Source organism: Lutra lutra, chromosome 2, assembly GCF_902655055.1.
Source record: "Lutra lutra chromosome 2, mLutLut1.2, whole genome shotgun sequence".
Classification (NCBI taxonomy): domain Eukaryota; kingdom Metazoa; phylum Chordata; class Mammalia; order Carnivora; family Mustelidae; genus Lutra; species Lutra lutra.
This window is the reverse complement of record NC_062279.1, coordinates 206823055-206895143: the sequence shown is the minus strand read 5'-3', so window position 1 is coordinate 206895143 and position 72089 is coordinate 206823055. Positions and strand designations below refer to the sequence as shown.

Genomic DNA, 72089 nt, shown 5'->3' with positions numbered 1-72089 from the left:
GAACCCACTGTTAGCGAACCCCGCTAAATATTTTACCTCATTATCATCCCTTAGTGGCTGGAGTATTTAGGTTCTATATGTCAGTCTGGGAAAATCATATATAATTTAAATTTACATTAAAAATATAGCCCATTGCTATTATTCCTCTCAGTCAGGGAACAGCCAGGAAATTATCATAGGTGACTTAAACTGAGAGAATTTGATACATAAGTCATGAGAGATGGAATTGCTGAGAAGCTGGTAGGGGATGGTGAAGCAATTTCAAGAAGCTACTACCGTTTCTGGCACTAGAAGGATAAAGGGGAAAAAATCTTATTATCAGAGACTGGACACGATGCCTTATGAGTTACACTCAACAAAGGCTGTCTGGTGAGGAAAATAAAAAACCACAGAGGACACCAGCCATTGCAGGAAGATGCCACCCAATGATAAGCTAGCAGAGGAGAAATACCCTGACTTCTCTCATCCTTCTTCTCTCCCATCTCCACTCCAACCAGGCCTTGCATAACCCAAATTTATCTAAAAGTCACTTGGCAAGTTAGGTCTGAGAAGCATCTTGTGGGTGAAGGATCAAAAATGAATATTAGTAAACAGACAATGACCAACCCACTTCCCAAGGCATAAAAGAGAAATTCAGAGCTGCAACCTGATCGCTAAATTATGCTCAATTTACTTTTCTTTTATATAATAAAAATCATCAGCACATCTCTGAGTAGCCTAGACATTGTAGCATTTGGTACACAATGAGGTTGGTTAGTGAAAATCATGCAAAGTGTAGAAAGTGATGTAGCATAAGTACCATCATATTTTCTCATTATACACTTTAAGCAACAATAATGGGTATCATTACACAAAAATATGTACTATAATCATACAATTTATTTTGTCTGCATAAGGAAAGAATTTACTTAGCCTGTCAATATATTTATACCTCCAATTACATATTCATTTTATAAGCACTCATTAAAGACCTACTATGTGGTACACAATTTGCTAGTCCCTAGAATAACAAGTATTTTTCTCAGACTGGCTCATGTCTTCAAAAAATAGAGGATAAGAATTAAGAATAAAGTAAATAATATACATACAACATAGATACATAGAGAGGAGCACACAAATAAGGAAATAATTCATTTTCCTGGGGGAAAGAGAGTCAACAAAGACTGCTCAGAAGGGAGCATCTTTGAACCTAATCTGAAAATACAGTAAACATCAAAGCATGTCTCTCTGAAGCCTTCCAATACACAAAATAATCTTACAATGACGGTTTATATACCCCCTTCTGCATCAATTATAATGCCGAATCACCTGCTTACTTCAAGAAAATGCCTGAAAATAGCCCCTCACATTTCTATCCACATAGAAATGCAAGAAACCTAGCAGAGATATTCACAATTTTAAAGATCTTTAAGCAGTATATGATAGAACATTAACTCCTTTTTCTGTCATTCCAAACCTCGTTCCCTTGCGATCCCGCTTCCTACATACTCTCCAATGTTCCGCAGCAGTGACTCTTTGCTGTAACTTGTTTTCTTTCCCAGCAAAACCCAGGAGACATAAAGGTCTGCAGCTCACATTGACACAAATTCTCTGAGGCTGTAATGACAGATTTTCTTTGTTCTCCACATTTTGAAAGGGATTCAGGTAACGTTTTGTATACTGGAAACTCTGTATAAGACATCGATGATGTTGTTAGCCTCTCTCGTATTGGAGGATGTGATGCCTAAATCCTACCCCTTGTTAGACCCTCTGTGTTACAAAGACTCTAAAAACATATTGGTGATGCCTATCTCAGATTCATTACATGGGACACTATATTCCTATACCCCAGGAGTGAGGTCATCTTCTAGAATAAAAACCAGTCTCAGATCTCACAAATGTTTACCCTCTTGGGTACAGCTAGCTGTTGCATACATAGCATATGACACAGCATAGCTTATAATCCAAAGCTTCTGTTGCATCCAATTTAAACTAACCTTCGGACCCATGACCTTTGTCATAAGAAGCCAAAGAGGCTTTGTTCTCCTTTAAGAAAACAACAACAACAACAAAACAACAAAAAACCTGTAAAGAATCTCAGCCTGAAATCCTCTCGGTAATCATAAGCCCATATGCAAGGCCCTGCATTTCTTACCTGAAAAAACAAGGCCAAGACTCATCTAGTTTACAGATGCTCTCAGAGCATGCCCATAGTCCCTTCTCCTTGTCTTTAAGATATCCTCATGATCTCAGGAGCTGAATTTAGCCCCCTTCTGATGTTGTCTCCAGGCCCAAAGTGAACATGAGGTATGTTACATATACGTTTGTTCAGTGCACACGGTTCCATCTTTCCTCCTGTTTCCCCACCGTTTTCATCAATATATATAAATCTCAATCCCTATGATTATAGAAAAGTTGTTCTTTCCTCCCTGGGGAGGCAAATTTGAGGACTGTCCCCCCATCTCCTTACTCAGCTGCTTCTACAATAAACTTTCCTTGCTGCATACCTGGTGTCTCAGTGACTGGCTTTCCTGCACATGGGTCAGACAGTTTTGGGTTCTGTAACAGAGCAACTAATTTGGAAAACTGAAAGTATTTATAAAAGTTGAATATCATATCTTCTGATATTATGTAAATCTAATTCTGGTTAAATATGCACTATCTACAAAAGGTATGTTCTAGAACATTTAGCTACACTACTCACTGTATTCCCAAACTGGATATAATACAAACCACCACAGTAGAATGGGTGAATAAATTGTGACATATTCAGGCAATAGAATATCAAACAGGAAAGAAAATGAAGAAGTCCCAACTACACACTAGGCAGCTGAAACAAATAAAGTGGAAAAAAACTTAAGAGAAAGAGTGCATGTGCCATGATTCCATTTATAAAGAGACTGTTAGAAAGCTAGGTGGTGTTGATTCTCCAGTTCTTTAAGGTATAAAGAGAGCTGCTGTATTCTGGATTTTTCAATTTTTTTTGAGGTAGGCTTGGATGGCTATGTATTTCCCCCTTAGGACCACCTTTGCTGTATCCCGTAGATTTTGGACTGAAGTGTCTTCATTCTCATTGGTTTCCATGAACATTTAAGTTCTGGTGATCCAAGCATTCTTAAGCAAGGTGGTCTTTAGCTTTCAGGTGTTTGAATTCCTTCCAAAATTTTCTTGAGGTCCAATTTCAAAGCATTGTGATCTGAGAATATGCAGGAAATAATCTCAATCTTTTGGTATCAGTTGAACCCTGATTTGTGACCCAGTATGTGGTCTATTCTGGAGAAGGTTCCATGTGCACTCAAGAAGAATGAGTATTCTGTTGTTTTAGGGTGGAATGTTCTGTATATATCCCATCTGGTCCAATGTGTAATTCAATGCTCTTGTTTCTTCTTTTTTTTAATATCTTTTTATTTTTTTATTAACATATAATGTATTATTAGCCCCAGGGTACAGGTCTGTGAATCACCAGGTTTACATACTTCACAGCACTCACCATAGCACATACCCTCCCCAATGTTCATAACCCCACAAACCTCTCCCTACCCCCCCCCAGCAACCCTCAGTTTGTTTTGTGAGATTAAGAGTCTCTTATGTTTTGTCTCCCTCCCGATCCCATCTTGTTTCATTTATCCTTTTCCTACCCCCCAAATCCCCCACATTGCATCTCCACTTCCTCATATCAGGGAGATCATATGATAGTTGTCTTTCTCTGATTGACTTATTTCACTAAACATAATACCCTCTAGTTCCATCCACATCGTCACAAATGACAAGATTTCATTTCTTTTGATGGCTGCATAGTATTCCATTGTATATATATATACACCACATCTTTTTTTTTATAAATTTTTTATTTTTTATTTTTTATAAACATATAATATATTTTTATCCCCAGGGGTACAGGTCTGTGAATCCCCAGGTTTAAACACTTCACAGCATTCACCATAGCACATACCCTCCCCAATGTTCATAACCAAACCCCCCCTCCCAACGCCCCTCTCCCCAGCAACCCCCAGTTTGTTTTGTGAGATTAAGAGTCACTTATGGTTTGTCTCCCTCCCAATCCCATCTTGTTTCATTAAATCTTCTCCTACCCCCTTAACCCCCCATGTTGCATCTCCACTTCCTCATATCAGGGAGATCATATGATAGTTGTCTTTCTCTGATTGACTTATTTCACTAAGCATAATACCCTCTAGTTCCATCCACGTCATCACAAATGACAAGATTTCATTTCTTTTGATGGCTGCATAATATTCCATTGTATATATATATACACCACATTTTTTTTAATAAATTTTTTATTTTTTATTTTTTATAAACATATAATATATTTTTATCCCCAGGGGTACAGGTCTGTGAATCGCCAGGTAGTTGGTATTCCATTGTGTATATATACCACATCTTCTTTATCCATTCATCTGTTGATGGACATCTAGGTTCTTTCCATAGTTTGGCTATTGTAGACATTGCTGCTATAAACATTCGGGTGCACGTGCCCCTTCGGATCACTACGTTTGTATCTTTAGGGTAAATACCCAGTAGTGCAATTGCTGGGTCATAGGGTAGCTCTATTTTCAACATTTTGAGAAACCTCCATGCTGTTTTCCAGAGTGGTTGCACCAGTTTGCATTCCCACCAACAGTGTAGTAGGGTTCCCCTTTCTCCACATCCTCGCCAGCATCTGTCATTTCCTGACTTGTTAATTTTAGCCATTCTGACTGGTGTGAGGTGATATCTCATTGTGGTTTTGATTTGTATTTCCCTGATGCTGAGTGATATGGAGCACTTTTTCATGTGTCTGTTGGCCATCTGGATGTCTTCTTTGCAGAAATGTCTGTTCATGTCCTCTGCCCATTTCTTTTTTTTTTTTTTTAAGATTTTATTTATTTATTTGACAGACAGAGATCACAGGTAGGCAGAGAGGCAGGCAGAGAGAGGAAGGGAAGCAGGCTCCCTGCTGAGCAGAGAGCCTGATGTGGGGCTCGATCCCAGGACCCTGGGATCATGACCTGAGCCGAAGGCAGAGGCTTTAACCCGCTGAGCCACCCAGGCGCCCCATCTGCCCATTTCTTGATTGGATTATTTGTTCTTTGGGTGTTGAGTTTGCTAAGTTCTTTATAGATTTTGGACACTAACCCTTTATCTGATATGTCGTTTGCAAATATCTTCTCCCATTCTGTCAGTTGTCTTTTGGTTTTGTTAACTGTTTCCTTTACTGTGCAAAAGCTTTTGATCTTGATGAAATCCCAATAGTTCATTTTTGCCCTTGCTTCCCTTGCCTGTGGCGATGTTTCTAGGAAGATGTTGCTGCGGCTGAGGTCAAAGAGGTTGCTGCCTGTGTTCTCCTCAAGGATGTTGATGGATTCCTTTCTCACATTGAGGTCCTTCATCCATTTTGAGTCTATTTTTGTGTGTGGTGTAAGGAAATGGTCCAGTTTCATTTTTCTGCATGTGGTTGTCCAATTTTCCCAACACCATTTGTTGAAGAGGCTGTCTTTTTTCCATTGGACATTCTTTTGTGCTTTGTCGAAGATGAGTTGACCATAGAGTTGAGGGTCTATTTCTGGGCTCTCTATTCTGTTCCATTGATCTATGTGTCTGTTTTTGTGCCAGTACCATACTGTCTTTGATGATGACAGCTTTGTAATAGAGCTTGAAGTCCAGAATTGTGATGCCACCAACTTTGGCTTTCTTTTTCAATATTCCTCTGGCTATTCAGGGTCTTTTCTGGTTCCATACAAATTTTAGGAGTATTTGTTCCATTTCTTTGAAAAAAATGGATGGGATTTTGATAGGGATTGCATTAAATGTGTAGATTGCTTTAGGTAGCACAGATATTTTCACAACATTTGTTCTTCCAATCCATGAGCATGGAAGGTTTTTCCATTTCTTTGTATCCTCCTCAATTTCTTTCATGAGTACTTCATAGTATTCTGAGTACAGATTTGTTGCCTCTTTGGTTAGGCTTATTCCTAGGTATCTTATGGTTTTGGGTGCAATTGTAAATGGGATTGACTCCTTAATTTCTCTTTCTTCTGTCTTGTTGTTGGTGTAGAGAAATGCAACTGATTTCTGTGCATTGATTTTATATCCTGACACTTTACTGAATTCCTATACAAGTTCTAGCAGATTTGGAGTGGAGTCTTTTGGGTTTTCTATGTATAGTATCATATCATCTGCAAAGAGTGATAGTTTGACTTCTTCTTTGCTGATTTGGATGCCTTTAATTTCATTTTGTTGTCTGATTGCTGAAGCTAGGACTTCTAGGACTATGTTGAATAGCAGTGGTGATAATGGACATCCCTGCCGTGTTCCCAACCTTAGCAGAAAAGCTCTCAGTTTTTCTCCATTGAGAATGATATTTGTGGTAGGTTTTTCATAGATGGCTTTGATGATATTGAAGTATGTGCCCTCTATCCCTACACTTTGAAGAGTTTTGATCAGGAAGGGATGCTGTGCTTTGAGAAATGCTTTTCAGCATCTATTGAGAGTATCCTATGGTTCTTGTTCTTTCTTTTATTAATATATTGTATCACATTGAATTATTTGCAGATGTTGAAAAACCTTGCAGCCCTGGAATAAATCCCACTTCGTCACGGTGAATAATCCTTTTAATGTACTGTTGGATCCTATTCGCTAGTATTTTGGTGAGAATTTCCGCATCTGTGCTCATCAAGGATATTGGTCTGTAATTATCTTTTTTGATTGGGTCTTTGTCTGGTTTTGGGATCAAGGTAATGCTGGCCTCATAAAATGAATTTGGAAGTTTTCCTTCCATTTCTATTTTTCCGGAACAGTTTCAGGAGAATAGGAATTAATTCATCTTTAAATGTTTGGTAGAATTCCCCTGGGAAGCCGTCTGGCCCTGGACTCTTGTTTATTGGGAGATTTTTGAAGACTGCTTCAATGTCCTTACTGGTTATGGGTCTGTTCAGGTTTTCTATTTCTTCCTGGTTCAGTTGTGATAGTTTCTATGTCTCTAGGAATGCATCCGTTTCTTCCAGATGGTCAAATTTGCTGGCTATAGTTGCTCATCATATGTTTTTATAATTGTTTTTATTCCTTTGGTGTTGGTTGTGATCTCTCCTCTTTAATTCATGATTTTATTTATTTGGGTCCTTTCTTTTTTCTTTTTGATAAGTCTGGCCAGGGTTTATTAATCTTCTTAATTCTTTCAAAGAACCAGCTCCTAGTTTTGTTGATTTGTTCTATTGTTTTTTTGGTTTCTATTTCATTGATTTCTGCTCTGATCTTTATGATTTCTCTTCTCCTGCTGGGTTTAAGCTTTCTTTCTTTTTTTTTTTTTTTTTTTAAGATTTTATTTATTTATTTGACAGAGAGAGATCACAAGTAGATGGAGAGGCAGGCAGAGAGAGAGAGAGAGAGAAGCAGGCTTCTTGCTGAGCAGAGAGCCTGATGCGGGACTCGATCCCAGGACCCTGAGATCATGACCTGAGCCGAAGGCAGCGGCTTAACCCACTGAGCCACCCAGGCGCCCCGGGTTTAAGCTTTCTTTGTTGTTCTTTCTCCAGCTCCTTTAAGTGTAGGGTTAGGTTGTGTACCTGAGACCTTTCTTGTTTCTTGAGAAAGGCTTGTACCACTATATATTTTCCTCTCAGGACTGCCTTTGCTGTGTCCCACAGATTTTGAACCGTTCTGTTTTCATTATCATTTGTTTCCATAAATTTTTTCAATTCTTCTTTAATTTCCTGGTTGACCCATTCATTCTTTAGAAGGATGCTGTTTAGTCTCCATGTATTTGGGTTCTTTCCAAATTTCCTCTTGTTATTGAGTTCTAGCTTCAGAGCATTGTGGTCTGAAAATATGCAGGGAATGATCCCAATCTTTTGATACTGGTTGAGACCTGATTTAGGACCCAGGATGTGATCTATTCTGGAGAATGTTCCATGTGCACTAGAGAAGAATGTGTACTCTGTTGCTTTGGGATGGAATGTTCTGTATATATCTGTGATGTCCATCTGGCCCAGTGTGTCCTTTAAGACCTTTATTTCCTTGTTGATCTTTTGCTTGGATAATCTGTTTATTTCAGTGAGGGGCGTGTTAAATTCCCCTACTATTATTGTATTATTGTCAATGTGTTTCTTTGATTTTGTTATTAATTGGTTTATGTAGTTGGCTGCTCCCATGTTAGGGCCATAGATATTTAAAATTGTTAGATATTCTTGTTGGACAGACCCTTTGATTATGATATAGTGTTCTTTCTCATCTCTTATTATGGTCTTTAGCTTAAAATCTAATTGATCTGACACAAGGATTGCCACACAAGCTTTCTTTTGATGTCCATTAGCATGGTAAATTGTTTTCCACCCCCTCACTTTAAATCTGGAGGTGTCTTTGGGTCTGAAATGAATTTCTGGTAGACAGCATTTTTTTTTTGAAGATTTTATTTATTTATTTGACAGACAGAGATCACAAGTAGGCAGAGAGGCAGCCAGAGAGAGAGAGGAGGAAGCAGGCTCCCGACTGAGCAGAAAGCCTGATGTGGGGCTCATTCCCAGGACACTGAGATCATGACCCAAGCCTAAGGCAGAGGCTTTAACCCACTGAGCCACCCAGGTGCCCCATTGTACACAGCATATTGATGGGTTTTGGTTTTTGGGTTTTTTTTTTTTTTTTAATCCATTCTGATACCCTGTGTGTTTTGACTGGGGCATTTAGCCCATTAACATTCAGGGTAACTATTGAGAGACATGAATTTAGTGCCATTGTATTGCCTGTAAGGTGACTGTTAACTGCATATTGTCTCTGTTCCTTTTTGATCTACTGCTTTTAGGCTCTCTCTTTGCTTAGAGGACCCCTTTCAGTATTTCCTGTAGAGCTGGTTTGGTGTTTATAAATTCTTTTAGTTTTTGTTTGTCCTGGAATTTTTTTCTCTCCTTCTATTTTCAATGATAGCCTAGCTGGATATAGTATTCTTGGCTGCATGTTTTTCTTGTTTAGTGCTCTGAATATATCATGCCAGTCCTTTCTGCCCTGCCAGGTCTCTGTGGATTAGTCTGTTGCCAATCTAACACTTCTACCATTTTATGTTACAGACTTCTTGTCCCAAGCTGCTTTCAGGATTTTCTCTTTGTCGCTAAGACTTGTAAATTTTACTCTTAGATTACAGGGTGTGGACCTATGCTTATTGATTTTGAGGGGGTTCTCTGTGCTTCCAGGATTTTGATGCTTGTTCCCTTTGCCATATTAGGGAAATTCTCTACAATAATTCTCTCCGATATACCTTCTGCTCCCCTCTCTCTTTCTTCCTCTTCTGGAATCCCAACTGTTCTAATGTTGTTTCATCTTATGGTATCACTTGTCTCAAATTCTCCTCTCCTGGTCCAGTAGTTGGTTGTCTCTCTTTTGTTCAGCTTCTTTATTCTGTCATTTGGTCTTCTATATCACTAATTCTCTCTTCTGCCTCATTTATCCTAGCAGTAAGAGCCTCCATTTTTTTTAAGAGCCTCCATTTTTTATTGCACCTCATTAATAACTTTTTTTTAAATTCAACTTGGTTAGATTTTAGTTTTTTTATTTCTCCAGAAAGGGCTTTTATTTCTCCAGACAGGTTTCTTAATATCTTCCATGCCTTTTTCAAGCCCAGGCACCTTGAGAATCATCATTCTGAACTCTAGATCTGACATATTACCAGTGTCCATATTGATTAGGTCCCTGGCCTTCGGTACTGCCTCTTGTTCTTTTCTTGTGGTGAGTTTTTCTGCCTTGTCATTTTATCCAGATAAGAATATATGAAAGAGTGAATAAAATAATAAAAGGGTGGCAAAGACACCAGTAAAATGTGCTTTAACCAAATCAGAGGAGATCCCAAATTGTGGGAAGGAAAGGGGGGGGAAGTTCAGAAAAAAAAAATTAAAAAGAGGGAAAAAAAAAAAAAAAATATATATATATATATATATATATATATATATATATATTAGACCGGTGAATAGAACAGGATCACCCACTTAATTTTGGGACAATTTTGGTCTCTTAGATGAAACTACTTCCCAAAATTTTAAAGAATGGAAAACATATATAAGGGTAAACATGATGAGGAGATGGAATATGACTATAAAGATGAAAAAAATTTTTTTTTAATTTCTAAAAGAGGAGTTGATAAGATAAGTTGGTTGGAAGAATAAAGGGAAAGAAAATGGAGGAATTTGCTCAGGCTGGAGATTAGAACAAAGCCCTGTGCTAGATACAGGGTATATTTTGATCTATTAGAACTTTTTAAAGAACTAAACTTTTTTAGAGGAAAAAATCCTATGTGTATACAAAAAATAAAGTTAGATACAATGAAGAACAAAATGTGACTATAATAATGAAGGTTCAAAAAAGATTTTTCTTGAAAGGTATTGTTAAGATAAACTAGTTAAGAAATGTTAAAAGAGGAAAGGGTAAAAGTTCAAAAAAAATTTAGCAGAGAAAAAAATAAAATTAAAAAAAATTAATTAACTTTGCACGACTAAAGAATCATAGGGAGAAAGCCATGAATTCCATACTTTGCTTTCTCCCCTTCTGGAATTCCACTGTCTCCTTGGTAAGTGAACTTGGTCATGGCTGGATTTCTTGCTGATCTTCTTGGCGTGGGGGGGCTGTTATAATGATTTTCTAATGTCTTTGCCCGAGGTGGAATTGCACCACCCTTACCAGGGGCCAGGCTAAGTAATCCACTCGGTTTCGCCTTTGGGAGCTTTTGTTCCCTGAACACTTTCCGTAGAGTTCCGGATGACCAGAATGAAAATGGCGGCCTCCCAATCTCCAGCCCAGAGAAGCCCAGAGCTCGGGGCCCCACTCCTCAGTGCACCCTCAGAGAAAAGCGATCAATCCCTCCCCGCTCCCTGGCCTCCGGCCCTGCTCCAAGCTCACCCAGCCTGTGACCGAGCCTCTGTGTCTCTGGCACACAGCCCTGCCTGGAGTCTCTGAACCCCGCAGATCTCTGCACTCTTCCAGGGGAGTCTCCCCCCAAGTTCTTGTGGGGTCCCTGCTCACAGAGTAGTGACCTGTGCCATGGATCACGATAAGGTAACCCCGAGTTGAGAGCTCACTCCTCAGCTCAGGCTCTGTAGCTGGCTTCCCTCCTCTAATACCTGTGAGCTCTGTGACACTCAGACACCCCCGTTCCTTCTGTGACCCCACAGGACCTGAGACCACATGTCCCCGCACAGGCGTCACCGCAGTTTAGCCTCTGGAGCAATGTCCCTCCATGGAGCAGACTTTTGAAAGTTCTGATTTTGTGCTCCATTGCTCCACCGCTTGCCAGGTGCCGGCCCCTCCCCCAGAGGTCTATCTTCTCGTAGCTTTGGATTCACTTCTCTGCCGGTCCTACCTTTCAGAAAGTGGTCGATTTTCTGTTTCTAGAATTGCTACTCTTCTCTTCGATCTCCTGTTGGATTTGTAGGTGTTCTGAGTGGTTTGATAAGCTATCTAGCTGATCTCCTGCTACCTGATGTCATCTCAGCCTGCTACTTCTCTGCCATCTTGACCTCAGTCTCCTCAATGCTCTTGTTTCTTTATTGATTTTCTGCTTGGATGATCTATTACTGAGAATGGCATGTTAAGATCTCCTACTATTAATGTATTCATATCAATATGACTCTTTATCTTTAACAGTTTTCCTATGTAATTGGTTGCTCCCTGATTGGGGGCATAAATATTTACAATTGTTAGATCTTCTTGGTGGATAGACCCTTTAAGAATTATGTAGTGTCCTTCTGTATCTCTGACTACAGTCTTTAGTTTAAAAATAATTTATCTGATATGAGAATCGCTGCCTGAGTCTTCTTTTGAGGCCCATTGGCAAGAAAGATGCTTCTCCATCCCTTCACTTTCAGTCTAGACGTATCCTTAGGTTCAAAATGGGTCTCTTATAGACAACATATGGATGGATCTATCATTTTATCCAATCTGGAATCCTGTGCCATTTTATGGGCGCATTTAGGCCATTCACATTGAGAGTGATTATTGAGAGATACATTTTTATTGACATCGTGTTACCTGTGAAGTCTTTGTCTCTATAGATTGTCTCCAGAAATTTCTGTTCAAATTAAGCCAACTCCACACACAAGAAGGGAAATAATCAAGATTAGAGCAGAGATCAATGAGATAGAAACTAGAGATACAGTAGAACACATCAATGAAACTAGAAGCTGGTTTTTTGAAAGAATCAATAAGATTGATAAACCACTGGCCAAACTAATTATAAACAGTTATATTGATAACTATTAAACTATTAAATTAAACTATTATCAACAGTTATATGCCAATAAGTTAAGAAACCTAGATGAAATGGATGCATTCCTGGAGAACTATCAACTTCCAAAACTGAATCAAGAAGAAAGTGACAACCTGAATAGACCAATGTCTAGTAACGAGATTGAAGCAGTGATCAAAAACCTCCCAAAAAACAAGAGCCCAGGACCTGACAAATTCCCTGCGGAATTCTACCAAACTTTCAAAGAAGAAATAATACCTATTCTCCTGAAGCTGTCTCAAAAAATTGAAGCAGAAGGAAAATTTCCAGACTCTTTTTGTGAAGCCAGCATTATCCTGATCCCCAAACCAAGCAAAGACCCACCCAAAAGGAGAATTTCTGACCAATATCCCTGATGAATATGTATGCTAAGATTCTCAACAAGATCCTAGCTAATAGGATCCAACAGTACACTAAAGATTATCCACCATGACCAGGTGGAATATATCCATTGGTTGCAAGGGTGGTTCAACATTCGCAAATCAATCAATGTGACAGAACAAATCAATAAGAGAAGAGAGAAGAACCACATGGTCCTCTCAATTGATGCAGAAAAAGCATTTGACAAAATCCAGTATCCGTTCCTGATTAAAACATTTCAAAGTATAGGGACAGAGGGAACATTCCTGAACTTCATAAAATCTATCTATGAAAAACCCACAGCGAATATCATTCTTAATGAGGAAAAGCTCACAGACTTCCCTTTGAGATCAGGAACAAAACAAGGATGCCCACTCTCACCAATCTTGTTCAACATGGTATTAGAAATCCTAGCAACAGCAATCAGACAACAAAGAGAAATAAAAGGTATTCAAATTGGCAATGAAGAAGTCAAACTCTCTCTCTTCGCAGAGGACATGATACTTTATATGGAAAACCCAAAAGACTCCACCCGCAAACTACTAGAACTCATTCAGTAATTCAGTAAAGTGGCAGGATACAAAATCAATGCACAGAAATCAGTTGCTTTCTTATACACTAAGAATGAAAATACAGAAAGGGAAATTAAAGAATCGATTCCATTTACTATAGCACCAAGAACCATAAAATATGTGGGAATAAACCTAACCAAAGAGGTAAAGGATCTGTACTCGAGGAACTACAGAACACTCATGAAAGAAATTGAAGAAGACACCAAAAGATGGAAGACCCTTTCATGCTCTTGGATCAGAAGAATAAACATTGTTAAAATGTCTATACTGCCTAGAGCAATCTATACTTTCAATGCCATTCTGATCAAAATTCCATTGGCATTTTTCAAAGAGCTGGAGCAAATAATACTAAAATTTGTATGGGATCAGAAGAGACCTGAATTGCTAAGGAAATGTTGAAAAAGAAAAGCAAAACTGGGGGCATCACGTTGCCTAATGTCAAGCTTTACTACAAAGCTGTGATCACCAAGACAGCATGGTACTGGCATAAAAACAGACACATAGACCAGTGGAACAGAGCAGAGAGCCCAGATATGGACCCTCAACTCTATGGTCAAATAATATTCAACAATGCATGAAAAAACATACAGTGGAAAAAAGACAGTCTCTTCAATAAATGGTGCTGGGAAAATTGGACAGCTATGTATAGAAGAATGAAATTCTCTCATACCATACACAAAGATAACCTCAAAATGGCTGAAAGACCCCAACGTGAGGCAGGAATCTATCAAAATCCTAGAAGTGAACATAGGCAGTAACCTCTTTGACATCGGCCACAGCAACTTCTTTCAAAACACGTCACCAAAGGCAAAGGAAACCAAAGCAAAAATGAATTTTTGGGACTTCATCAAGATCAAAAGTTCTGCACAGCAAAGGAAACAGTCAACAAAACAAAGAGGCAACCCACGGAATGAGAGAAGATATTCACAAATGACAGTACAGACAAAGGGCTGATATCCAGGATCTATAAAGAACTTCTCAAGCTCTACACACACAAAACAGATAATCATGTCAAAAAATGGGCAGAAGACATGAACAGACAGTTCTCCAATGAAGACATACAAATGGCTATCAGACGCATGAAAAAATGTTCATCATCACTAGCCATCAGGGAGATTCAAATCAAAACCACATTGAGATACCACCTTACACCAGTTAGAATGGCCAAAATTAACAAGACAGTAAACAACAAGTGTTGGAGAGGATGTGGAGAAAGGGGAACCCTCTTCCACTGTTGGTGGGAATGCAAGTTGGTGCAGCCACTTTGGAGAACAGTGTGGAGATTCCTCAAGAAATTAAAAATAGAACTTCCCTATGACCCTGCAATTGCACTACTGGGTATTTACCCCAAAGATACAGATGGAGTGAAAAGAAGGGCCATCTGTACCCCAATGTTCATAGCAGCAATGCTCCTGGTGTGTGTGCAATAGCCTGATTCTTGGTCTACATTCTGGTTATATGGGTTTACTCAGGTCTTCCAAGTTTAACCAGACGTATGCAAATTAAGAAGTTATAATTAAAACAAAGGAATAGTGGCAGCCTCAGATGAAACAGCACACTGAACACCAAGGAGATGAGCTCTACGTCCCCACCCCCTACTGCTTGCGCACGCACCCTCGCAGTAATGAGAAAATCTCATTGGCTGGTAGCGGGCGGCGCACTTCCGGAAGCCCCATCATAGCCCCGCCCTTTCCACCTGCTGGCCCTCTCCGCCTCGCACGTCTCCGGCCTCCCGCCTCAGGACTGCGGCCCTCGGACCACGCTGTCGAGGCTGGAAGCGGCTCTCGTGTCTGGCCGCCGCTCCTCGCCGGGCCTTCCCGCCACCCCGCTTGCGGCCGCCGCCATGAACATCCGCAACGCGCGGCCGCGCGACCTGGTCAACATGCAGCACTGCAACCTGCTGTGCCTGCCCGAGAACTACCAGATGAAGTACTACCTGTACCACGGCCTGTCCTGGCCGCAGCTGTCCTACGTCGCCGAGGACGAGGCCGGCCGCATGGTGGGCTACGTGCTGGCCAAGATGGAGGAGGACGCGGACGACGTCGCGCACGGGCACATCACGTCGCTGGCGGTGAAGCGCTCGCACCGGCGCCTCGGCCTGGCGCAGAAGCTCATGGACCAGGCGTCGCGCGCCATGGTGGAGAACTTCGGCGCGCGCTACGTGTCGCTGCACGTGCGCAGGAGCAACCGCGCGGCGCTGCGCCTCTACGCCGACACGCTGGACTTCCAGGTCAGCGAGGTGGAGCCGCGCTACTACGCGGACGGGGAGGACGCCTATGCCATGCGGCGCGACCTCTCGCGCATGGCCGAGGCGCTGGGGAAGGGCGGGCGCGGGGCGCCGGGCCCCTGGGAGGACCGGGACCCCGCGGGGGGCGCGCCGGCCGGCCCCGATGAGAGGAGCCCTGCGGCCGGCGACAGCGGTGGGGACAGCGAGGAGCCCGGCGAGTGCGCGGGGGGCACCGACGTCCGGAACAGCTCGGGAGAGTCGGATTCTGCCTCCTAGGACCTGCACAAGGTATGGTGTCCTGACCCAGCCCTCCTGCCCCAGGCCCCGCGCCGGGCCTTGGCCTGCCCGGGCCCCTCTCGTCCTTCCGGTTGGCCGCCTGGTAACCTTGGGGAGCGGCGGGAGCGGCGGGAGCGGGGGCAGCGGCGGGAGCGGGGGCAGCGGCGGGAGCTGCAGGAAACTCACGGCTCACCGCGGGCGGAGGACCCCCACTCGGATGCCTGCTAAAACTAGATCAAGGTCAGTAAAAGAAAGCAGCGTTTTCCAGCTTTTTTAGGGTGCATAGTCTTTCAGGGCATCCTCGGAGCTGGAGAAAGAAATCTCTTCTCTATGGAATGTCGACTGAGACATGCGGGAAGAGGGATAGAACTTAAAACCGCCATTTTGCAGTCCCGATGACGTCATAGATCCAGCCCGCGGGGCCCGTGGCTGTTAACTATTAGGTGAAATTGAGACACTTTGTAGTTATGGGTCAGGTGGGCGACGCTTGAAGTCACTGGGCAAGTGTAACGTCACTACACGGGGGACATGTTCCGCGCCTGCTGATGCCCTCTGACGTGCGCGGCGACAGCTCCGAAATACTCGTGTTGCAAGACAGTCGCATGTCCGTGTGCGCGAATTAATCGAGTCCAAACGCGGCTTGGCCTCTTACCGCCAGGCGCCACGTGCCGTGGTGCGATCAGCCAAATACAGAAAGAGAATTTCTACAGAACAAATGACCAGGGTTTTTCAACAAGCAAATGAGTGTCGTTTTAATAAAGGGAGGAGGAATTTATTAAACTTTAAGGATGTATTAACACCAGGACTTTGGAACACCCGAAGAGTTTCAGGGCTCAAAGAGCCACTGTCCGTTGAGAAGCTCTAACTTGCAAACCTGTCAGCTTACCCTTACAAATGAAGAAGGGAACTTTCTCATACAAAGTCCTGTCATGAGCGATAGACACTGTACATAATCAAAATTCATGCTGTTGGATTTACTTATCCTTTTTCCGTGTGCCAGCTGTTTTTTTATTCATACTCACATACATGAATTTTTAAAAAATTGATCACTTTAAGTCTGCTGTTGAGTAACTTGTTTTCATCTAATGTAGACTTTTTTCCATGTTAAAAACTATAGTTTTCCAATATCATTTTTCTTTCTTTCTTTCTTTTTTTGAGTACTCATTCTTAAAGAATTTTTACTTGGCAGGCACGAGGCTTGGAGTTGGTATACAGTCATGATCTGGATAGTTGATGTTTACATTATATAATACTTCGGGGTTTTATTTATTTATTTGACAGCATGCACAAGCAGGGGGAGCAGCAGGCAGAGGGAGAGGGAGAAGCAGGCTCCCCACTGAGCAGGAGGCCTGATGTGGGGGTCTCAGATGACCCCGGGATCATGACCTGAGCCCAAGGCAGTTGCTTAACTGACTGAGCCACCTAAGCGCTTCCGTTATATAACACTTAAGAATAAATGTACTATATTTTTTTAGACCTTTTAATGCTGAAGCCCAAACTGTATTGCACACTAACCCTGTTTTATTCTCATTCAAGTATAGTTCCATAGGCTATAAAAATTTAGATACCATAATTTCATGGAGGTTAGAAATAGTGTAACCTTAGAGGAGACTTTGCTTCTGATTTTAACAACCTGAACATTTCAAAATGACTGATTCATTTAGTCAAAGGTTAAGATAAACACAGCAAAACAGTCTAAAAGGGAAGGTAAAATTAAATAAAACTTAATGTCCTAAGAGAAATGTTGTCAAATTTATATCTTCCTTAAGAACCCTGAAGTGGTTGAGGGTTTGGTTAAATATGTGATGGAGATTGAGGAGTGCACTTGCTGTGATGGGCGCAGAGTTCTATATGAAGTGTTGAAACTGTACACTTGAAATCCATAGAATACTGTATGTGAGCTAACCAGAATTAAAATAAAAACTTAAAATCAGAAAAAAAAAAAACCTTGAAGGGCTCCATCAAGACTATTTTATTTAAATCAACAAGCCCTTTAAAAAAAAATTACCAATTTTCAAATCCCCGTGTGGAAGGACTTAGGTAATATTGATCTTGTCTTTGTGGTTACTGGCTTCTCTTCTGTTGTTACACTGTAGCTAAGAAGAATCTTAAGTAGAACAGAATTAATTGAAGTTTGCTTTAAAATAATAAATTATATATATTCACATTTATAAAGGATGTATATATTTTGTTTATATATTTTATATTATATATTTATTATATGTTTATATATCTATATATACTTTGATGAATTCAAAAGTGCCTAATACCTGCTATGAGAAACAAAAATGATTGCCACCCTAATAGGGGAAGAGAAAATAATAAATAATATGAAATAAGAAAATTATTGTCTGACAGTTGTAAATCTCAGGGTCCAAATTCAGGGATAATTGAAAGGCTCCTTTATATCATTATTATTGAGCTTTATTTCTAAGTTGAAGAAGAGGATTCCTGTACATAGTATCACTGTCCTTCCAGATCGATATTTTTATTGGCCTCATCTGATCTTTGGTCCTCACTATTCACTTCTGGGTTCTTTCTACCCAGAGGCCTCTTAAGGTCTCTATACTCTCTGCCATGTTTGTTTGGGCCTTGGCAGCAAGGAGATTAGTCTACATACGCTAACTGTTGTTAAGAAATAACCTCCAATCTCAGTAAGTTAACAAAATACCAACTTATTTATGACATTACAGTCCAATGAGGGTCAGCACTGTGGCGGGGATATGCAGGGGAGAGGCAAAGCAGGGCCCTGCTCTATAAAGTCATTGAGGAATACATCTAAAACAGTTGTTCTGAACTTGTTTTGTTCTATAACTCCTCTGGCAATCTAGTGAAGCTTAAAGATCCCTTCTAAGAAAACTGTTTTTAAAAGGCAGACAAATCATATGGGATTTCAAAGGAAATCAATTTTATTGAAATATAGTTATCAAGCTATTTTAGAATAAATTTGTTATGTATGTGCCTCTTTGGGGGTCTAGTAATTACGGTCAGTTTAAGGAAAATTTGGTTGTAAATGATATTTTGAGATACCTTCAACAGCTGTAATATAACATGAAAATACCTATGGTTTAGGTATTTTTGTTGGTGACAAAGCCACAAATCATGTTAGTACTGTTAGGCATTGGTGCCTACATTCATAATCAAAGAAAATGCTAAATTTCAGTTAGAGGTTAATGAAAATACAGATTTTTTTTGTTCCAAATCCAAGGTCCTAATCTCCTAAATTCTATTATTAAATCTCAGGGTAAGAACCCCTGATGCAGTGACTCTCACACTTTCTAGGATCATGTGTCCCCTACTGATTCCTATACATTCAACATGCAGATAAGCAAAGAATGCATATGGAGGTGTATATAGGTTTTAAAAGTCAGGGGAAGCTAGGAAATGTAGTTTAGCTGTGTGCCCAGGAGGGGAAAAGAATGAGTTCTGGCAACCAGACCACATAGTTTCTGCAACAGTGGGAAACATCCTGGTGGTGCTGTGAACTAAGAGAAACCCTGCTTCCCTGCCCAGCTAAGCGCTTGGGCTCCTTCTGGTGCTCCCTCTCCGTAACGTGGCACAGGGAACCCTGTGAGGCTACCCAGGACTGTCTGCTTAGTCACATGACACGTCTTCTGCTCTTTACAAACTTGGGTATAGGAAACTCGGATTCTGCCGCGTTGCTGCCTTTATGCCTCTCATTAAAGCCTGGAAGAAATGACCCTTTATTCCGAACTCCCCCAAACTGCCTGTGAAGTTTCAATTCTCATCCCTCACCTCCATCCCACTCAACAGGGTTTCACTAGGATAGATGCTTCATTGCCTGAATGGGAACAACCTACTTGTGAGGCCAAGAAAGAGTAGGAAGAAAGGATTTTAAAGGTTGATTATTCTGCCATAATTATGGCACACCCTCCTTGGGGCTAGAGTTCAAATACCCACAGAAAAAAAGTCCTGAAATAACTTTGCATTTTCTTTTATCTCCTCCTTTGGGTCTGGGCAACAGAGGTAGTTAAAGTTAGAGGTGATAGTGAGAAGGGCAGTTGGTGAAGCAGATCGAGTGTGTTCGTCTACAAAGTAATAAAAATTACGACTAAGAACATGAGAACTCACCATGTTACAGATACCAGTTTAAGGACGTCCATGAATGATCTCATTTAATCTTTAGAATAGCCCCTGAAGTTGGTACCACTACTCCACTTAAGGATGAGGGCTGATGACTTACTTAATGGAGAACAAGGCTGCACACCATGGTGGTGAGACTCCGGGACAGTGAGAATCACGTAAGACGATCCCAGTAAGTTGCTTTAGCACAACACCTCACACACAGATACTCTGGGAATTTTAGCTCTTATTATAATCCGTAGTAATAGTAACCATTCAGCTCCTTTCCTCTCCTCCTCCCCAGTAATCAAATGGTAGAATGTTGTGTATGAGCAGCAACAGTTTGCAGTCTGGGAAGGGAGATGCATCTTAATGATTAAAATAGCTCTCACTGACAAGCTGAATGTCAAAGCATTCAGCTGAATCAAGGCTAATCAACAGCAAAGTTTCTAGGGAGCCATAGCAGTGAAGACAGGTCAGTTCAAAACATGCTAGTTGAGGCAAGAGTGCCATCAAACTGACGCTTATCTCCTGACAAGAAATGCGTGCTTGATGATTAAGAACAAAAAAGAAAAAAAATGCAAAATCTCAAAATTTTCCATTGAGCTGGCAATATCGAGTTACTCAGGGTTACTTCAGCGACTCTCCTTTCTGGTTTATTCTTTCTGTCGCTAAGCTGTCATCCTAACAAAAAGTTGTTAAATGTTCACATGAGCATTCACTGAAATAGACTGTTCTTAATTTTACCAGACAACTAATTATAACTGGAATGATATAGTGAAATATGAAAGAAAGTTAGAGACTGACAGGTCTGGTAAATTCCTAGTATAACCTTACCCCAGATATGCCAGAAACCATAGATTTCAAATGCAAATGCACTCTGCGAAGATAAAGAGGGGGTTGGGAAGAGAGAAAATATTGTTTTGAAATACTAATCAGATAGATACCATTTGTTGAATTATTTATAATCTCTAACAATGTCACTTTTCAATCAGTGTATGATGTACATTTAGGGTGAATGAAATACCAACTTTATCAGGGGTAACTGATAAAAGCAGAGGTTTTTCCTAAATTATATACCCTGTCTGTGCCCAGTATATAAATTCAAATGTGAGCATTAGAAGATACAAGGAAGAGAGTATATTAAAAATTATGTGAATGGCAGTGGTTCAAGGAGCCAGAGGGAAAAATCCTTTCTGAGAACATTCAACAATGCTGTTTCTGTAGACTAACATCCTCAAAACATCATAGTTTTTTTTTCTTTTAAAGTAGAGCATAAAATTCTGTTTTGTGCTCATAAAATCATGTTAACAATTAAAATATGTCTCACTCCAAGGGCTCCTGGGTGGTTTAGTCGGTTAAGTGTCTGATTTTGATCTCAGCTCAGGTCTTGATCTCAGGGTGCTGAATTCAAGCCCTGGCATTGGGCTCCATGCCAAAAAAAAAAAGGAAAAGAAATTCTCAAGCTTCCATTGCCCACCTTTAAGAAATCCTGGTAATGGAAAAAAAAAAATCCTGGTAATGTAAAAATGTGAACTTAATAAGCTAATTAATTAAGAGCTTTAATATTCCTATTTTAGTGATGTCTGGGTGGCTCAGTTGGTTAAGTGTCTGCCCTCAGCTCAGGTCATGGTCCCAGAGTCCTGGGATTGAGTCCCACATAGGGCTCCTTGCTCAGGGGGGGAGCCTGTCTCTCCTTCGGCTTATGCTCTCTCTTTTTCTCAAATAAATAAAATCTTTAAAACAATTTCATATTTTAAAAGAATCACTGTAAAAATTTCTTTACCCTTAAACAGCAAACTGTCCTAGGGCATTTATTACATTGTTATTTGACTTTTAAAATTTGATGTCTTAAAATTATCAAGCAGTATTTACAGAGAAAATTAAAACAATATTTTGGTTTTTATATAACCACTTCGCATGTCTATCTTAATATTTGAAACAAAATGAAAAAGGTAATGATGATAGTCTTTCTGACCCCTTCTCTCATATCTTATTACTCTTCTATTATAGCAAATACACTTTTAAAAAAATAAGATTTTGTATTGTATGCTTCTATCCTACAACTTGATTTACTGTTGTTATTCTAGAAATTGACTTTTCTGTCATTATGATTTTATGAGGAAAAAAATGCTTTTCAACTGGTCTGTGCATAATAATCAACCTTTATCTTATTTTTAGGTGCACTTGATAGATGAGAAAAATGCATCTTTACAGTTGTAAGGTTCTGTTATTTTGTTTGTAGTTATTTAGCAATGGGCAGCAGTACTCGACTAGCTTTTCTTTAACTTATAAATTCCATTCACATATCATTAGAAACCTTTCTGCCTTATTAAGGATAGGGTCCATGTCTCATTTATCTTTGTTTCCTAAACTCCCGGTACTTTATTCATTCACTGTAGGTACTCAGTAAATAATCATTGAATGAATGAAGGAAGAAAGGAAACTCACAAATTACCTACACAGTAATTTCAAAAGGAAAGTGGGGAAAATGTATATAAGATATTACTTCCTATTACCTAGTATAATTAGAACACCTTAAAGTTATGAATAAATAGACATAATGGATATTTTGGTTTCATCTTCGGGTCTCTCAGAAAGAAAATATGACTTATAGAATTGGACACATTATATCTAGCTTATCAAGAGCTAAAAAGGCCTTTCATTTCTTTAGAATTGAAATAAATTTCTTTTTGAGTGGAGTAGGATGGGCTAGAATTTGAAGATGGCAAGCAGAAGTATCTTGGGTTTCTCTAGGTTCAAAATAGGATTTTTTGGGTGTTCAGTGTGCTCCCTCTTCCCCCTTCCAGAAGTGGATTTTAGGTACCAGGAAAAGTTCATGTGTCCTGTTGGCTGGGACAGGAGAGAGCCCCAGATCCACATGTGGATCTTTGTGCCATTACCTGAATTCTCACTGGTGTCCATAGAGAGATATCTAGTCTAAACTGGTTACTGGTACCTTCTTGATCTGCCGAGGAAGTCTGTCATTTGGTAAGCCAGTATGCTGTTATTTTAGAGTGCTTAGAGCCTGTGGCCCTCTTGTGCTCACTTGCTCTCTTCTCACTTCTCAACAGCATTGCCGTTCCTCACGACTCAGCCGTGTCTGCCCTCTGAGCCCTGGCTCGGCCTGTCTGCTCTGTCTCACCTCTGCTGGAGTCATCTCACAGCGACTCCAATGGCTTCCAACTCTCAACAGCAACCTTCTGTATACCCTACTGGGATTCTAAAGGAATACCTGGATATGAGACCCTCTTGCGCAAGAGCCAAGGAAGTTCGAGGCCTGACATCACAGAACCTTCTTTGACTGACGGTCCCCATGCCACCATTTTACTCTGTAGTAGTCCTGTGTTGGGTATGGTTGTCTTGCAAGGTTGTCTCCTCCTAGAATGCTGAACAGGAAGCAGAGCAAACCCCTGAAACTCCTTTCTTGCAGGTTTGGCTATCTGGGTTTTCATTTCTTGAGGGTACAGTCAGGACCATCAAGTCAGACCTCATGCCCTCCTTCCTCTTCTTTTCTGGAAGAAGTATTCTATTTTCTCTTCCTTTTTCCGGGAACTCATCCTTTGTCTTACCCTCCCCTTCCTTGAGGACATGTTCTTCTTCTCTTTCCCAGTTGGAGAAAGTCATGAGTAAGGGCTTCTACTACGCAATCAGAACTTAGAGATTTTGACAAAAGGACAACCAGTAATTAAATTGCAGTATCTAATCTCCTTGTTTGTGTCAATTTGTTGTTGTTTTTTTTTTTTCTTGATGACATAACTTGCCATTTTTAGAGTACCTATGATACTCAGGTATAATGTAGGACTTTTGTTAATGATGCATTCAACTCTTTCAGTACCCCTTAGAGGTAGGTATTATGATCCCTGTTTTATCGGTGATAAAGCTGAAGCTCAAAGAAGCAAGGTAAATATCTGGGACCTGAACCCAAGTCTATTTGAATTCAAGGCCAAAGTTTCTTTTACTTTCCCATTGCCACTCTTTGCATTTTATTCATAAAGGTGTGAAAACTATAGCAAATAAAAAGGAAAAGCTACAGTTTAAAATATTTTGTTGACTTAATACATGGCAACTCTATGTCATTTGTAAGTATTTTTATATAACCCACCATTATAATCCTGTCCAGTAAAGATAAGTGAAGACAACGTGCTTTGACCTCTGCAGTGTAAGTCACCAGATAAACCCAGCGTTATCATTACTTAACACTGTTTTTCAATTCACTGAATGTGAGCTACCGTAGTATATAACATTTCTCATGTTTAAATTTTTGTGAAAACCAGTGTATATGGTTTTAAGTCAAAGCCTTGACATTAACCATCTGATGACAAGAAATAAGTCTGTTCTCTGTAACCCTAATCAGCCCCGCTAAGCACTTCTTAGAGATCTGCCCCATGCACTCTGAGAACGCCTACCTAATAGTAAATGACGGCCTGGGCAGATAGAAAAGGTTTCCCCCTCAAAATAAGGATTTGCTGCTTCCTGTGGTAATGCAAACCTTTCATCTATCTTCCCATCTTTCCTTTGTGTTTTTTTTTATTTTCTCTCCCAGCTCTAAAACTATTCCTTCCCTTCAAGCATGTGTTTATCTCTTTATTTTTAAATATTGCAGCTTTCTAACATCTGTCTCTAGGGCAGCATAATCTTACTGATGAAATATTCCATGTTTTCCTTGAGCCCTTGTCAGTATGTCTTCGTGTTAACAGCTCAGCAGATGGAGGAACAGAGGGAGGAGCTCCGCTTACCTGAGTGATTCCTCTGCGGCACACGCCACTGTCTGCGGTGACTTGATGATAGGAACCGGAGTAATTGGAAAATAAGAAATGATATCTGACTTTTGCAGTGTTATTTGCTGAAACTGTTGGCTGCTTTTCTTTGTTACCATTACAGCCTTTTTTCCAATCTCCCACCCGGAGAAAGCAGAATTACAGCAACCTATCTAGTTTGGACTGTGCCTCTTTAGATAATGAAAGTAAAGTAAACAATAATACTAATATTGCTTTGGGCATAAATTAGCATGTTCCCAAGTGGCTCCAGAGTAATAACGGTGATGTAGCAGCAGCAGCAGCAGCTCTCTGTGACACTGAAATTGTGGGAACCTGTGACACTGCTGGTCTGTAATAACCTTGTTCTTTTTACATAGGACAGAGTCTTGGGGTTTTTTGTTTTTGTTTTTGTTTTTGTTTTTGCTTTAGTGGGCTGACTGCTTTTTACTGAAGTACAATCCTAGAAAGGCTAAAGCAAGGCTTTGAAGCAAGCACATAGGATAGTTAATAGTAAACACCCTTGTGCTAGCTGGAGAGAACGACCCGCACCCTGTCCTTTACTTGCAGAAAGAAAACTACTTGCAGTAAAGAAACTACTGGGTGGGCTAAGGACTGTCAGAAGAGTATTCAGAAATATTAATTCTCAAGATGAAGAGTTTTCTTTGGCTGCCAGAGAGAGACTTATGAAGGAAGCCTATGAGTTACCTGGTTGGAATGTGTGTGATTTTCCCTCTGGAAATGAGAACGAGGGGCAAGAGATGACCATCTAAATAAAAATGATGGGGTGTGTGGATGTGTGGGAAAAGTAGGGAGCAGTGCTGGCAGTTGGTTCAAAGCTGGGAAAATTCGGAAAGGATCAGGACTCTGAAATAGCTAAGGGAAGTTCTCAAATTTTTACATGCAGATGAGTCATCTTGGGGGTCATGTTAAAAATGCAGATTTTGTTTCAGTGGCTCTGGGGTGGGGCCTGAGTGTCTGCATTTCTAACTGTTCCCAGACCAACACTGATGTCGCTGGTCTAGGAACCACACTTTGCCTGGTAAGTGTTAAGGCTCACCTCCAACCCTGAAACTGAGTCTAAAACACTTGTGACTAGTCTTTGGGTCAGCTTGGATTAGACACTAAATAATTCAGAAGCCCACTCTTGAATGCACAGTCACATAAATCCTGTTAGTCTTTGGAATTTTGTTATATAGGGTTGATGACCTAGTAATTTTGGTAAAAATTCCAAATATATTTCATCAAAATGTGTACAACAAAAAAAATTATATATTCAGTACATGAAATGTTATTGATAGTAATTTGACATTACATCTTTTTTTTTTTTTTATTAACCTATAATGTGCTGTTTGCCCCAGGGACACAGCTCTGTGACTCATTAGGTTTACACACTTCACAGCACTCACTATAGCACATACCCTCCCCAGTGTCCATCACCCAACCTCCCTCTCCCTACCCCTCTACCACCCAGCAACCCTGATTGTTTTGTGAGATTAAGAGTCTCTTAGGTTTGTCTCCCTCCTGAGCCCATCTTGTTTCATTTTTTCCCTCCACGACCCTGGCCCTGCCTCTCAAATTCCTCATATCAGAGAGATCATAGATAATTGACATTACATCTTCTTTAGAGTATTTTGATAATTTAATATTTCCTTACTTTTGATATCCAAACAAGTAAATAGTATGTGAGATTTTTAAAAATTTTCATTATCACTCAATTTATTGTGTTCATGGGTCCACAGATGACCCCAGACACTAATAATTTTTCCACGTTGACATCTGACACAGAATTTGAAAATGAACACAATCTTTTGTTTTAAATTGGAGCATCAGACGTCAGTTCTTTACGTGGAGATGGTGTGGGAAATCCTTTCAAGAGAGGTTTTCTGTCAGGGATAAGAATTTCTAGCGTAGGAGTTCCAGCCTGTGCACCCCAGTCACCCAGGTGCTGTGTTAACGCTGCAGCTTAGACGGACTCCGGCTCAGACTCTTCACACACTGCCATCAGGGTCACCAACTAGGGAAAGGTGTGGAGTTCCTCATAAAGGTGATTTGAAGGGCATGATTGCCATGGTGATACTCCCCAGATTTAAATTAATTTGTCATAAGTAGCAAAAAACTCAGAGAAGGTAGAACATATTTTTGTTTATTATAAAACATATATGGGAATGGTTGGAGTGGTGTATGGGAACCCTGTATGTTCTGTTTATTTTCTATAAATAAAACTGCTCTAAAATAGCTATTAATTAAAAAAAAATGTATACACACAGAATTTTACCTAAGTGTGATCATTTGATACATGTATATGACTATACATACATTTTACATAAAGGTGATTATGTCATCTGTGTTATTTTTAGAGTGTTTTTTGGTCATTATTTGCCCCCCATCCTTTCCCTAAGTCCACCCACATCCTTTCCCCTAGCATGATAACATAGTTTTATCCTTTTTTTCCTCCCAAGTTCTCATAAAGCAAACAATAGCTATAATTTAGCAATTGTGATGTATAGCACAAGCTTGAAGAGTGAGAGCGTCACAAATCACACTGAAGTGTTCTTAATTTTTTCTAGAACAAAAGTCTCAAATAACATAATGTCCAGTTAAGAACCAGAAACCAGGCCGCTCTGGAATCACATGCCCTTCGACTCATGTTTGGTTAGCTCCTCATATCCCATCATCATTTGGGTGATCTGAGTTAGAACTTGTGTTAACAGTACTCAGCCAAAAACCAATGAAACAGACCAAGTGACTTATCAAGATCCTTCTTTATACTTTTTTTTAGACATGAATGCTTCTTTGAAATCTTAAAAGATACAGTTCATTTCCTTGAAGCACACTTGAAGGGTTATTTAAACACCATGTTTCCTTAAACGGATATAGGAATTACATTTTGTGAATTTCTGGGAGGAAAAGTCCTTTCATTATAAATCATACATATATTGCTTTCTTAACCAAAATTAAGATAGATTTTGCTCTTTGGGAGTGGGGTTGTTACCTGAACTGCATATTATAAAAGCTTACCTAGAGAACATAGTCTTTAGCCAGTTGAACAATTTTCACAAGAGGTAGTTTAATAGAGTGGGAAATCACAAACCTCAGAGACCAAAGGCTTAACTTTTAATCCTAGTTTCGCTTATGACTACCTGGATATCTTCTGGCATGTCAATTTTCTCATTTGTAAAGTAGAGATAAAAATAACTTCCATGACCTCAGGGTTATTGTGTAATGAGGTGGTATAAGAAAAAATGCATTGTAATTTGTAAGAAGACATGTAAATACTATTGCTAACTCTTCTCCTTTCAGAGATTTTTATCCCCACATTCAAACTGGTGCAAGATAACAGTGATCATTTTCCCCTTCCCAGCCGTCCAGGAAAAAAATAAATCAGTTCTTTGGCAATGATGAATGTGTAATGTGTGTGAGTATTTCAAGGGGTGAAGAAGGGAGTGAATTCCTATAAATGTAGGAAATCAGCTATACATTCATTTAATAACAAAAGGGGCTTAATAAAATTGTTTATCTCTTGCTCTTTATGACCTAAGCATTCATATGTAGTAAGATTATTCATGTAAATCAAACTGCACTTGCCTCCCATTTGCATGGTTTTGAGTAAAAGATACAAACACACACACACACACACACTCACACACAGTGACCCAAGTTTTCACATACTCAAAAGTTTTAGCAAACCGGTAGTGCATTAGGTCAAGCATCTGGTTGATTTTCCATTCCAGAGCCCTAAGCAAAGTGATAAATTAAGTCCCATAGTCCCTACTTTTTTACTGAAAGTAGATACAAAAGCTAAAGTTTATTAAATACTAGATGCTATAACGAATCTTGAAAATGATGGACTCCCTCGTATAAGGAGGCTTTTAGGTGGCAAATATTTCTGATTGTCCCTTTGGCGTCCAAGACGTTTTATGTCCTGGAGCAGTGTCCCGTACTTAGTAAGATTCCTGATGAGTGAGAGTTAGACCTTTCTTTTGTAAAGTGGAAGAAAGATCAGTGTGAAGGAAAGGTGAGAAAGAACCAACACCTCAGGAGTGCACTTAGGCAGACCAGTCTAGGAAGACACACACTGGAAGCTGAAGATACAGATGTTAAGTCCCTTAGAATCACTCTTGTCTGTATCCCTTGTGAAGCACTTCTCGGTATGAAAAGCAACGATTTGAGGTCTATTTTCCAGCACTTCATACCTGTTCTTAATTTTATTTTCTTCCTTAAAATAGGGGGTCTGGGGCACGGGTTACTGAATTTATATCCAGTAAGCATCTAAGGCTAATGTGTCACAGTTTTTGTGGGCCTGACTAGTATCTTTGTCTCAACGGACTTAAGTTAATGTGTAGTAGTACTGTATAGTATTTCAGCTCACATACTGTAGGTTACACCTGGAGTTTCATTCTGAGGAACCCGCTGTGGAAATAGTTAAATAATTCCATATACCCTGCGTCTTAAGGGGATGGCAACCCTATCAACACTAAACCTTCCCAAGCACCTGAAATAACCTGAAATAGTCATTTGTCAGATAATGCTAAACATCAAAATTCAGAGTTAGAAAGTCAATTTAAGAATATACAGTGGAAAAAAGACAGTCTCTTCAATAAATGGTGCTGGGAAAACTGGGCAGCTATATGTAGAAGAATGAAACTCGACCATTCTCTTACACCATACACAAAGATAAACTCAAAATGGATAAAAGACCTCAACATGAGACAGGAATCCATCAGAATCCTAGAGGAGAACATAGACAGTAACCCCTTCGATACCAGCCACAGCAACTTCTTTCAAGATATGTCTCCAAAGGCAAAGGAAACAAAAGCGAAGATGAACTTTTGGGACTTCATCAAAATCAAAAGCTTCTGCACAGCAAATGAAACAGTCAACAAAACAAAGAGGCAACCCGCGGAATGGGAGAAGATATTTGCAAATGACAGTACAGACAAAAGGTTGATATCCAGGATCTATAAAGAACTCCTCAAACTCAACACACACAAAACAGACAATCATGTCAAAAAATGGGCAGAAGATATGAAGACACTTCTCCAACAAAGACATACAAATGGCTATCAGACACATGAAAAAATGTTCATCATCACTAGCCATCAGGGAGATTCAAATTAAAACCACACTGAGATACCACCTTACACCAGTTAGAATGGCCAAAATTAGCAAGACAGGAAACAACATGTGTTGGAGAGGATGTGGAGAAAGGGGAACCCTCTTCCACTGTTGGTGGGAATGCAAGTTGGTGCAGCCACTTTGGAGAACAGTGTGGAGATTCCTCAAGAAATTAAAAATAGAGCTTCCCTATGACCCTGCAATTGCACTACTGGGTATTTACCCCAAAGATACAGATGTAGTGAAAAGAAGGGCCATCTGCACCCCAATGTTTATAGCAGCAATGGCCACGGTCGCCAAACTGTGGAAAGAACCAAAAATGCCCTTCAACGGACGAATGGATAAGGAAGATGTGGTCCATATACACTATGGAGTATGATGCCTCCATCAGAAAGGATGAATACCCAACTTTTGTAGCAACATGGACGGGATTGGAAGAGATGATGCTGAGTGAAATGAGTCAAGCAGAGAGAGTCAATTATCATATGGTTTCACTTACTTGTGGAGCATAACAAATAGCATGGAGGACATGGGGAGATGGAGAGGAGAAGGGAGTTGGGGGAAATTGGAAGGGGAGGTGAACCATGAGAGACTATGGACTCTGAAAAACAACCTGAGGGTTTTGAAGGGGCAGGGGGTGGGAGGTTGGGGGAACCAGGTGATGGGTATTGGGGAGGACACGTATTGCATGGAGCTCTGGGTGTGGTGCAAAAACAATGAATACTGTTACGCTGAAAAGAAATAAAAAAAAAAAAGAATAATAGTGTAGATAATGGAAGAAATTGTCAGCTGTTAGAAAGTCAAAGATTGCTCATGAAATTTGTTTTAGGTCCTCTATTATCCTGATCCAAAAAAATACATAGATCACTTTTTAAAAAACTGATTGCAACTCTATTTGCACAGTGAAAGGGAAGAGTTTCAGAATAAAGAAAGAAGGCTGCATTTATAGTTTAAATTTTTGTATACCAGTAAAATCCTATTCGAAAACATTTGGGTCAGTTTCGCTAAAAAACAGGAGTTCCTGTTTTTGATGAGGAAAAAGCATAAATAGGGGCTTATCTTAGAATGTAAAGCTTTTACAATCACCCTGTAATTCATGGCTTATCCCTGGGAATTCAAAGCTTTATAAATTATAAACCTTTTCCGGGACATGGTACACACTGTCTTATGTCAGATAGGGCTAGGCTAAACCAAGGATATAAATGAATTTTCACTTCTTCGCCCGAATTCTTCTATCCCTGATACTCAGTTTTCTATCATTCTTTTCTGGGCTTAAATTATACACCTCTTGCCTAGACTAGAATTCCTTCAAAATAACTCACATTCTTCCATAGTATTTTTAATTTTTTTCCTTTCTGTTCCTACTTCCCATAAATAAATAAGCAAATAGATGGTTATAGCTCCTGCATCATAGTTGGTAATAAGCAGTTATTAAAAATTCACACTAAATTATTAATAACTGGCAGGTTTGATCCTTTGAAGAACATATGTGCATTTAATTCGGATGAATTTCTGATTGGTGGGATAAACATGCTTTGTCAATATCCTTCTCCTCTGGTCACTTGATGGATCTAAACTGGGACTCCACTGTGGGTGTCCTGCCATCCTGGGCCACAGTTTTCAAAAGAAAAGGAGAATGAATTTCCTGTCTCTGAGCAAATGAAGGGATTGGGTACTAAGTAGACAATGTTTGTTTTTGAGGCTCCAAAACTTTCTTTTCTGCATCTTTCTCCTAGTTTTTTCTTATTCTTTTCCCCACTATCTTCAATAGTGTCTCAATTTCTACATCCATAAAATAGGAATAAGTGTAGGATTTCTGTAAGACTGTAAAGTTGTTGTAAGGATTAAATCAAAAAAATTCATGTAAATTACCCAGATCAGTATTCAGAAAATATAAGGTGCATAATAAATACTTGTTCGAGCTACTTCCCTCCCAATTAGTAAGTAAACATTTTAATAAGGCTAATAATTCCGATATAGGATTTTATGCTTGAACATCATTTCATGCAAAAAGAGTATTCAGTGATCACAAGCTATTTCTGTCTGCCTGGTCTTTCTTCTTCATTCTCCTCTTTTTTTTTTTTTAAAGATTTTATTTATTTAGTGGACAGAGAGAGAGATCACAAGTAGTCAGAGAGGCAGGCAGAGAGAGAGGGAAAAGCAGGCTCCCCTCTGAGCAGAAAGCCCGATGCGGGGCTCGATCCCAGGACCCTGAGATCACAACCTGAGCCGAAGGCGAGGTGTTAACCCACTGAACCACCCAGGCACTCCAATTCTCCTCTTATTTATCTCTGAGTGTGCCCAGACAATAGCAGTTGCTCAAGTAAAAGCATGATCGAATGAAAAGGAAGGGTTCACGGTGTGGAATAATTAAGCCAATGAAAATGATAACAAATCCCACTTTATACCAAATAATGGTAGAACAAGAGTCCTTTACTATCAATAAAACTTATTTTAAGAAGAAAACACTCCAGTGCAGTTTTATGCCAATACTAAAGTACTTCTTTTTCCAATCTGTTTTCAAATCTAAAAGCCGAATAATGTTATCCTAATATTTCCTTGCACAAAACATAAAAATAAGAGGTACAAATAACTAAGAACACTTACCAAATCTCTTAAGATGTGTTTTTCCAAATGCAATAGCAAAAATTCATTTAAAGTAAGAAAGCACAATTATCAGTAAAAACTGGGACATTGCAAACCCAATTCGCACTTTGGAAATAAAATTAAGTTAATATTTGAAATGTTTTTAAAATAACACAGTAAAATGTGTTTTTCATAGGTGTTTCTTTATGCTTTTGAAAGGGAAAAAAAATGGCTAAAGTACTATTTCGTTCTTTGTGCCAAATAAAGTCTGTTTTGTCTATTTAAAAAAATAAATGAGCAATGATCTCCAAGAAATCATCTTGACCAGCATTAATGACTAGTTTGGTAGTTAACAGCCTGAGGCATTGCCAGGGGCCATTAAGGCTCTTGGGGTGGGGGGAAGGTTGGGGGATTGTGGTTTACCAGTAATTAACTATAGGTATGAATCAAAACTTCCTAAGAAAAGAGATAAAAGTTAACTTTGGATGATTCTATCAGTATTTATCTTTTCACTAACTCCTCTCCCACCTATTTTAATAAATAAGAAAAGAGGATGCTGCCATCATTTCACAAACCAGGTTGGATTGGAAATAATTCACTTAATGAAATGAAGACACCCAGGGGACCAATTAATGCTTTTTCAAGCTTATAGTATACAACTATAAGAACCACTTAAAAAAAAAAAAAAAACCCTCAGTCTAACACATTAGTTGATTGTTGGTGAATTGAAACTCAATCATGAGATCATAAGGATTTTTGGAGCTTCCCTCCCCCTCCAGTTTTTAATCCTATCTCAATAAAGGTAAATACATAAGGATTATAAATAAACAAATCTGAAGTAATATAGATTGGGAGAACCTCAAGAGGGTCAGGAGATAATGAAGATTATACCTCAATATTGGGATTATGATGTTAGTTCTTTATTTCAATAAAAGTGGATAGAGATCTTTCATATCAGGGACAGGGCTTAGCTGTAAGGACAAAGTAATCTTCTGGGAATTATGCATACAGGCTTGACATCATTTTTATTGGATGGCTGATGAACTGGAAAACTCCAGGATAGCCAGGCTTTAATTTGTAATCTTAATTTTCATATAAATCGGTACATTTCAGGGGGAGGGAGTGGGGGATGTGGGGGGACTTTGATGCTTGCTAGCCTTGCAGTAATAAGACCGTGCTGAAGCACAGGCTGCAGTACTAACTCATCCAGTATCTGACTCGATCTTTTCCTCCATCCATCTGTCTTCCATCTTTACATCTATCATTTAACGAAATTTACAGCCTGCAAATACTAGAGAAGCTAATGTTAGTGCAATCTTCCCTCCACTTCCTCTTGGAATGATCTATAGTAATCTACTTATCATAGACGTGCACACTATAATGTACAATAATTTAGTCTTCACCCAGGAAAATGACTGCAATTGTTTTGCAAGTATGAATTAATAAGGGCTTCCCCCCCCCTTTTATATCTTTCTAAAAGGCTACAGGACTTGAGAATATACTAGTTTGCCTTCATAAAACAATTATCAGGGTGTTTCCCACATATAATTTTATATCCATAGGATTATAGAGGGGCAAAGTTAGCAAACTAGAACAGAGTAGTGATTTATCTGGTTGTCCAACAACTTGGCCCATGTATTTCCAACATAGAATGCAGACGCCCTTCACACTGTAAAGAAGTTAAGTGCCAGTGAATGGACTATCGTAGAAATAAGATCAATATATTTTTTCTCTAGATTGTTCCAGCCTCTTACATCATAAGTAAAATTGAATATTCATGAAAAATTCTTTTTTAAAAGATTTTATTTATTTATTTGACAGTGAGAGACACAGTGAAAGAGGGAACACAAGCAGGGGGAGTGGGAGAAGGAGAAGCAGGCTTCCCACCGAGCAGGGAACCTGATGCAGGGCTCCATCCCAGGACCCTGGGATCATGACCTGAGATGAAGTTAGACTCTTAACAACTGAGCCACCCAGATGTTCCCATGAAAAATTATTCTAATCAAAGAACATTTGAGTTGAATCAACCATAGAAAACAATATACAAAGTTGAAATGATTTCTTCACAAGCACATATTTTCTCTCTCTTTCAAATAATGCTCCTATAGCTTTCCAATTTAAATTTTTCCTGTTGGCCTTTTGTTGTTTTTCTGGCTATTTTAAATCCTTGTCCAAAATTAATGTGTCTTGCATTGGCCACTTTCCATATGCCTCCTTTTAAAAAAAAAAAAAAAAAAGATTTTATTTATTTATTTGTCAGAGAGAGAGAGAGAGCACAAGCAGGCAGAGAGGCAGGCAGAGGCAGAGAGAGAAGCAGGCTCCCTGCTGAGCAAGGAGCCTGATGCGGGGCTCGATCCCAGGACCATGAGATCATGACCTGAGCCGAAGTCAGCAGCTCAACCAACTAAGCCACCCAGGTGTCCCTATATGCCTTCTTTTACAAAAATGCTGACATATATAAGTCTTGTCTCTGTTTAGGCTAGAATGATACTACAAATTTTAATCAGCTCGTTGATCCATCCACCTGTTATCCACTTTGTCAAGCACCATGTAGAGTGGCAGGTATATTCAGAGGGTACACAGTCTTTTACTTAAAAGAGCTCGTGACTTACTGGGCAGGGAGGGGTTAGACTTATAATCAGAAAACCCCAAGAAGTCTTGCAGGAAGAAGTGATATCAGAGCTGAGACTTAAAGATGAAAAGAGGTTAGCTAAGCAAAAATAGCGATGGAGATAAAAATGGGATAGAATAACACTTGTAAAGGCAGAGCACATGAAAGAGAATTTGGCAAATAATTTGGCAGGAGTGAAGTTGACAAGGGCTTACAGAAATGTATGTTTAGTGAGCTATAACTTGATAAATGGTAGAACTTCAAAGGAAAAGATAATGATACAATTAACGTATCAATCTTTAATATCAATTAGTATTTGTGTGAATAACTCCAACAATGGGAAACTCATTGCAATAAATATAGATGAATTTATTTTCAAAATTCTAATATTTATGAAACTCCCAATATTTTCTAATTTTATAGTATTGGAAAACATATATAGCAATCCATTCTATTTCTTGAGCCACATGGACTGTGATTAATCTTCCTTTCATATTAATATCCTTGAAATACTTGAAGACACTTATGAAGTCCTTCAATGATTGGTTGCTTAAAATGTTCCTTATCTATAATAGTTTTCACAACTTTTAACATTTTTATTTCTCTTCTCCAGATAAGCTCCATATTTGTTCTTTCTAAAGTGTGGCACCTGGGACTGAAAGTAATAGTCTATGTTTAGCGTGACCCATAGAGAGCAGAGAGGTAATATCCAACAACATTTTCCTCATCACTCTATTTCTATTATTATGCCTAATTTGAATGAAATTTTTGAGCAGACTTATATTAATAATTTATACAGAAATTTTATTCAACTAAAATGCTAAAATCCTTGCCATATCTGCTACCATTTAGTCACATCTCTACTGTGCTCTGTTACTTTGGATGGGTTTTTAAATAAAAATCCAGAGTATTACTTATATCCCTATTTAAATTCATTATGCTACACCCAATGACTATAACAGAGTGAAGTAGCTCTTCAGTTCAGTGAGTACAAATATTCAAGTATTCAGATATTTCTCTTTATTCCTGAACCACTGAGTAGTAGATAGTGGGTAGATCCACTCAGATTTAAAAGTGGGTTGATTCGCTAGCATCCTCTTCTTCTATATCTATAACGAAGATGTATAAAATATAAGGACCAATAACCAAAACAACTTAGCCAGGCTCAAGAGTAAGAAGAGTATCTTTGTGGACCAAGATAAAGCAGAAACTCGAAGGGTGTTAAGTGTCATGAGCCACAGGCCTGGAAGCAGATAGTAACAGACAAGCATCCTGTGGGATGATAGGAAATGGAAAGGTCCCGGGGAAATCAGGAAACGGGAGTTAGTATCTCCCAGTAAAAGGCTGAAAAAGCAGCACAGGGTTGGCTCAGTCAGTTGAGCATCTGACTCTTTTTTTTTTTTTTTTACAAAAAAGAATGATACTACTAGAATAGAAAAAAGGTTTTAATAAACACTATATGAAATTTGAAAAGGCATATGTTTAACATTATATGTACATTATAGAACACTTTTCCTCTTATTTTATTTCCAGTATAATTAACATACAGTGTTATATTAGTTTCAGGTGTGCAGTATAGTGATTCAACAATCCGATACATTACTCAGAGCATCTGACTCTTGATTTTGACTCAGGTCCTGACCTCAGGGTCGTGAGATCATGACCTGTGCTGGACTTGCACTCGGCATGGAGTCTGCTTGGATTTCTCTCTCTCCTTCTCCCTTTTACCCTCCTCCCTGCTTGTGCATTCATTCTCTCTCTCAAATAAATAAATAAAATGATTTTTAAAAAGTAAAAGGCTGAAAAAAAAGTGTTGCCAACTTGATGGTTCAGAGAACAGATTTACAGGGAGTTGGGTGGTGGGGAACGATATAGTCTAATGCCTAGAACTAAGCATAGGCACTTGATACATATAAATGCCCTGATAGTAGACAGGAACAGGCCAGGCTATAGTCTTGGGGACCGTGGTTCTGTGTGAAGGCAGCTTCATTATTATCAGATCATTAGACAGGAAGATAAGGATAAACAAACATTTAATATAAACAATAAGAGTAACAAACAGAACTTGAATTCCCTCTAGAAAAAAATGCAAATATATAAAATAGCATAATAAATAGAATTGGATGATCAGACTGAATTCACACACATAAAATTTTTTGGCCATATATTGCTTATAGGAAACATATCTAAACTATGTGTCATAAAGCCCATCTCTCTAGCAACTGCAATACTTGCTCAGTAGTTTCTTATATGGAGTGCCCATCTTGTCAAGGATGGAAGCATGTATGGCCTCAACATAATTTTTTCTCTCAGCAAGGCTGCCCTACCACCACTGCTGAGTGTCTAACAGGGTTGCAAGTCCACATTGGATCCCTTCTCTCATGGAGGATATAACAATTTGCCTTTATAGAAAAATAAACTTGTTCTGGATATGGATTTCCCTCTCAGTCTACAACATGTCTCCAATACCATTATTTGTGAATTTTAAGAACACCTTTTTCATTGCTCTATAATGCTACACAAGTAAGGAACCCTGGGCAAGAAAACTATTTTGTAGGCTAAGGAAATGTAGCAATGGGCTCATGCCCATAGAATCACTGGTTCTACCCTTCAGCCTTCTAGAAATGGCTGATATAAAACAATGAAGCTGAGAGTTCAGTGGCGTTTGAACTTGAGAGTTTGGGAAACTGTAAAAAGCAGCATATACCTTAAACCAGGTGCCAATGTAGAGTGTCCAATAGTCAGAATATTGGTTTGAGTGCTAGGGGTGGAGGTGGTAGTGTCCCTTCTATACATAATCACCTACTTAATTTTTTCCTCCCAACTCTATAATCTTGGTTCAGTAGGTGTAGTGGTCCTAGTATTCTAGAGAGGAGTACTCTCTTTTTATTTTATATATTTATTTTTTTTGGAAATCATATTTATTTTATTTTATTTTTATTTTTTTTACTTTATTTTTTTACTTTTTATAAACATATAATGTATTTTTATCCCCAGGGGTACAGGTCTGTGAATCGCCAGGTTTACACACTTCACAGCACTCACCATAGCACATACCCTCCCCAATGTCCATAACCCCATCTCCCTCTCCCAAACCCCCTCGCCCCAGCAACCCTCAGTTTGTTTTGTGAGATTAAGAGTCACTTATGGTCTCCACTTGTTGGGAGAGTCACTCCCAATCCCATCTTGTTTCATTCATTCTTCTCCTACTCCCTTAACCCCCCATGTTGCCATCTCCACTTCCTCATATCAGGGAGATCATATGATAGTTGTCTTTCTCCGATTGACTTATTTCGCTAAGCATGATACCCTCTAGTTCCATCCACGTCGTCGCAAATGGCAAGATTTCATTTCTTTTGATGGCTGCATAGTATTCCATTGTGTATATACACCACATCTTCTTTATCCATTCGTCTGTTGATGGACATCTAGGTTCTTTCCATAGTTTGGCTATTGTAGACATTGCTGCTATAAACATTCGGGTACACGTGCCCCTTCGGATCACTACGTTTGTATCTTTAGGGTAAATACCCAGCAGTGCAATTGCTGGGTCATAGGGTAGTTCTATTTTCAACATTTTGAGGAACCTCCAAGCTGTTTTCCAGAGTGGTTGCACCAGCTTGCATTCCCACCAACAGTGTAGGAGGGTTCCCCTTTCTCCGCATCCTCGCCAGCATCTGTCCTTTCCTGACTTGTTAATTTTAGCCATTCTGACTGGTGTGAGGTGGTATCTCATTGTGGTTTTGATTTGTATTTCCCTGATGCCGAGTGATGTGGAGCACTTTTTCATGTGTCTGTTGGCCATCTGGATGTCTTCTTTGCAGAAATGTCTGTTCCTGTCTTCTGCCTATCTCTTGATTGGATTATTTGTTCTTTGGGTGTTGAGTTTGCTAAGTTCTTTATAGATTTTGGACACTAGCCCTTTATCGGATATGTCATTTGCAAATATCTTCTCCCATTCTGTCAGTTGTCTTTTAGTTTTGTTAACTGTTTCCTTTGCTATGCAAAAGCTTTTGATCTTGATGAAGTCCCAATAGTTCATCTTTGCCCTTGCTTCCCTTGCCTTTGGCGATGTTCCTAGGAAGAAGTTGCTGCGGCTGAGGTCAAAGAGGTTGCTGCCTGTTTTCTCCTCAAGGATTTTGATGGATTCCTTTCTCACATTGAGGTCCTTCATCCATTTTGAGTCTATTTTCATGTGTGGTGTAAGGATATGGTCCAGTTTCATTTTTCTGCAAGAAATCTTCCAGATTGTCAAATTTGTTTGCGTAGAGTTGCTCATAGTATGTTTTTATAATTGTTTGTATTTCTTTGGTGTTAGTTGTGATCTCTCCTCTTTCATTCATGATTTTATTTACTTGGGTCCTTTCTTTTTTCTTTTTGATAAGTCTGGCCAGGGGTTTATCAATCTTATTAATTCTTTCAAAGAACCAGCTCCTAGTTTCATTGATTTGTTCTATTTTTTTTTTGTTTGTTTGTTTCTATTTCATTGATTTCTGCTCTGATCTTTATGATTTCTCTTCTCCTGCTGGGTTTAGGCTTTCTTTGTTATTCTTTCTCCAGCTCCTTTAAGTGTAGGGTTAGGTTGTGTACTTGAGACCTTTCTTGTTTCTTGAGAAAGGCTTGTACCGCTATATATTTTCCTCTCAGGACTGCCTTTGCTGTGTCCCACAGATTTTGAACCATTCTGTTTTCATTATCATTTGTTTCCATAAATTTTTTCAATTCTTCTTTAATTTCCTGGTTGACCCATTCATTTTTTAGAAGGATGCTGTTTAGTCTCCATGTATTTGGGTTCTTTCCAAATTTCCTCTTGTTATTGAGTTCTAGCTTCAGAGCATTGTGGTCTGAAAATATGCAGGGAATGATCCCAATCTTTTGATACTGGTTGAGACCGGATTTAGGACCCAGGATGTGATCTATTCTGGAGAATGTTCCATGTGCACTAGAGAAGAATGTGTATTCTGTTGCTTTGGGATGAAATGTTCTGAATAGATCTGTGATGTCCATCTGGTCCAGTGTGTCATTTAAGGCCTTTATTTCCTTGTTGATCTTTTGCTTGGATGATCTGTCCATTTCAGTGAGGGGAGTGTTAAAATCCCCTACTATTATTGTATTCTTGTCGATGTGTTTCTTTGATTTTGTTATTAATTGGTTTATATAGTTGGCTGCTCCCACGTTAGGGGCATAGATATTTAAAATTGTTAGATCTTCTTGTTGGACAGTTCCTTTTAGTATGATATAGTGTCCTTGAGAGGAGTACTTTCATCAGGTCTATTAAATTGGAAGCTGTGACTGCTCCTGACCATTTTGGGTTCCTTATGCTTCTGAACCAGCAAGCCATTTTGACCAGGATAATTGATGCCATTTCGTAGAAGGAAACTGTTGGTGTTATACTCTTGCACAAAGAAGACTATGTCTGGAATCTGGGAGTTTCACCAAGACACATCATAGTACTCCTTTGTTTAAAAGTACTGGCCAAAAACTGTCATAACTTAATAACTCAAATCCTACAAGCATAAAGGTTTGTTTCATCTTACCCGGTAAAGCACTCATCCAGTGAGGGTCAGCAGAGGGAAAGGAAAGCATGGAGTAAGTGTGTGTTTTTGTGTGGCTGTGGTAACCTGCTCTAGTCCACAGAAGGCTGACCTCTATGAATTCCTTTAACTAGAGTCTCTTGCCCTTTCTGGTTTCTAGTTAGGATGGGTCAATGAAACCAAGTAGAAAGAGGAAAATTGAACAAGATACTTACTCCTAAGTACTGTTTCTTCAGCCACAATTTTAAAATTTGATGGATTTCCTCTATCTATGGCTACAGCTCTTGTCCAGCAGACACTCTGCCATGAGTGCTTCTTTCTTGATGTTCTGGTAGTAGTTCTCTCCACTCTCCTCTTCAGACACAGGTATGGTAATTAGTGTCTTCCTGGTGTTAGCTACCTCATCCCTTACTGATCTCTTTTGTTCTTCTCAGGCCTTTATAGACAGACCTTCGTTAAACTCTCTCCAATCACCCTTTTTCGGTGTGCCATCTGTTTCCTAATATACCAAAATGAATTCACCTTTATATTTCCAGATATCCGTATATCTCTATTAATTTACTTATCTGCTTTAAATAGTATCTCTAACCATTTGTGAAAAAAAAGAGGTCGGGTCAGCATCTTTATTCCAACTCTTACTGCTGTCTTCCTCATCTTAACTTTTGTCGGATATATAATTTCTATTTTTCCAGGTTTTTAACATTTACATTCTAAAATTTTACAATAATTCTCACACTTGTTTTGATCTTAGTTCCAGGGATTCTGTTCTCACAGCCAATCCTTTTGCCAGTTTCTCCGTTTATCAAAGGAAGGCTAAAGTTAAAAGGAACTTGAAAAACTATATTCTGAGTTCCTCTATGTTCAGAAACGTTACCTTTACATTGAGTTGCAGTTTGGGTATAAAGATTCTTGAATCAGTCTTTTTTCAAAGACTTAATTGGCACCGATTGTTCCATGGTTCGTTTTGAGTATTGATAGAAGTCTGAGGCTATCCCACATTTTGTTTCCTCCTTAAGTGTCTTAATTTTTCTATATGGATGTATAATATATACAAACATATATTGAAACTATGAAATTTTACTAGGAAGACTTTTTGTTTTGATCATTCTGTGTTATTTTTTCCCTTAGATATGCCATATGCATCCCATCTGTAGATTCAAGTCTTTTATTTTTGGTAAGCTGTATTGAATTATATCTTTAAGTATTTGTTTGGTTACCTTATTTTGGTTCTCTTTGTCCATGACACTGATTTCCCTATCTTCCAAATCCATTATTTTCTCTCTCTCCTTTTCAAACTATTTTAATTTCATTTTACATATTTTCTAATTCCTACCCTTAATTTTGCCTCTGTTCAGAAGGCACAATTTTCCTTTGTGCTGCCTCCAGTCTGGCTCATTTCTATAGTATTTAATTTTTCCCCTTCTACTTCATTGTTCAGCTTTGCCATTTTCATCATCTTATCAGTTAGGATTTTTGCAAAAAGAGATGGTACAGTGAAATTGAAGAAAATTAACAAGGAGATTTTTACAAAGGTGAAGGCACAATGTAAGGAACCATCAAAGGTTAGCGCAGTACCCACTGTTGGCCAAGGCCAAGTAAAAGCTAGAAAAGGGAACATTCTGACGTAGTTCAGAGGTCAGCTTCCTGGGGCATGGATGAAGATGGACAGGGATGGGGAGTGCATCTGGTGGGGCATTTTTCCCGAGTTCTTATCTCTCTACTATGTCCTTTTATTTTTTCAGTTATGATTGTCTCATTAAGGGTTTTATTGTTTTGTTTTACTAATTCTTGATGATATATGGTTATAATTTTTACCTCCTCCATGGTCTTTTTTTCTTGGCGAATGTTTTCACCTGTTATTTGTTTAGAGTCTCTGCTGGTTCCTGTTGGCATTATCATCCACCGTTTAGATGCACACCCTTCCCGTTAGCCCCTTGAGGAAGGTTTTGGTGAAAGGATGGTTACAGCTGTGTTGTTGGTTCCCGGCAGTTCTACTTATGGCAGAGTTGCCTGTGTAAGCTACTTTAGGATTTACATCTTCCCTGCTGACAAACTGCATCCCTGTTAGTAATACAAAGTGTCCTTCCCCTCTTTCCTACAACCAGAGTTACTTTCTGCAACCGCTGATTGTTCACGTGATCCCTCCATCCACCCCGACTTCCAAGCATCCAGAGATACTCCCTGTTCCCACTGTTGCAAATAAAACATCTATTATTTTATATCTCAGTGAAATGTACTTGAGAGATTTGTGGTGAGCTTTTGTTGAGCTCTGTCACTAGGCAGGTCCTCTTTTCCCATGTTTATCTGTCCCAGTTGGCTTTTTATTGCTTTTGGCTGTTAGCTTTTTTCCTACCTTATTGTTACTGTTTTGAGAGTTCATCTATCTCCCAGTTCTATCAGAGATAAGTTTGCATTAATTTTTCTTCCTCATTCTTTTTTGGCTTTTGGATGATTTTTTATAAAAGAAGGGGACAATTCATAGGCCTCTCTCCATCATGCTCAAAGCAGAAATCACATGTAACCTTTTGATCTTCTAACAACCACATGTATGAAGAACACATAAGGCTCATATTCTACCACGTAAAAGAAAAAAATCCCTGGCCAAAGCTAAAAATGCATAACTCATTACACATAAGAACATTTTCCAAATGCTGGGTATGTCTAAATGACTCTAGTTTATTTTCCCCATGGTTTAGAGGTGTTTTCATTTTTCAAAGACAAATAATCTGTTCCCAAGCCTGTTTTTCTTTTTTTGTGTTCGGAAGTCTTCTTAGATGCACAGTCCTCTGAAATGTCAAAATACTACCTTCAGAATAGAAAATAGATTCCTCCAATCATATCTTATCCTCCTTATCCTCCAAACCTCCCAGTTTGCCTGTGAAGTAACAGGAAAGTTGATATAGATATATTCTGTGATCGTAATCCCAATCGGTTGGCACACTCATCTCTTAAACAGTTCTGTCAACTTGGATTTATCTTCATGGAAGGCATAGAAAGCATCGTTTACATAAATAACATGGAGCTTTGAGTTGGACAAATATCAGGGATGAGTAACTGCCCTGGAGTAGACCTATTAAATCAATCACTGGGGCTCAGACAATCAGAAAAGCATTGACTATAGCCATACAAAACCTGATCACAACATAATCTTCCTCTGCCTCTTGATGAAGTAACAAAATATGCCGTGTTCATTGAACAGCTGCTTTCATAAGGAGAGCAATAATGAAAAAAATCTCCCAGAACCTTCAGTACTTGCACACGGAAACAGGATTTCCAGTGAGAAAATTAAAATGCCAACGAGATTTATACTTACCTATGTAGATATCCTGTGGTCTTAAACATGTTCCATTACTTTTACAGTGCAAGAAGGAGAAACAATGTCATTTTTTAAAGTACTGTTATTGAAAAATAGAAGTAATAGGCATGGTTTGTATTATGGACTGAGTTATATCCCCCCAGAATTCATGTTTTGACGTTCTAACCTCTAGTACCTTGGAATGTGACTCTATTTAGACAGAGGGTCTTTAAGGAGGTAATTAAGCTAAAATGAGAGTTGGCTCTAATCAATATGACTCAGCTGTAATCCTTATAAGAAGATTAGAACACGGGCACACACCGAGGGAAGATGATATGAAGACACAGGGAGAAGATGCCCTCCACGACCAAGAAGAGACCTTAAACCGACTCTGCCGACATCTTGATCTTCTCTGGCCTCCAGAACTGTGAGAACATAAATTTGTGTCGTTTAAGCTATCCAGTCCGTGGTACTTTGTTGTGGTACCCCTAGCAAACTGTTCTCTTTCTCTTTTAAAGGAAAATAAGTAAATGAAGATAGAAAGGCTCAAAGTTAAGTCACTTCTACCTTGCTCTGACAAAATTCTGACACTTGGTGTAAACATCCAGGTTTTCTTCTTTTTTTTTTTTTTTAAAGGTTTTGTTTATTTATTTGAGAGAGACAGAGAGCAGGATGGAGTTGCAGAGAGGAAGGGGAAGAAGCAGGCTCCCTGATGGGCAGGGAGTCTGATGTGGGGCTCTATCTCAGGACCCCAAAATCATGATCTGAGCCAAAGGACTGACGGAGCCATCCAGGTGCCCCAACGTCCAGGTTTTCAATGGTTACTTATGGAAATCAGTGTTCCCTTAATTGGTTTGTGAATATTCTGTAACGTCATCTCTGTTAAGAGTGAAGTATCACATAACTAGTAGCACAAGGGCTTGCTAGAGGTGCATAAAGAAATCATGAAAGCATAATCCCCATAGAAACATCTCTTTTTTACACATTAACTCCAAAGAAGTAAACATATAAGTAATATCTGCTAGTTGATTTCAAAGTGGGTATAAAGAAGAAATGTTTGTAAATTAGTAGGGGGGAAATGATGAAAAATAGCCTTTCAAGGATTATAGAATAGGACTATTTCAGATTATTTTAATAGTACCTACAAAATGAGCAAAAGAAACCTATTTTGAGGTCCCTTATTAAGGTGAATGTTTTTTTCCTTCCCCAAACATTCTATTCTCTTTAAGGGTCCTTATAGTGAATAAGTAAATGTTTCCTACCTGTGAGAGCAGGATGTGAAATAAAGCCTTTGGGCACCACAAAACCACTCACATGAAACAAACATGTGTTGGCATCACACTCAGGTGCATACCTTAGAGAAGAAAGCCCTGTTCACTTGATCCATGCTGGCTTTTTGGGGGCATGTGAGTGTTTTTCAAATTATTTTAGGTACAAACTGCATGAAATCTAGATCTCGGAACACTCAAAATGAACCAATGACTACATGAGTATAGCAGCGGTAATGTTTTACTTTGGGAAATACATGGTATATAAACAGAATTTTTAAAGAGCAGTGTGATAATAATGACTTTGTTTTCCAAGATTTCTTACTGAATCCTTAAGATTCATGTAAAGACTTTCTCCCAGTTATTAAGCACCACTTCATTTCAGCACTTGACTTCATGCATGTTGGGGGGGGGGGTTCTAGTTGTAGATAAACCACAGCTGGTATCATGGACCTATCTGGTCACATGTCTGGTGTTATCCAGAGAAGACATGGGTCAGTCCTAGTAGTATTCTCTACACGAGGAACCAAAGAGTGTCCTGAGAAAGAAAGAGTTCAGCCCATGAGGAGAGGCCACTCCTGTTATGACTGATTAGGTACCACCGCCAGTGTGGTGGCCATTTCTCAGTGCAGCATATGGGAGAGGAGCTAGCTGAGGGAGAAAAGAAAGTAGGTTCTGTTTCCCTGCTTTTACACTATGTCTGCTTCTTGCCACATGAGGCCTAGGTGGTCAATATTATACCTTTTTATTGACAGAGTAATTTTAATTTGCACCCAAGCAGGTTATATCACAGTGAAAGACAGAATGGGTTCCTAATTCATTTCATTTGCCTGAAGCCAGCTTTTCTTGGTCACTCCTAGGTTTCGGTGTTGTGCTGAGTTCAAGTCCCTCACACACAAGCCTTCCAGGGAGTAGGACCATATAAGAATCCCAAACCAGGATATCTTTGAGAATGAACTAGGGCACTAAAAGTAGTTAAACTTACATAATTTCTTCAAAATATACATGTTGACATACAACTTGGTTTTATTATATTGGCTATCCAAATGAAATCTTTCTACTCAAAAGCTCATTTCAAAAAAAATCTTGCTAAAAATATAAAAATAACATATCTGTATACATTAAACAAAAATAAAAATGTCTTTATATGAAACAATCAAAAATAAATAGGGTTCCTGACATTTTTTTTGCAACAACATAGATGGGCTTTAAGGGCATTATGCTAAGTAAAATAAGTCAGACAAAGAAAGACAAATACTCCATGATTTCATTTATAAGTGGAATCCAAAAAATCTGAACTCATAGAAACAGAAAACATATTCGTTGTTGCCAAAGCCGGGGTAGGAGAAATGGGTGAAAGTGATCAAGAAACCTTAAAATACCCCAAAATACAAGGTAATTATTATTCTTGGCTCATATACATATTCTTAAACTGTATCTCTCTCTAATCCTGTGTTAATTGAATAATTTTTCTGAAGAATACATGCTTTAATATTGTATTGCTTTTAATTTTTAAATAAAGTTGCCTGTAATTTTCTTTAAAATTACATTTTTGATTAATAAGATTAAAATCGACTCTCCTCTATAGACTACATTTTTAGTTGAGAAATACTATCTAAATAAAGGTACTGAGGCTATTGATAAGACCAGAGAAATTCTGCTAAATAGAGGATGTTCTCAATTCTAATTGTATTGAAATATGTAAATATTTTGGTCCAAGTATTTTACCAATTAAAAGACAAAAGAGGCTTAAGAACAGGAAAAGATAAGTGGCAGATGAAGAAATCTGAGAGATTCCATTGAGCAGAAAATTATGACCAAATATGTTAACATGAGGGGCGCCTGGGTGGCTCAGTGGGTTAAAGCCTCTGCCTTCAGCTCAGGTCATGATCCCAGGGTCCTGGGATCAAGCCCCGCATCGGGCTCTCTGCTCGGCAGGGAGCCTGCCTCCCCCGTTCTCTGTGCCTGCCTCTCTGCCTACTTGTGATTTCTGTCTGTCAAATAAATAAATAAAATCTTTAAAAAAATCAAATATGTTAACATGAGTATTTAAAAATTAATAAAACAATCATATCTTGAAAACAAAAGCATAATTGGGAGATAAAAGAACTTGGAGAAGACCTGGAGATTTCTGTCATAGTCTGGGGCATCTAGGTTCACCAGAGACATTCTAATCATATTGATCCTTGAAATGAAAAGGTCTAGGTTATTATATTCTCACTCCTAGAAGGCCATTTGGTCTTCCAACTTATCCGCAGCAACTCATACCAACCAAGGAATATGAAAGAGATACATTATCCAAGCCGAAAGGATAGACCGGAATCTCTCTGCTACAAGAAACTTGACCAGATTCACTGGTAGAGATAGAACAGCCGGTTACTTTCAGTTTTCTTCTTATTCCCCTGCCCCTGCTTAGATTAAGTCCTATTTGCCTAACACCCCACTGTTATCTTTAGTGCCATCACTGTGATTAATACCAGCCAAGAAGAAACAATCAGATGTGCATCTGACAACAAAGTTTGAGAAAAATGAGTGATTTTGCAGCAGTTTTTCAAAGATCTATATCAGCAGTAAAAACTGACCTGTAAATTTTTTTTTTAAGATTTTATTTATTTATTTGACAGAGAGAGATCACAAGTAGACGGAGAGGCAGGCAGAGAGAGAGAGAGGGAAGCAGGCCTCTTGCTGAGCAGAGAGCCCGATGTGGGACTCGATCCCAGGACCCTGAGATCATGACCTGAGCCGAAGGCAGCGGCTTAACCCACTGAGCCACCTAGGCGCCCCTGACCTGTAAATTTACTTCTGTTGTTTCTTTCCAAATTAGGGATTATTTTGCATGCTTTCAAGAAATAGGTATGTTGAGAGGTACATATGGAAAAAAAAAAACTTTGTGGAAACAGGAAACAGGAGTAGAAAGAGAAGAAGGTGTACAAATAAAAAAGTCAAAATGGCAAATATATTACTTTGGGTGTATAATAAGTACGTATAACAAAAAGACTCTAAAATTCAATGGCTCAAACAAAATGGAGTTTTCTTTCTTTCTTAGTTAAAGGTCGGGGGGATGAGCCCTCCCAGGCTAGTGGGGGAGATCTTTCCCCAGAGATCTCTTGTTACTCTTCCATGACCCTGGATGTCTGCATTATATAAGGCTGGATCCAGTCCAAGTTCTGTCTTGTAAGAACAGAGAAAGATGTGATGCACAGGCAATTTGTTCTTTAAATCATGTTTCTTAGATACTTTAAATCATGTTACTTCTGCTTAACACTTTCATTATGAGATAGTTAATGCCCCAGGTAACGGCATATAACACACATGTATATACGTGTATACTCACTGACATTTATATAATACAAATAATACACTAAATATGCAATAAAGATATATGCATTATATGTACATGTATTTTATACTCTCAGGCAATGCAATGCCACAACTAAAATAAGACCATTGCAAAGCATTTGAGTGTTTTTATAGGAAATATACTTAAAATCCATCAGATTAACATTAGTTAGCAACTGCTTATCCCTTCTTATTTTGGCCTCCCACCATTTCGATTGTTTTGTAGATTTTTAGCATTGCAACCCAAATCAAACAGGAACAAGTCAGTCATATTTTCTTTGAGTAACCATCCTGTTCCATAGGAATACTAACAGTTCTTCTCGCAGAATAAAAAGTCAGGGGAGACTGATGTAAGAGTGAGTAGAAGGATGGAAAGACGGCAATCCCAGTGTTCCGTCAGGAGCCACGCCAGTTCAGTTTCACCCGGAATTCCTTTTATGTTCCTTCTGTTACACAGGTACAGATGAGTTTTAAAACACTTACACTAAAGGAACTAGAAGATACCACACTGAACAAAAAGTCGTTGATAACTTGTTAAATATGCTGCTTAAATCTTTTTTGAAAAATATATAAAGTCATTACGAGCAGATACCGCAATACAATCTCAAGACATTCTGCTCTACGGCATCAAGCTACATTGAAGTGCACATTTCAAAGCAGAGTTCCTCTGATGCCCTTGTAGCCCACATAACACATTCGTACTCTCCACATATTCCATATGTTGTTTTGTGAAATTACATATGTAGTTCTACTAATACGAGGCCAAATAAACCAGCTCAGTGGATTGAGAGGAAATTAATTCAGCCAATCTTTAATTTTTCTCTGGTTCTGCTACAGAAGCATCTTAGCATCTGCCATTTAAAAAAAAAAAAATAGAGATTCCTTGAGACGGCCCCCACTCCAGACAAATTAATTGTAAGCCTCTTTAGAATACAGGAAGTTTTGGAATGAAGATTAGCTACTATGGAAAAGGGTATCTTTGCTCTAAAAAGTTAGAATCATATTCAGATGTTCATCGTGGGTTATTATAGAATGGCCCCTAGAATCAAATGCTTCCTGCTTTTGTTCCTAAGCCAGCTGGAGCCCTGGTGCCTGCTCAGGCCCAGGATGGAGCTCTTCTGCTTTTCCACTGGTACCCAGCCTCTATCACCGCTCTGCGCAGGAATAGTTTTAACTTATTGTCCTTAATGACCTTAAGGAGAGGACCTAAGAGTTGGCTCCAGAACCAAGAATTGAGCCAAAGTGAAATTGCTTTCTATGGTTAAGTAAGTGTGTTACAATTTCTCTGAGTTCTGCTAAGTAAGAATTGACATATTTAGCAATATTTGACAAATTTTTATTGTGGGCAAATGTGCAAGCTGGTGCCGGTGCAACGGAGAGTACAAAATAATATGAGAAATAGCATCAACCCTTAAGGAATGTATAAATTAATTGAAATAAGGAAGGGAGCAAAATACTTCATAGCCTAATGGGGTACATACTATTTTAGGAACTCAGACACAAGAAAGATCCCTGTGCATAGGATCATTCAAAGGAGTCTTCGTAGTGGAAATTCAGTTGAGATGGGCAGATTCCAAGGCAGAGAGGAAAGTGGAAAGAAAGTCTTTAAAAAAAAGCAAAAGTTGGGGAGAGGATATTCTGGCCAACTTCTTCAGCTATCTTCCGTAAAACGCATCCACAATAACAATGTCAGTTAACACTTCCTGAATGCTCGCTCTGGGCCAGGTATTTTACAATTACTTCCTGTGAGCTCAAAATATGCTTTAATTTGGATGCCGAGATAATTGTATCGAGGAGGATACAGATAAATAAACCAGTTTACTAATTCACTTAAGGCGTCAAAGCTAATAAATGGCAGAGACAGTGCGAACCATGTCTGACTGGAATTCACGTGCTTAACCACGTAGTATCACAGCATTTCCAGAACGCTATTGGACCTCACCCCTTCCATCTCCCTTCTACTGCCAGCGATTACCCCTGAGGCCCTTATCATACCCTTATCAAAGCACATGACCGCTATTACAGCTTACTTAAAGTATGGCCTCCCTAATCTTAATTTTAATCTGTCCTTCCATTTTCCTCTTCATAATGTCCACCTCATGTTCTGATCATCCACTCCCTGTTCAAAACCTCTTAGGGCCTCCCACTGCTTTAAACACACACACAAGCACACACACAATTAAACAAACTCTCTAAAGTCCTTTTAACCCCAATTCACCCTTCCACACTTTGCCCTGCCCACGGCTAACTCTTCATATCAGATTCATTTATGTTCTTGCTTATCTTGCCCACTAGACTTCCAGTTACTTAAGGGCAGAAGCAACACCTTCCCCTCCTCTTTCTTCTTAAGTTTCTTGAAAATTCCTAGCATATGGTGGACATTGAACAAACGTTTGTTTGAATTTTGCTGAATCAGCATGTTGTGAGCATGGTGAGTGGCCTGTGTCGACTCGAGCAGGCAGGATGTGAAGGGAACAAGTGACAGAAGTGGCCAGGCAGGTAGAGCAGTTGTGGGGGCACCTTGAATACCAGTGTGAGTTTAGATTTTAACCTGAAAGCCTCTTTGCGCTGAAACACAAAATGTTTTGAAGTGTACAGCAAGGTATAGAAACAAATTTCATTACATTGCTCCCTCACACCGATTGTTTCTTTTCTCCTACAAACCTGGGCAAGCGCTTCACACACCACCTTACAAAACCGTGTGCCTGCGTCTTTCGGGAGAGGCAGTTCTCAATGTCATTCCATGTCATTATCACAACCTCCCAAATTGTTCTCCTCTCTCAGTGTCTGGCAGTGCTTGTTCCTATGGGCATCAGGGCCTCATTTAGGCAGGTACAGCAGATTGCCATTAGGAGCATAACTGGACATGTTAAAGCATGACATCTCCATCACCTGAAAGTGCATGGGGAAGCCAAGCTGAACCAAGCCACGGCTCGTTGGCAGTGGTGGCTGGTTCTGCAGCATTGACTTCAGACTTATTAGCACCTGTCACTTGCACTCTCCATTGTTAATGAAATTATACCGAGGATATCACAGAGTCACGTTAAGAGGTTAGAGTTACCCTCTCTTGAGGAAGCAGGATGTCCCGGTATCTACCACCTGAAAGCAGGATGCCTCCTGGCTAATGTCCTGGCTGAGGTCACAGTCCTAATACTGCAGTCACTTCCTTTGAGATTCTTTACCCATAAAATGGGAAACGATACCGTTCCAAGATATCTGCCAGTCTTTTGTTCCTGTGTTTTGTTTTGTTTGGTTTTGTTTTTGTCATGGGAGGGAGGGAGTGTCAACTAATATAACAGATACCTATAAAAGATTAAAGTATCAACCAATATTCAACATAAGGAACTGATTTTTTTTTAAATAATCAATCTCTACAAACACTATCAGTCAGAGTTTGAAGATTCAAACCACATTTCCAACATTAAGGTCTTAATATCCTTACCATCCTTTTTAGTCTCTTTATGCTGGACAATTCATTGCAGGGCCTATGAAAGGACAGCCCAATTCCAGCTGGAAACTTCTAGAGTCCTTTAGCTTGTTATTATAACATTTTTTTATCTTTTAAAAATGTAGTGAGGTAACACTATGTAACAAATAAGACTCAGGATTGAGCATAAGCTATCACAAGGACTAGGCATTGGTGTCCAGGAAGCATCCTAACTTCTCCATGTTCCAGGTTTTTTTTTTTTTTTAAAGATTTTATTTATTTATTTATTTGAGAGAGAGAATGAGAGAGAGAGAACATGGGAGGGGGAAGGTCAGAGGGAGAAGGAGACACTCTGCTGAGCAGGGAGCCCAATGCGGGACTCAATTCCAGGACTCTGGGATCATGACCTGAACCGTAGGCAGTCGCTTAACCAACCAACCAATTCAGTTATCAATATTAACTCAGCTCAAGACTGAATATAAGCAACTAGAGACTTCATCTAATCCAATGATTTAAAGACATTTTGTGTCTCAGAGGCACAGAACTCTCAGGCCAGAAGGACAGATTATGTATTTTATATTCCATCAATAAGGAGAGTTCATGGTTATAATAATTCAGTCTGTTCTGCATTACTTTATCAATGATGAAAATACAAAATACAATAAGAGGAAGAATACTTTATCCTCAACTCTCTAGTTTTCCTAAGTTGTCTTTTCTCATCAAACAAGAAAGATCTTCCACAACTGAAGAATATTTATTCTATTCCTTGGATATTTAACATTTTAAACATTTTCTCTCTTGCTCCCTCCTCTACCCTATGTGACTGGGCAACCACTTCTTCAGTCCTTGAAAACTTCAGATCTCCCCAGGGAGCCTGGAGAATTGGAGTGATGCAGATTTCCAGTATTGAACATGGGAACTATTGTGATTTTAAACAAAAACTAGCTAAGAGTTTAGACTTACTCTTCCACTGTGTCTGAAACTACTAATGCGCTGCTGTGGGCATCCTTATCAAAGCTGTTGCACTGTGCCAGCATTTGTCATAGCCTCCATTGTCAAAGATTATCCAATCCAACCTGAACACTCCTTAGTCACCAGCGTCTTCTGGAATCCTATAATGCTAAAACAGATTTCTTAAACAGGATGGAGTTAAATAAAATATTCGTTTTCTAGGATTTGGAACATTTGTCCTGATTTCACACCTTATGCTGCAGCTCAGTTAATGCTTGAAAGGCAGAGCCTGCAGCCAGAAAGCGAGTTCTAACACCACCTCTTTGTCATGACACCTTTGGAGCCCCTTCAACAAAGGAAGATGCACGGACATACCTGCTTGCTTTGCATCCAAGCACTGTTTGGAATCAGAGACCTGGAGAATCAGAGACCTGGAGAGAGATGCTTGATTTATATTCAAACCCTTTCTTTTTTTAATTAATTTGTTTGATAGAGACAGACAGAGACCAACAGGGGAAAGGCAGACAGAGATGAAGAAGCTGACTCCCCACTGAGCAGAGAGGCCAAAGTGGGGGCTGGATCCCAGGACCCTGGGATCATGACCTGAGCCAAAGGCAGATGCTTAACCGACTGAACCACCCAGGCGCCCCAAACCCAGCTTTGAACCTTGTGTATTATATTCTTTATAAGCCCTTCTATTGTTTAAAAAATAATTCCCCAAATGGCTTTAGTGAGGGAAAGCCATTTATTTACACACAACATATTTATTAGACATCTACTATGTGCACATCACTGTTATGGATAGAAAATGGGGTGAGAGCATGGGGAAGGGGGAGGGGCAGTTGAGTAGATTATACAAAAATAGTAAATAAGAAGCTTTTTTTATTTTTTGAGGAGTTCAGAGTCTAGTTAAAAATACAAACAAGAGCGCATCCCTAGGAAATTATGGGTCACAATTTTTCACATCACATTTATTTTTACTTTTCAGATACACTGAAATGCTTAAATTTAAAATCATCTTTCGTTAAGGACAGAGAGTAGTGCTTGATTTCTTTATAAGAAACTAGGTAAAAAGACCATACAAAGGGATCTGAATGAAACCACCAGACACAAGCAAAAGAAAGGGGTCTCTCCTAGTACAGGCACACCTTGGAGATGCCACGGGTTTGGTACAGACCATGGCAATAAGGCAGATACCGCAATAAAGCAAGTCAAAAGACAATTTTGGTTTCTCAGTGCATACAAAAGTTTTATTTACACTATGCTATAGTCTATTAAGTACATGGTAGCAATTTATAAGAAACTATGTCCATATTGTAATTTAAAAACACTTTATTGCTAAAAAATGCTAATCGGGATCTGAGCTTTCAGCAACTCATAGTCTTCTTGCTAGGGGAGGGTCTTGCCTCAATGTTGATGGCGGCTAACTGATCGGGGTGTTTGTTCCTGAAGGTTGGGGCAGTTCGAGCGATATTTTCTCAATTTTAATTCCAATGTAGTTAACATACAAAGTAGTATTAGTCTCAGCGATTCTACAGTTCCGTGTATCACTCAGTGCTCACCGCCGTAAGTTCACTACCAGTTCCCTTCACCTGTTTCACCGTCTCCCGCACACCTCCCCCCGGGTAGCCATCTGTTCTCTATAGTTAAGAGCCTGTTTTTTGGGTTGCTCCCCCCTTTTTTTCGTTTGTTTTGTTTCTTAATTTCTACATATAAGTGAAATCATCTACTATTTGTCTTTCTCTGACTGGCTCATTTCACTTGCATTAAACTCTCTAGATCTACCCATGTTGTTGCAAACGGCAAGATTTCATTCTTTTTTACAGATGAATAATATTCCTCTGTGTGTGTGTGTGTGTGTGTACACACTAGTTCTTCTTCATCTGTTCATCTATCGATGGATACTTAAACTGTTTCCATAATTTCACAAGTGTAAATAATGCCAAATAAAATGCCAGTAAAATCCCCCCCTAAAATGCCAATAAAACATAAGGGTGTGTATATCCCTTTAAATTAGTGTTTTTGTTTTCTTTGGGTAAATAACCAATAGTGCAATTACTGGATTGTAGGGTAGTTCCATTTTTAATTTTTTGAGGAACCCCCATGCTGTTTTCCACACTGGCTTCATCAGTTTGCATTTCCACCAATAGTGCAAAAGGATTTCTTTTTTGTTCACATCCTTGCCAACACTTGTTTCTTGTGTTTTTGATTTTAGCCATTTTGGCTAAAATAAGGTGATATTGTGGTTTTGACTTGCATTTCCCTGATGCTGAGTGATGTTGAGCATCTATTCATGTGTCTGTTGGCCATCTGTACTTCTTCTTTGGAGAAATTTCTGTTCATGTCTCCTGCCCATTTTTAAATTGTATTATCTGTTTTTTGTTTTTTGTGGATTTTTATAGTTGAGTTATATACATTCTTTATATATTTTAAATGTTAACCCTTTATCAGATATATCATTTGCAAATATCTTCTCCCATTCATAGGTTGTCTTTTAGTTTTGTTGTTACCTTCTCCAAGCAAAAGCTTTTTATTTTGATGTAGTCCTAATAGTTTCATTTTGCTTTTGTTTTCCTTGCCTCAGGAGACATATCTAGAAAGATGTTTCTATGGCCAGTGTCAGAGAAATTACTGCTTGTGTTCTCTTCCAGGGTTTTTATGGTCTTAGGTCTAACATGCAGGCCCTTAATCTGTTTTGAGTTTATTATTATGTGTGATGTAAGCAAGTGGTCCAGTTTCATTTTTTTGCATGTAGTTTCCCAGTTTTCCCAATACCATTTGTTAAAGAGAGTTGTGGCCATTTCTTAAAACGAAGTGACAATGAAGTTGCTGCATTGATTGACTCTTTCTTTCAAGAATGTTTTCTCTGGAGCATGTGAGGCTTTTGACAGCATTGGGCGCACAGAAGAACTTCCTTCAAAACTGCAGTCAGTTCTCTGAAACCCTGCTGCTGCTTTATCAATGAAGTTTATGCAATGTCTTAAATCCTTTCTTGTCATTTCAACACCTTCACAGCATCTCCACCAGGATTTCATCTCAAGAAACCATTTTCTTTGCTCATCCATAAGAAGCAACTCGTCAAAGTTTTATCATGAGATTGCAGCAAGTCAGTCACATCCTTAGGCTCCACTCCTAATTCTAGTTCTCCAGCTCTTCCTTTTTCTTTATTTCTTTCTTTATTATATTTATTTATCCATTCATTTATTTGGAAAGAAAGAGAGAGAGAGAGAACAAGTAGGGATAGGGACAGAGGGAGAGAATCTTCCAGCAGACTCCCTGCTGAGCTGCTGCGTGTAGAGCCCTATGCAGGGCTCAGTCTTGCCACCCATGAGATCATGACCTGAGCAGAAACCAAGAATCAGATGCTTAACTGACTGAGCCACCCAGGCACTTCTCTTTTGCTGTTTCTACCACACCTGCAGTTACTTCCTCCATGGAAGTCTTGAACCCCTCAAAGTCATCCATGAGGATTGGAATCAACTTCTTCCAGACTCCTGTTAATGTTCATATTTTGACCTCTTCCCATGAATCAGAAATGTCCTTAATGGCATCTAGAATGGTCAATCCTTTCCAGAGGGGTCTCAGTTTACTTTGTCCACATTCAACAGAGAAATCACTATCTCCGGCAGCTGCAGCCTTACGAAATGTATTTCTTAATAATAATAATAAGACTTCAAAGTTGAAATTACTCCTTGACCCATGGTCTGCAGAATAAATGTTATGTTACCAGGCATGAAAACAACAATAATCTCATAGTGTGTCTCCATCAGGGCTCTTGGATGACCAGGTGCTTTGTCAATGAGCAGTGATGTTTTGAGAGGAATCTTTTCGTCTGAGCAGTAGGTACCAACCTGGGCTTAAAATATTCAGTAAACCAGGCTGTAAACAGACATACTTTCCAGGCTTTGCTGTTCCATTTACAAAGGCAGAGTTGATTTAGAATAATTCTTTTATTTTTTTTAAGATTCTATTTATTGATTTATTTGACAGACAGAGATCACAAGTAGGCTGAGAGGCAGACAGAGAGAGAGGGGGAAGCAGGCTCCCTGCTGAACAGAGAGCCCGATGTGGGACTCGATCCCAGGACCCTGAGATCATGACCTGAGCCGAAGGCAGCGGCTCAACCCACTGAGCCACCCAGGCGCCCAGATTTAGAATAATTCTTAACGGCCCTAGGATTTTCAGAATGGAACACAGTATTGCCTTCAACTGAAAGTCACCAGCTGCATTAGCCCCTAACCAGAGTCATCTTGTCCTTTGAAGCTTTTTTTTTTTAATGAGTAGAATAATTTATTTGTGGGTGTGTGTGAGCAAAAGATAAATGTCTATTGTTGTAAGCATTGATGTTTTGTGATTGTTATGCAGCATTACTATGGCAATAGATAAATGGAAAAAGATACATCCTTATATAACAGATGCAGAAATAACAAAATTGGTATAAGGCAAGTAGCAAAACAGTAAATTGGAATGTATTTCTTTATAGGTTGCCATTTAGTTATGGAGACTATTCTTTTTTTTTTTTGATAATTGATAGGCGTGTTTATTGAAAACAGATGTTTGTATGTGTGTGTTCACAGATGATGTTACTTATTTATTTTTATGTTTTTGATGATGTAATTTAAGAGTCTCATGCTCTACCGACTGAGCTAGCCGGGCGATGATGTAATTTAAATACATATGTATGTTTATATGCAAACAAGGTAGACTGTAATATGACCTTCCTATCTAATATCAAAATAAATTCCAGAAGCACCAGAAGTAGTACATCTAGAGATAAAGTACGAGAAACAACTGTGATCTGTTTACAAAGACATTGAAAACACTTTAGGAAGCCCAAAGGAAGACTTGTCCGTGAAACTGATATTCTGTGCTCCAACAAGGAAGTTTAAAATCATTAAGTCCACTCTTCCTAAATACTTTTTAAAATATTTAAGGTATTTACTTCAAACTGGAAAAAAATAATAATTCTAAAGCTTATATGTAAAAAAAAAAGATCAAACACAAATAGAAATATAATTTTAAAAAGGAATAATTAGAAAAAGGTAACTTGCCACAGAGTAGAACATACCAAAGTTGTAATAATCACGGGACACCTGGGTGTCTCGGCAAAGCGTCTGCCTTCAGCTCAGGTCATGATCCCGGGTCCTGGGATCGAGGCTCGCATCGGGCTCCTTGCTCAGAGGGGAGCCTGCTTCTCCTTCTGCCTCTGCCTGCCACTCTGCCTGCTTGTGCGCTCTCTCGCTCTCTGACAAATAAAATCTTAAAAAATAATAAATCTTAAAAAACATAATAATGACTGTGTGATATTGTCTCTTTGCTAGATGGACAGATCAACACAATAGAATAGAATCCTCTGGAATAAATTCAGGTAATACTGGGATTTGACTCTACAGAAAGTGCCATTTCTAATGAGTAGGGAAATAGAGATCTTTTTTAGTAAATATTGTTGGGTTCACTAAATAAGTATCCCCTAATATAGCAAATATAAACTCCCATGTTATTAGCTGGCTCAGGGCTGCATGGAGACTATTCTTAATACCACACACACACACACACATATAGTATTAATATATATTATGCTTTAATATTTTAAATTTAAATTCAATTAGCCAAGGTATAGTACATTATTGGTTTTTTTAATATGTGCAGTGATTCATCAGTTCTGTATAACACCCAGTGAAGCTTTGAAACCAAGCATTGACTTCTCCCCTCTGGCTATAAAAGTCCGAGATGTCATCTTTTTTCAATTTAAGGCTGTTTTCTTCTACACTGAAAATCTGTTTAATGTAGCCGCCTTCACTAACTAGCTTAGCTAGACTCGCGGCCCGCAGCTCTTCCGGCTTTACCTCGCACTTTCATGCCGCGGACCTGGCTTCTGGTAGACCTCGTGAGCCAGTCTCTGGAGCCTCCGACTTTTCTGCAGCTTCCCCACCGCTCTCAGCCTTCCCACAGCTGAGAGTTAGGGCCTTGTTCTGGATTAGGCTTTGGGTTAGGGGAGTTGTAGGTGGTGTGATCTTCTGTACAGACCCCTAAAATTTTCTCAGCAACAGAGCTGTTTGGTTTCTTCCCATTCATGCATTCACTGGGGTAGCACTTCTAACTTCTGAGAACTTTTCCTGCAATTACAACTTAGCTGTTTGGCACGAGGAGCCTATCTTTCAGCCTGTTTCAGCTTTGGATGTGCCTTCTTCACCAAGCTTAATCATTTCTAGCTTTTCAATTTACAGTGAGGGACGCCCAACTCTTCTTACCACTCAGTACTCGAGGGCAGGGCTCGCACGTGGCCTAACGTCAATATTGTTGTGTCTCAGGGAATAGCGATGCCCCAGGAAAGGGAAACTGGGGAACAGCAGGTGAGCAGAGCAGTCAGAACACACACAATTATCCGTTAAGTTCACTGTCTCACACTGGCAGAGTTCATGGTGCCCCAACACAATTACAATGGAAAAGTTTGAAGTATTGAAAGAATTCTCAAAATGTGACACGGAGACATGAAGTAAGCAAACATTGTTGGAAAAATGGTACCAACTGATTTGCTGGACATGTGATTGCCACAAACCTTCAATTTACAAAAAAAAAAAAAAAAAAAAAGCAATATCTGCAAAGCACAATAAAATGATGTTTACCTATAAATATCAGAATCATGGAACACTGCAGCAAAAAGTAGTGATGTACTGTATGGTGACTAACTTAATAAAAAATTATAAAAAATTTAAAAAGACTTCAAAGATTAAATGAAATTTATTTTAATAAACAATGGTTATGTTACTTGCTGGTTTGCATTTAGATGTGTTTATAAACATTCCCTTTTTCATCTTTCCAAAACTCAATTTGTTGTGTAGCATGTCTCCCTTTATTTAGCAATATGCATATAAACTTCTGTCCTTCCTCCATCACCAACTTAGGCAAATGAGTATCTGCCTTCCACAAACATCGATCGTTTAAGCCAACTTCTCACAACTAAATTCCTCTTTATATCTCTATTCCCCAAGTGTATGGTGAGACCAAAGGGAAACTACAGAATAATGAGTCCAAAAAGCTCATGGGTCACAGACTAAATCCTTAGTGACTTGCACATGAGCCGTTTTTAAAACCTACAGATGTGGAACCCATATCTGGAATTTCTACATTAAGAAGGGGAGATAGGAAATACAAATGTACCAGTTGTTTATTCAATTTCTCACTTGGACTTTACCTCATTCTCATTAGATTGAGTTTAATTTATTTTATATATTTTTTGGGTGGACCGGACACTAGTGGTCTGACCATGTCAGCATAATTAGGGTAGTGGTAGAAAGCACGGCTGGAGCCTGGTTTCCCAGGTTTGGACGCTGGTTCTGGCACTCACCGGTCATATAAGCTTGCACAGCTTCCGTCACCTCCCGGTGGTGTCTTAGTTCCTTATCTGTATCAGGGAGATAACGGTATCAACTCATGAGGCTGCTGTGAGGATTAACTGGGTTGATATGCAGAGAACTTAGAACACTGCATGTCACACTCTAAGCATCTCTAAGGTTTTGCTATTACAATATTATTATTCCTTAAAACAATGTCAGGGACCCCTGCCGCATCTTTCTACTCCCGTAAGCACTTCAGCAGGGCCCCCCAAAAATAAAAATAAAAGCACCACAGGAGAAAAGAGTAGAGTGTCTCCCGGTTTTTAAGTGCTAAAGTCAGTCGTTTCTTAGCATCTAATTTCTAAGACCTAACCAGTCATCAATATTTCTCTATACTGTGATTCAAATGAGGTCTGCTTCAGTAGTCTCAGGTCTGCAAGATGTCAGCGTAGGGAGCAGAAGTCTTGGTGCTAAGGAAACTTCCACTCTGATTTAAGTAACGGCTGATATTAAGTATTAATATTTTAAGTTCTCTATAAAATTATGCTTCCTTTTTTCCCTTTCTTCCATTAGTATAGCCAACAAATGCAATTTCTTTTGTCTGTTTATAAATAACTAGAGAAATTTAACACTCTTCTAAAATCTAAAGATAAAATCTTTTTAATAAAAAACAACAGGTTAATCCCTGCTTTGGAATCAGAGAAATCATATTAAAATGCATACTCTGTGATTCATTCAAAACCTGAATATAGCAATATAAATCCTATAAAGCCACATGGATTTTAGATCAAGGCAAAAAAGGTAAATCAAACCTGAAATGAACGGATTAGCGGAAACAGGAGTGCTACTGTAATATTCCTTTGTATTGAGTAATAGGGAAGCAGATTTTATCAAATCTTGCTTTCTAATTCCCATCTGGAAAAGCCTTGCTCTGGAAATGAACAGGTTTGAAGAAATGCCTTTGACATCTGTAAAGTTAAAAAGCCTCAATAATTGGAATGGGCTTAATCCCCCATTCAACAGCAGGTACTTTACGTACAATCACAAGAAGTGATGAAATTCAGACACAGATGGACAAACTGTTAGATTTAATCAGATTGGTCCTCTACCCCTAGTTTAGTCTGGTCTGTCTCACCTTCCATTGAACGGGATAACTGATGGTTAGATATATAAAGAAGAAATCCAGGTCAAAAGTCAGGTTTGAGGTGAGGGATGATAACTTATTTTAACTCCATAAACCACCAAGTACAGAAAGTTTTCACTGGTACTCGTGTGTACCATTGTGCATGTTAGTCTATATTAAATTGAGTCTCTGCAATGAACCTCGTATTTGCCTCTCGGAGGTTCTGAAACAACAGAAGGAAACTGTGTGTCGGAGAGGAACAATGGTGATAGAGTGGCCAGGCTAAACAAAGGTATTTAGTGGTGAAAACACTGGCTATTTATGATGCCTAGAATGTTCTTGGGAGCAGCACACACATTTGGTTGCTCTGAAACTCATTCTGTGTGCACAGACCCAGCTGCTAATGAAGACAGAGGAAGGAAGATGAGGTTTGTAATTACGTAATCAAAAGCAGTATTGGTGTCACTAGAAATTGGTTATAAAAGTTATGCTTATCTATGAACTTATCCCTAGAATTTTGGGGGGTGTTTTTACCCTAATTATTTACTATTATTCTGTTCTATTATAATTTTAAAGAAAAACTTGTAAATAGGCTGGAACATATCTCACCAGTAACACTAAGCATATTATTATCTACCACTAGATTCTTTATATAGTGCTGCATAGGCTCTTATAAATAAACTAAACATTGGATAACTGATTATGTTAGAACTAATACTACTAGAAATGGTACTATTTTCTCTTCTTTCTTCATTTATATACTATTTTTTTAACTAAGAACCATGAATTTTTTAAATCTCTAAACTACCATATATGCATCTTAGTTGTCCATATTATTATATTTTCATACCTTACAATTAAGGGTATAATAATCAAATAAAGATTTATATTCAGAGAAAGTAAGAAATATCCTGTTCAGTTTTGTCTCATGTTCATGCAAATAAGAGAGTTTTTCCTTAATCTCCCATCTTCATTAAATTTTAGTTTTAATATAAAAAAATCGACAAACTCCAAACACAGCAACCTCTCTCCCTCTTCTGACCTCAATCCGCACAACCATAAAACACACAAAACTTTAAAATTGAATTATTTCTTACCATATGGGATCTGAGAATAAGATCAAACCCAACCTAGACAAATGCCATGCAAGTTGACAACTGTTCCTGGAGTCCTGGGCAATGCCTGGGAGAGTGCCTGCCAGGGCCTACTGTTTTCAAACGAGTTTCATTTCTCTAACAATTTAAATCTGCCAAGAGGAAACCGAGACAATCAAGCATCGTGCCAAAAAGCCCCAAGCTTAAGCTAGAGATGTATCCTCTCTTTAGCCTGCTGATGAGAGAGGGAGCAGAGGGAGAGGAAAGGATAAAGATTCATAATGAGTAGGACAGAGGCTCAAGTATGCATTTGGAATGCCACAACAGGACAATTTCTGGTCCTAATTATGTTACTTTGCTGAGCTCCGTATCCGGGATAGAGAATACTTTCTTCCTTTCCCTTTATGAACTCCCACTGTATCTGGGGTTGAATATTTCTGGAACATATCGTCTTCCTGCCTCTCCATCCCAGCCCTCCAAGAACTATGTCACCAGAGAGGCAGCCTCTCAGAGAGACCCTCCCCACTGGTTCAATTTCAGAACAATGTTCTGGTGCCTCAAGGGAAGTTTCCTAAGGAAGACTCAACACTGCCCCTCCTCCCAGATTTCTGGCTTTTTCCTTCTTTATATCATCTCAGATTCACAGAGAGAAGGTTAACAAGAAAGTTACACTATCATATGGACTCCAGTTTAGGAGTAGAGGAGAGAAAATTGGGGGACTAGGGATAGCTTCCCACACTAGAGAGCCTTATGTACCAAGAAAGGATGAGAACCTGCTCTGCCAACCTGGCACGGGCCTTTCTAGCACCACATGCTTGAGAAATGAGACCTACTGTTTCTTAGCACAGGTCCAGGTGGTAGAAATCCATAGTCGATCCAAGCAGACACCTTCAATCATGATACCAAAATGACAATAGATTGAGGAAAAAGGTGGTTGTTGGAAATACACAAATTAGCTACCATGTGTGGTACTTTCAGAACCACAAGTTTAAGACCTTTCCTGTTTTTTACAGTAGCTGAAATATGAACTTTTGAATCAGGCGCTTCTGGATTCAAATCCCAGCTCCCCACCAAGTAGCTATGTGACCTTAGGCAGTTTGTTCATAAACTGTCTGAATTTTCGCTTCCTGTTTTTGAATGGAGCATAATAAACTTATGTCACAGGATAACTGTGAGGATAAAATGTAGAATAATTGATGTAAAGCACATAGACTTGTGGCCAGGTTATCACTGATACATGGTAAGCACTCCGTCAATGATAGCTATTAGTAGTTTTCAGTTGGGGATTAAAAAACATGATATTAAATGATCTTACTTATTTTGGTCTTAATCACAGGGAACATTTCATTTCTGAAAGTCTTTCAGGAGATTTTCTCTCAATCACTTTCAATTAATCCTGGAAAATCCATTACTTACCACATGACATCAGAGTAAGGAACAGCTTTAAGATCACAACTGAGGGTAATTTTGAAACAGACACTGTGTGGGGACAGACTGAGATGACCTTTGTGGAAGACAATTTGGCAATACCTGTGAAGCAGTCAGAGCCCCCATTTCTAGAGCTGTGTCCAGCAGTCTCCGTCACAATAGGATGAGCGTTGGAGTTTGTCTGGAATGGAAACCACTGTATGCCCATCCACACAAGACTATTTAAATATGTCAGGTTATATCCAGTGAAGCATTATGTAGCCACTAAAAATCATACAGAATGACTGAATGACATGAGGGAATAATCATATAAATGAAAAGGCACACTGAAAAACAACATGGCAGAATCCCATTAAAAATATGTATTTCCTAGAGAGAATATAAAAAAGATATACACAAAAATATTAACATCTTTTTTTAAAAGATTTTATTTATTTATTTGAGAGAGAGTGAGAGAGCACTAGTGAAGTGGAGGGCCAAGGGAGAGGGAGAAGCAGACCCTCCATTGAGCAGGGAGCTTGGCACGGGGCTCCGTCCCGGGACCCTGGGGTCATGACCTGAGCTGAAGGCAGACGCTTAACCAACTGAGCTGCCCAGAAGCCCCCAGAATATTAACATTTTTATATTGGCACAGTAGGATTATAGCTGATTTCATGTTGGTATTTTTATTTTTGCTTTTTTGAGATTGTTACTTTTGCAAAACAGTTATTGGTTAAAAATAATCTAAATGAGTTTCCTTGAATTTTAAATTTTTCTATTTCACTGACAGTTTGGAAATGTAAATAATGATATCCATAAGTCTATACGTACCCACACATATTTATTCATTTTTTTCCCAAATGCCAGTATATTGATTTACATTATGCTTCCATAAAGAGGCATCCTTTCAGTGACAAATGAAAAATCCCTACTAATTTCTCATAGAAAAACCATGTATTTCTTCCAATATTCATTTAAAATCCAGTTGTAAGCCCTATTTAAGAAACAGTTTCAGAACATCTTTTCATGCCTCTTCTTTGTAAAGTCTTCAAAAGCTGCTGACCTTGCATAATAATTTTTCCCTTACAACATATTAATTATTGTTCTGGCACCTCTGGCCCACTCATGAAATCAATGAAGTGTGAAATGCCTCTGTGCAGAGTAATATTTCATATTTGGTACTTTATGTATTAATTACTTTTCTGTTTTTGCTAATCCAGTCAGAAAAAAAAAATAACCTACTTCATTTTGTAATGAACTGTCAATGAGAAAGACAGGAAAACAGCCAACAAGTCACATTTGCTGACCTATTAAAAGCTGCTAAGAGAAGAGAGACTTCTACACTAGTACCCTTTTTATTGTCACACTGTCTTCTTATGTAAGTCTGCTGCTTCATCAGAGAGGGTCCGTATAGCCGCGACTGGTTTTCTGATGCTTAAAAAACAGATGTGAAGTCTAAGAAGCAAGTTGGGACCTGAAATCAAAAATAAAGTCCAAAATACAAAATCCAATTCAGAGTCAACAGGAGGTACCACAGAGCGCACTGACAAATTTAACAATTTGCCAAACTGTAATCTGCAAAGAGAAAATATATGGGAAGACGCTGGTATATTAAAATTCTATTTAGTTTCCACTTCAGCTGCTCAATGGTTAAAATATAAATCAGTATGACAGTCTGAAAGCAGGTTTAATCCTGAATTCCAGGAGCATATGCACTTTCTCTCCCTCTTTCTCTCTCTCCCCTAATGCCAGTCATTCAGCTTGAACAGGAAAATGCAGGTGTGACATTTCTTGATTCAAGAGCTGTATTAAGCAGTTATAAAGCTGCTGTAATTTACAGCAGAGAATAAAGCTAACCTAAGGGACCTCAGCCCCAATTTGCTAAAACTTATTACACCTCATTGGCCACTGAATAGCCAAAAGAAGTAAAAAGGAAAAAAAAAATCTGAATAAGAAACTTTACTAGCATTAGCCTAATGAGAAATGATTGGCTTAAAATTGCTCTGGCTACATGGATAGGTTCAGTTTAACACTATTTACGATGTTATGGTTTCCTATTTCCTGTGTTATATAAAAGCCAAAGCAGTTACTGAAACAATGCTAATGAGTCGATACATGTTTTCAGATGTGTGTGACTCCTGAGTCTAGTTAAATGCCTCAGTATGATGTATGTAGTTCTCTACTGAATATCCCAGCTGTTGTATTAATATTTTAAGGAAATTATCTTAAGCTACGCTGACTTTGATACTATAGATTTACCAACTGTGTTGATTTTATTCACACATCCCTTTATATAAAGTACAGTGAGCGTGCTAGGTAAATGAGCGTGTGATCATTAGTAACTAGCCTCTTGTTAATGATGCCCCAAAGCTCTGCGAAGGAAAATGCACTACCTGGGTTCTGCACCACACCACTTCAATCCATGTTTTTAATAAGGATCTTCTGCTGCAAAATTTTTATTTTGCCAAAAGGATTTGGGTAGTGCTAAAGGCATAGGATAAACTCGTGGCCAAAACATTACTAGGTAAAAGAAAAGTAACAAGTGACTGGTTTGCTCTAAATTAACATTCTTGGTCCAAAATAATTCTAACATTCTCAGAAATTAACCCATAATAGTAAGTTTGGTTAGACGATTATTTCCCCACAATTTTCTAAAAGTTGCATTATGAATTAACAGGTATGTAACATATAGGTTTATATATGTAACAATATAAACATTGATTTTTTTTCTTTTTTGGTTTTGTTTTTTTTTTAATCATTTTTTTAAATTTATTTTCAGCATAACAGTATTCATTGTTTTTGACATTGATATTTTGACTATGGAAGACAAAATTCTGAGGAGTGATTCAGATAATTCATAACATTTTTATACATGTACTAATCCATTGCAATATTACGTGACTTTTGGGATTCTCAGATCTGATAATTTTCCGAAATATAGATCAGGTACCCAAAACCATATCCATGGCTAAAGAGGAAGGAAATACTTAACGATATTAAATATAGACAAGTGTATAGTATATGTGTATATTAGAACATCTATAAAAACTTTCCTCAAGAAACTTATAAAACAAAGCAAATCTCCCTCTACCTTAACACCAGCCCACCCTAGTCACTCAAGGGGTTGATGTGTGTTTGCTCTCTACTTTAGGCTGCTTGCCTATTTTATAACTCATATATTGGTAGAGCTAATTCAGTTATGGGGGGGTGGAAATAACGTATATACCTTAGGATGATTTTAAATAAGCTAGAAAGCAAATCATTTCTTGCCTTTTTTTTTTTTTTTTGGTTTGTAGAGTAAAATTGAGTTGATCTGAGAATCATTAAAGAAAATGAGCAACATATGTTCTGCTTAGAACACAGTGCAATTTCAGAGTAAAATCAGAAGACTGTTGAATAGAAGGAGGTCAAAGGTTAAGGTTGGAAAGCAGAAATCACTTCTTATAAATTGTTGGCTTGTAAAAATAAGAGGCTTACCCTTTTCTTTTGTTCAAGGTGTAATTGTCCATCCCTGCTACTACCCTTGGCAGTTAGATAATACACTGTTGGAAGAAAAAAAAAAAAAGGAATATTTGAATGTCCAAGGATGTATAGAGTATCGTTCTACCAAAGCTTCCAACACTGAAGTGTTTGTATTATTAACATCCTCTAAAATTTACTAGAGTGACTAATTTGCCATAGTCACTAGACAGAAATCATGTAGCATGATTTACACTACTACAAAATCTTTACTAACTTGGGCACCATAAATTTGATCATTTAATAATTTAGTGCTAAATCTCTTCTTTTAATGAAAGGAGAGTGATCATGATTATTATTAATGCTATTTTTAGTTAGTTTTAAATTATGCCATTATGATAAAACATTCTACTTAATTTAATATTTCAACTCAAAATTAATTTCCAAAGTCTTTAATTCTACTCAGTCTGCATAATTACAAGGTATTGTAATACTCTTGCCACTGAATCTCTAAAGTGCATTTAACAATAGAGAATGTTAAGTGGATATCTTATTTAGGTATTACAGCTTAGAGTTCGTCTTGGTTTTTGAGAATTCCAACAGAGAGCATTCTTATTAAGAAATTAAAAATCTCTTTCATTCTCAAAAAAAGATGAAAAATAGATAAAGCCATTTATATCACATTCTGATATAAGCATTGCATGATTTTAAATGCTGTGTTGTTACAAGTTTCCTATGATTTTTTTTAAATTGTGCTTTTAAAAAGTAACAGTTAACATATCTCAGAATGCTCTCTTGTGCCATCATCTTCCAATTTATGGCATCTAATGAATGGAAAAGTGAATTTTGACATTTTGTGGAAAGCAGTAGTTATTTCCCATGCTGACAGGTATTACTATAATAGCAACTTGCAACTTAAGACCACCATCTACTGGCTCTGCCCCACGCTGCAAAAGCTATTGGTGTAATCTCCCACTGATTTTAGATGCACCCTACCCCAAAATTTGCAAACTCCCTTTTAAAGAATTTACTGAACTGGTAACTTACCTCCTAACCGATACTACAATATTCAGTTTGCACATTCTTAAAGGCGCTCACCATTCTTCAAGAAAATACGATAACTAGAATATGTTGTTAGATGTTGCTACCTATGATGATTAACTGAAGATTTTTTTTTCACATAATAAACCCGATACTCTTGAATCAGACTTGATTGATAGGCAGGGATATCAAATTTATGCCCTGCCATAGAAGACACTCTACGACAGTCAGGATTCTATTTAGGCACTAAATAGGACACTTTGTTCATGAGGCTTCTTTACACTAATTCATGTTGCCTTTCCTTCTCCAGGACTCGTGGTGGGAGACTACTGTCAGAAACGGGACATAAAATTGTCATCTAGGGTCACAGCCTTCTCTGGAGCCTTTTAAGTTCCTCTGATAGTCATTTCTAGAACTACATAAAAGTTGAGTTACCTTTCCTAAGACTTTCTGCCTTAGCTCTGCTTCCTCTCAACTGAAGCCTTTTTGTTTTAAATTTAGAGATAAAGCATTAGATTTATGAAAGCTTCGTTTCTTTCATGTACTATTCCACCTCTCCTGGAAGAATGTCGTTTCTCGCTTTCCAAGTTCTTCAGATCACTTCATTCATTCATTCATTCATTCAAGAACATTTATAAGGGCCCTGGACTCTGTGGCAGTTCATGAGAATATATATATATTCTATATATATATATATATATATATATATATATATATATATTTAAAGAGAAAACTGTAGGCCTAAAATGGTTGTTGCTTAGGTTAAGATCTCAAGTCAGTAAGCCAAGACTTAATACTTAGCCTAACTCAGTTTCAACACCCCAGAAAGGGAGTCTTAAGCAATCAGTTAGAGAATTTTCCCGTCAACACAATAAGGTGATCTGTCATGAGCCCTCCTCACCCCCCAAAGGAAGATGAGATAATCTACCTACTAAAACCCAAGTGAAGGTGATTGCACCTGAAATAATCCTTTTTATTTTTTTTCTGTTTCTAGCTTCCTTGTCCTCCCTTTATAAACCTTTCTCTTCTGCGGCCCTTTGGGGTTCCCGTCTGCTTGCTAGACGGGACTCATGAATTGTTTGACGAAGTCAATTAGATATTCAGATTTACTCTGTTGATTTTTTTTAGCATTAGGTGAGTAATTACTCCAAAGATACAAAGGTAGCGATCCAAAGGGGCACCTGCACCCCAATGTTCATAGCAGCAATGTCCACAATAGCCAAACTGAGGAAGGAGCTGAGATGTCCATTGACGGATGACTGGATAAAGAAGATGTGGTATATATATAAAGTAGAATATATTACTCAGTCATCAGGAAGGATGAGTACTTACCATTTACATTGATGTAGATGAAATTGGAGGGTATTATGCTAGGCAAAATAAGTCAATCAGAGAAAGAAAATTATCATATGATTTCACTCATGTGGAATACAAGAAACAGGTCAGAGGACCATAGGGGAAGGGAGGGAAAACAGAATGGGAAGTCATCAGAGAGGGAGAAAAACCATGAGAGACTCTTAGCTCTAGGAAAAAAACTGAGGGTTGCTGGAGGGGAGATTGGTGGGGGATGGGGTAATTGGATGATGGTCATTAGGAGGGCAAGTAATATGATAAGTCTTTGGTGTTATACAAAATTGATAAATTATTGAACACTATATCTAAAACTAGTGATGTACTATAAGTTGGCTTACTAGATTTAAATTAAAAAATAGGTAGGGGCACCTGGGTGGCTCAGTGGGTTAAAGCCTCTGCCTTCAGCTCAGGTCTTGATCTCAGGGTGCTGGGATCGAGCCCCACATCAGGCTCTCTGCTCAGCAGGAAGCCTGCTTCCCCCTCTCTCTCTGCCTGCCTCTCTGCCTACTTGTGATCTCTGTCTGTCAAATGAATAAATAAAATCTTAAAAAAAAATAGGTAAGTAAAACATACAATTCCAGTTAACATAACTGATATATATACATAGAAATATATAGAGAGAAATATATATATATATATATTTCTCTCTATATATTTCTATGCTCCCTGGTTTCCTCAAAGGCATGAAATATATCACTACAACCAATTTTTAAGGACTAATATTAAAAATTCCTTTTAGGAATGTCCAAAGTTATGTTTCCCCCTCCCCCAGTCTCTACTATGTGAAAGACAAGCACAGCTTTCTTTCAGCAGAGACAGGTGAAGTGACTTCTAAGTCCTCTGCTCATTTCTCTGTATCCTATGAAGTCTCCTACACCTGTGGTGATTTTCTTTTGGTGTGCATGTGATTTGTTCCAACGTTTTCCAAGTTACCCAGACTTGAAATCTCAGCTTTTCCAATTAAAATAAAATGCAATGAGGTAGTTTCTGCCATCCTGCCTTCCTGCCTGTTTTCATGGAAGACAGGCTCTTCCTATCGAAAGTCAAGTCTTCACTGCACCCAACACATATCAGCTTCTGGAGCCTTAAAGAATTCCTCCTGCAAATAGGATTCTTTTTATACTGCATTATCAATTATCCCCTCTCCACTGATCATTCTTATTGACAAAGAACTTTAAGCTTTGTGCATTAAAAAAATTTCCATAACAATCTGCTGTCTACTACCTCATTATATTACCCCTTTTCACAGCAAAATCTCTAGGAAAAGTTGTCTGTAGTCTCTGCCCCTATTGCATCACTCCTGTTTTCTCCTTATCCCATTCCAACAGGCTTTCTGACCATCCATGCACTGCGATTGCACACTAACACCAGCAATGAGTTGCTCATTTCCAGATCCCACAGTAACACTTCTGTTCTCATCTTGACAGACCTAGCAGCATTGGCCCATTCTGTCCTGGCTTAAAGATACTTCGCTGCTGGCTTTTCCTCTGTCCTTAGTTATTCCTTTGCTGGCTCCGTAGTATGGAACTGGGGCTCTTTCTCTTATTTATCTACAGCTTCTCGCTAGGTAATGTCATCCATCCCCATGGCTTTGAAGAAAATCCATATTTCTAGTGATTCTGAGTTTTACTTCTCTAGCCTTGAAATTTACCCCAAATTGGCTTTTTTAAAATTTTTATTTATTTGACAGAAACACAGTGAAAGAAGGAGAAGGAGGGAGGAGGAGGAGGGAGAGGGAGAGGGAGGCGATGGATGAAGGCTTAATCCTGGGACCTTGGGATCATGACCTGAGCTGAAGGCAGATGCTTAATGACTGAGCCATCCAGGCGCTCCCAAAATTGGCCTCTTAATATTTCCACTTGCATTTCTAAAATGCATCTCATTACCATACTCCAAACAAAATTTCCAAGACCTGAAAAACCTGCCTTCTCCCTTTTTTTTTGTCAACATGTCAATACAAAGCAGCACAACCCACCTGGTCGCTTGAGCAAATATTTAGAAATCCTTTCCTTTCCTCTCCTTCCATGTCTCATCCACCAGTAAATCTCGTCAGCTCTGCTTCACACTATCTCCCCAATTCCTGAGGCCCTCCTCTATCACTACCAAGTGGACTGCTGCTACTGTCTCCTAACATGGTGCTTGGTTCTACTTTGGTTCTGCTGCTATTCCTTTCTCACACATTAGCCAGTGACCTTCTCTGAAACAGAATTTGTAGAAGGTAATTGCTGTATTTAAACCTTCCAACCTGGGGCATCTGGGTGGTGGTTAAGCATCGAGCTCTCGGTTTCTGCTCAGGTCATGCTCTCGGCCTCCTGAAACAAAACCCCATGTGAAGCCCCACATTGGGCTCCACGCTAAGCATGGAGTCTGCTTGAGGTTCTCTTTTCCTCCTGCTCATGCTCTCTTTCAAGTAACTAACAAATAAATAAGGTCTTTAAAAATTAATTAATTAATTAATTAAACCCCCTAATCCTGGCACCCAGTCCCTTGTATAAAGCGGGCTCTGTTCACTACAGGGTCTTCACCTCTATACCCTCTACCCACTACACCCCAACTTGCCTTACTTGGGTTCTTCAAGCATGCCCCAATCATTCTTACCTTGGGGTTTTTGTAGTTGCTGGTCTCTCAATTGG

The 72089-nt window shown here is 38.8% G+C and overlaps 1 protein-coding gene across 1 annotated transcript; it reads left to right on the top strand.

Moving 5' to 3' along the window:
- The first annotated feature begins 14978 nt into the window (after positions 1-14978).
- On the top strand, positions 14979-70275 carry NAA11 (N-alpha-acetyltransferase 11, NatA catalytic subunit). Its single transcript, XM_047719643.1, has 2 exons — positions 14979-15685; positions 70229-70275. Exon 1 carries the CDS (start codon positions 15014-15016, stop codon positions 15671-15673), a length of 660 nt encoding a protein of 219 aa, XP_047575599.1. The 5' UTR covers positions 14979-15013; the 3' UTR covers positions 15674-15685; positions 70229-70275.
- The last annotated feature ends 1814 nt before the right edge of the window (positions 70276-72089 follow it).

What these genes read in the sequence shown, in the direction of transcription:
- NAA11 (XM_047719643.1), top strand. Translation starts at nt 15,014, where the DNA reads ATGAACATCCGCAACGCGCGGCCGCGCGACCTGGTCAACATGCAGCAC.